Here is a 72089-nt window from a genome sequence, read left to right on the forward strand (position 1 = left end):
TAATGGCCAGTAGTGTACTTTTATAAACTTCTCTTTCCTGTACTTCAGTGTATTGTGGTTAACAATTAGTTTTTCGGTGTCTCTAGCCAGTGGTTGGGTTTGTTTCAAGTTCTGACATATACTTTCCTCCCTACCAACTGTTCTCTCGGTTAAAACTATTTTCCGTCTCCTACCCCTTCCCCTGCCCCCAGTCACTCCCTATTTGACAGTTTGTTGCTGTTAACGAATGGGGAACTTGCACTTCAAGTGGTAAAAATCCCCGGATTCTGGTTTCCCATTCGCGCGACTAACAGTCGAAAAATCCGGTGTTTTGGCAGCAACCTGTTCTCTCAAGGGGCGTCAGGTGTATACGTCTGACATTCTTCCGGCTCGGGCATTACCTTACAGTAAATTGCAGTTGCTTCAGAACAGCGCGATTAACCCTTTCATGGATAAAATTCATTGTTTACAGATTTTTAAAATATTAAGGTGATAACAGTTTCTTTTCAGTCCCATTATTATATTTTCACCACGAAAATGTTTTTTAAGTTCTCCATTTTTTCACAACAGGAAGTAGGAGACACATGTCCCATGAACCAACTCAAGATACCTTTTCTGCTGACTGACTGATTTTGTAATTTTATTTCTTTAGCCATAAACAGGATTTTGCAGAGAATAAAATAACTACAAATTATACATGCATGTAATCTTTTTATTTGTGTAGAGCCAGTGTAAAAAATATTAATTACATTTCAGTTCTCATGATACATGATCAATACTTACAAAACTTTACATGCCATGAAACTTGGAAGAACATGGAGTGGCACTGAGTGGTACACCACAAGCAGTGCAAACAACTTTTGTTCTCTTCTCTTTAGAGTTTGTGCTGCATAATCTGCATCGCTTCCTAGTGCCACTGTCTTTCGGTACATGTTTGCCTACGTTCACGACCCGGACGTCATCTGGCACACTAGACTCCTCTCTTTGCTGGGAAGAAAGTGAGCATTGATCCCCTCTTGCCGGCCGGAGGGGCCGTGCGGTTCTAGGCGCTACGGTCTGGAGCCAAGCGGCCGCTACGGTCACAGGTTCGAATCCTGCCTCGGGCATGGATATGTGTGATGTCCTTAGGTTAGTTAGGTTTAATTAGTTCTAAGTTCTAGGCGACTGATGACCTCAGAAGTTAAGTCGCGTAGTGCTCAGAGCCATTTTTGATCCCCTCTTTTTCCTGGATGAATACCCATTAATCAATTGTCTTGCTAATCTTTACAAATAATGCTTGCTGGGACACATGCGTCCCACTAATTTTATTTCGATTATAAGATAGTACAGTCGCTGAGAAGTACATTCCACACTGTATTTGTACTAAAAAATGATTATTAAGTTAATAATAAGATGAAAGTGAGAAATGATGAAAACCGAAGAATGACACAAATAAGTGGCGTTGCAGCGGCCATATATACATGCCAGTCAACAAAAGTAGTCACCGCTTCTCTATTGCCTTTGCAGTGCAGTCCCGATTTTTTTTTTTTAGGTTCAGTACAGTCGTCCCTAGATGGCAGCACCGTGCAGAGCTGGGTAACATACATCCCGACACTCGAACTGGCGCTCAAAGTTAGTGGGACATACATGACCCATCAACCACGAAAGAGTTAAGCGAAGTCTCCGGGCGCGCACTGTGTCCGGAGGCACTGGGATGGCCTGGGCGATATCGCGCTTCCGACTTGAGCACGGGGAATGTAAGCGTCCACGGCCGCGCAGCCAATCTGGGGTTCCCGACATGAATTCGCAGGCTGCTGCTAATTTCAACTTCAAGTGAAATAAATGCTGTAACTCTAATTGACTTCGTATCAAGCGAGATGGCATATCATTCATTTCAGATGCGTATTAGTTCATAGCACTGGGGCAGAATAACTATATTTATACGAGGAGCTACTATCAGGAATAATCATGATTCCGGAAAAGTGCTTAATAGTCGAATTAGAAAGCTATAGACCACAGCCGGCTTCACGTGTGCAGTGCGTGTGGGCTGCGAGCGAACTAAAGCCCGGCTTGTGACCGAGCTTTGCTCGGTCTTTCTCGGAAGTACCCGTAACAGTGCAATATTTCATTTAGCATTGCGGTGCGGAATTTTGTGGTCGGCACAACACTCTGAGTTCTGCAGAATCATTGCGTCAGTGCTGTTTACCCTTTACTATTTGTCTGTGGCATGAGGGACACTCACAGGTCCAATGGCTGGCTGTTTGCACAAAAAGAGGCAGTCTAGCGATGTATCACCTCAATCCTTTAAAATGAATGGTAATGACAGAAGACAAGGACGAGAATTCTCCATTCGCATAACCGACGTGTACTGTTTATTTTCTACGAAACGACGTTATACAAATATTTATAAGAGCAAAAAATTACAACGGTCGACAGACGGGATTCATTGTTGCGTACATCAAGAAGCAATTTTTTGTGCTAAATTTTCAGGTTTGGAGTACTTGAAGAAGTTGTTGATTTGAAAAGTAAAGTTTCTGAAATCGCACCCATTATTTCACTTTCAGTTGCAACAGTTTTCGATGGAAATGGAGGAAGAGTATGGAGGTTTCATATGCGAGTATTACTGCAAAGTGTGTTGGTTGTGCCATGGGTCACGTCTGGAGCGATTTTTCGATTTAAATCTCCCGACTGTTGAATTTATGAAGGAAAAAGGTGATAGCAACGAAAATTAGAGCATCCGGAATGGAGTGCGGACTTCGTATTTTACCTGGACTTCATTGCACACTGCCCACAGTAAGACACTGTAAGGTAGTTCCTTCTGATTTAATGGGGAATTTGATGGGGATGCATTTAAAAGGAAAATCTCGCTGTATAAGGGACACGTTTTGACTAAGACTATCCAAGTCCCTAAGATCATTGGCGTTACAGAAAACAGGTGGTCTGAAGAATTCATTGCGGCCTTGAAAGAATTACAAGGATAGTTTTATAAATCTTTTTAGAACACTGTCCCATATCTGTTTTCGAGTTGTTTTCGAGACTGTTTGCCGTGTCAGTTCAGAGGTCCTGTGCATGACCTACAAAGTAATTCTAGTTTTAATTACAAATCTTTTTACGTTAAAAGTGTCCAGGGAGTCTTCATAACGAGGTTGCAAAAGTGCTACAATATTTCGAGCGCCATATTTGTGTGAAAGACCTTTTCTCGATTATGAAATTAAATAATTCACGATTACGTGGAAACTTGAGAGGGAAACTCTGTGAAATTGTCTGCATCCGTCCATATTTGACAGTATGTACCAGATGAAAATTATATTATGTCTTCTGTGAAACAAAAATAATTAATTAATACTGAAAGTTTGTTTTGTTTGTGATCTACATTGTTGAGAAATGTGAAATATAAAACCAAGACGTATGCAGTACGGCTGTACTGCCATTTAAACGCGGCGCGTTCACCGTTTTCCCCTCTTCCCCTCCCCGCGCTCAGACAGCGCGGCATGGCATTGGGGAAAATGTGAAGGAAGGCTGAGCGCCTAGCACTCGAGCCCGGGCATCCCTGCTACAGACACAAGTACAACACAGCCACGCGGCCCTTCACCGCTCATGTAGTTCATGGTTGTCGACTGGTGTATACGGGCCAAGCAGTTGTATCCAGTCAACGCAATAAGCTGGCTAGAAGAGAAGACGCGAGGGATTGCAGAAAAGAGTTACTGAGTCTGGACGATTCCATGACCACACAATGATGTCGATGTGTCAACGTCGATTGTCAAGTTTGTGTACAGAGAATGATGCGCCACCCAGAGCCACGTAACACAGCGAAAGAACAGTCTAGCAGTGTCTATGAAAAGATCGTAACCGACAGGGACAAAATGGTTCAAATGGCTCTGAGCACTATGGGACTTAACATCTGTGGTCATCAGTCCCCTAGAACTTAGAACTACTTAAACCTAACTAACCTAAGGACATCACACACATCCATGCCCGAGGCGGGATTCGAACCTGCGACCGTAGCAGTGACACGGTTCCGGACTGAGCGCCTAGAACCGCACGGCCACCCGCGGCCGGCACGACAGGGACAATAGAAAAGAGTCACAACTTGTCAATGACAATCGCCTTTGGACAAGGACGTAGCCACAGGGGGGGAGCAGGAGGCCTATCACCTGAGTGAAATTACGCACATACTAGTTGCTATGTAATGACACTGGAAGATATAAGGGGCCAGTTTCCATCGATCGTCATTTTAATCTTTGAGTCGACTTCAATGCTTGTCTTCTGCTCATCATTGGAGGCGCGGATTTAACGGCAGCGCGTGCGCTCTGCTGGGGAGATGTATCGGGATCGGCGGTGAGCGAGAGTCACGTAGGACTGTGTACGTAGACAGGACGGCAAGAGGACGAGTCTGACAACGAAGGAGCGAGGCCAGCGGCTACGGCGTGTTGAGTCGTGAGGGCAGATCCGCCCATGGTGATTCGGTTTTCCTAGAAGTTGGGAGGACAAGCTCCTTCGAGTATGTTATAAGCTACGCCGGAGGATTGCAATGAGGTCGCTGAGTTGCTTCGGTGGGTTGCGTGCGGCTTAATTGAATATGCCAGTGTACTAAAATTCCTTTGGAATTGTTTCAGCTGTTTGTCACTTACCTCGGTGTCGTGACTATCTTGACGGCAGGTGAGGAAGTGTGGCTACGCCCAACCAACCGACAGGAAGCGTGGTTAAAGACGTAGCTGGAAGTTTAACGAGTAATGAGTAAGTCCGGCTCTGGCGTTTCAAGATACGCCGAGATACGTCCTCTGCTCTACCTTGTAGTTCATTTGGTACTTTGGCGTGTAAATGTGCCCAGAGATAATTCTTGTCGTCTTAACTTTAGGGCAAGATTTTTAGCGAACTTATTAATCAAAGTTTAAGCTCTGGCACTGACCAAGTAACTCACGAAGGCTAATTTGTTTCTATTCAGTTGTAATGATCATCTGTTCTCTAGATAAGATTGTGTAGTTTATGTCTCAGAATACTGACTGTCGTTGATGTGTGTTGTGTTACAGATAATTGGCAGCGGTCGTCGCGAGCATACTGGGAGCAGAGCACCACGGGGGCAGAGGGATATTTAAGACCCTGTCCTCTCCTTTATATCTTGGGTTATGTTGTCACTGTTGTGTGATTCTGTCTTTCCGATGGAGAACTGTAGCAACTGAAGTTCAATTGCAGTGTAAAGTTGAGTACATTTCTACGTCATTTCCTGTCTCGTGGATCTCTCGTACTGATCTGAATCCTTGGTCTGCTCGCGTCTATTGATAATTCACACGCAATATTGAAGCAACTTCATTTTATGGGCATTCTCATATGGTCATTTTCTAGTTGTAATCATTCTAAGAATGTTGTTGGTTAATCAACCGAGTAAGTACATTTGAAGATTGGTTTGGTCAAAATTAATGCACCTCCTTAATTGTTTTAGTCATTTGTATATAGTTTTGTTTAGGAAAGTTGGCTAGCCAAACCTTAAAAGATCTGTGTTCTTACCCTTAATCTGTTCCTCAGCTGATTGAAAGTAATGAGAGTTCTGATCGGAATTGTATGGACATTTATACTATTTAAGTAAAGCTTTACCTGAGTATATTTACCTAGTCAGATTCAGATTTCAAGTTTTATGGGTCTTGTTCCAGTTAAAGAAATTTGTTATTTGTCCAAGTGATCTGGGGTTGTAAGGCAGTCTCCTGTATTATTGTGATTGTGATTTTATAATGCTTTTGATTCTAATAAAATATGTAGCAACTACAACGGATTACTATTGTGATTTTGGTGTGTCACTACCATTACACATTCCAGAGGGCATTACTGCAGTTACATGCTAACATTTTGCGACTCCGATGCAGATATATAAACACCAACATGCCGCAAGGAATTAGTCTGCATTCGTGTCTTTCGGACGTGAGTGTGGTCAATGCGGAAATGTGAACCATTGCGACGTTATTACCAAATGCGTTTAAACACGACCAACGAGCTGTTATTCTTTGCTTGGCAGCTGAACGACAGGTACTGGCAGACAACTATCAGGGAATGAAGAATATGTACGGGGCAGCATGTCTGTCGAAAAGCACTGTTGTGGAATGGTTCCACAAGGGGTGCTGCTGCTTCATAACACACGTTTCCATATTGCAAATGTCGTAATGAAGAACTTCGACAGCTCAAGAGGCAGACACTCCAGCACCCGCACTATGGTCCTCATCTTTTCTCATGCGGTTACAGTGCCTTCGGTCCCAAAAAAAAAAGGACAAAATGTGTGGCAGGCAGTTACGAACTTTTTCAGGCAGCAGGATACGATTGTTTTGCCAAACGGGTATCTTCAACCTGGTAGGCCGATGGGATGATTTCCACAGTTCCCATGGTGATTTTGCCTGAGTGACTTACCGATCCTGAATTGTACAACCTCGAACAAAAACTTTTTGATCACCCCTTATATTTTGATTTTCAATCACATGACGAAAAAGAGATGTCCCCTACGGTTAGGCAACAAGACCATCGACAGATTTAATAGATTTAAAAATAGCGTTGTCCTCTTTCGCCTATCTCTGCTTTAGCCAAGATCAACTACTGTATATTGCTGGCCTTATCTGAGTTCCGTTTTTGTTTTGTTAGTCAATTCAGTTCTCATTTGCAGTTTAATTTATGGGAGGTGCTGCCGTTTATTATTTTTGTGCTGTGTGCTGTTCTGATAGTTTCCATTTAAGGACAAGTTTGTAACAAGAAAGAAGAAAAATCGATTTTGATTTGTCCACTGGCGTAGGGATAATTTGCAATATGTAAGCTCTACAACAATAGCCTAATTACCCACGTGTAGTAATTAATTATTAGCACTGGAGTCGTTATTTCGTGACTGGTAAAACTGGGATTGAAATATTTCGGTAGTTCACAAGGCATCGGAGCGGTAAACGTAACTGCAAATAATATTAAACTAAAGTCAGTGTATAAATAGATATTAGCATTTACCCCGTCGACAAAAAATCGCGTTGCTCAACCAAGCGGCATCCCACGTGGCTGTAGCCAGTGGTCATAATGTTTTGGCGTCTCAGTGTGGGTGGTGTAGAGTATGGAACTCGGTGAGCATAATTAAGGAACCACAGTAGAAATTCTAAGTCTCATCATTGTTAATTGACATGAAAGACACCTCTTGGCACTATTGCTCAAACTAACTTCCCACATGTAGCCCGTCTCCTGCTCTGAACCTGCCTACATAGCGACGAAGTGTGCCGAAGGTAGCAAAACAAGTTCGAAGTCCGGTGACATGTGACACGGAGACGGTGTCGACTGGAGAATGCTGTTGCCCACTCTGCTTTTGTGCACTGATGTACTGTTTTTGTGACCCATAGGCTCGCTGTCACAAGGAGGCTTCCAGAACACTCTGTGACGCGCTGTGGTGGTTGATGGCGTACACAATATGCTTTCATTACCGTACTAGACCGGATCTGGAACATTACTCCTGGTGCTGCCCGTGTCTTGGTAAGCTGAGGGTCACGTAGCCCTGTATGTCTGTGTTTGTCACATGCCGCCTCGAGGTCGTTGCTCGGTATTATCTTGTTCAAATGCTGGAGCAACGCTTTCTGCCTCCTCTGCGAGCGTTAATGTGCCGCTTCGGTGGAAGAATTATAATTTTTCTTACGAATATGTCTGGTGGTGTTGGAATTCGCGACAAGGTTGCGGGTCTTCAGTGGTCTAGACAACACAGAAGCTGAACAGTAGGTGATTAGAGGCTTGAACTGTGGTCCAGCGAGATGCCTTTTCGCCGCTTTTCAAATGATAAGAGACGTCGAGCGCACCGAACGCCTTATGAGACGTTTAACCTGTATTGTGTGGAGGATTTAGTTCAAGCTCTGTGACGTTTTGGAGCTGTTTTGTTTCCTCTGACTTCCGTCCATTCATTGAGATTATCGTGAACGTCAACAAGAAAGTGTATTTCAACGTCATCAGCGACCTAACAGTGACATTTATCTTCATTATGGATGTTATACTGACAGACCCCGATGACACCAGGTGTGACCACGGGGCTGCGTCGATAAGTGCCTGGTTTGACAAATATTCAACCACCTATCACACCTCGACTGGTCCGCTAAAACAACAGACCTTAATCCACAGAAAAGTTCCGGCCTTAGAGGAAACCGGCACTGGGAACCACTGTATTAAAGACACATTACGTGTATCCACAAGACATGTGGCCAGTAATTCAAAAGTGTCATGATGATCTCTCCATTGCCAAAAGATTCCGGTATAGTACCCCGTTCCGATCTCCGGGAGGGGACTGACAAAGGGGAGGTGACCATGAGGAAAAGATTGAATAACCAACGAAAGGATAACTTTCTACGAGTCAAGGAGTGAAAAGTCAGAAGATTGAAGTGGTACGGAAGCTAGAAAATCAGAAAAGGGATATGCAAAGGCTCAATCTACATATAGTGGGGATCAGTGACATGAAATGGAAAGAAGGCAAAGATTTCTGGTCGTATGAGTGTAAGGCGATATGAACAACAGCAGAAAGTTGTATAACGGGAGTAGAATTCGTTATGAATAGGAAGGTAGGGCAAAGGGTGCGTTACTGTCAACCGTTCAGTGCAGAATCAACAGCTAACCAACACCTGCAACTGATAGTTCAACTATAAATGCCGCCGTCGCAAGCTGAAGACGTAGGATATTGAACGGCTAATACAGTACGTAAAGGGAGATGAATATCTAATAGTCTTGGAGGAGTGGAATGCAGTTGTAAGGGGAGGAGTAGGAAAAAAAGGTTACGGGAGAATCTCGGGACAAGGAATGAGAGAGGAGGGAAAAGACTAATTGAGATCTATAATGAATTTCAGCAGGTAATAGCGAATACTATGTTCAAGAATCACAAGAGGAGGAGGTATACTTGGAAAAGGCCGGGTGATACGGGAAGATTTCAGATAGATTACATCATGCTCAGACACAGATTCAGCAGTCAGATACCGGATTCTAAGGAATACTCAGGAGCAGATAAAGACTCAGATAACAAATTAGTAGTGATGAAGACTATGATGAAGTTTAAGACATTAGTCAGGAAGAATCAATGCGCAAAGAAGTGGGATACGGAAGTACTGAGGAATGACTAGATACGCTTGAAGTTCTCTAAGGCTATAGATACAGCAATAAGGAATAGCTCAGTAGGCAGTACAGTTGAAGAGCAATGGACATATCTAAAAAGGGTAATCAAAGAAATTATTAAGGAAATCATAGGTACAAAGAAGGTAACTGTGAAGACACCATGGGTAACAGAAGAAACACTTCAGTTTGTCGTTGAAAAAGGAAGTACAAAAATGTTCAGGGAAATTAAGGAATACAGAAATACAGATCGCTGAGAAATGAAATTAATAGGGAGCGCAATAAAGCTAAGACGAAATGGCTGCAGGAAAAGTGTGAAGATATGGAAAAAGAAATGATCTTCGGTGAAATTAAAAGCAAGGGTGGTAACATTTAGAGCGCAACAAGAATTCCACTATTAAATGCAGACGAGAGAGCGAATAGGTGGAAAGAGTACATTCAAGGCCTCTATGAGGGGGAAGATTTGTCTGATGTGATAGAAGAAGAAACAGGTATAGATTTAGAAGAGATAGGGGATCCAGTACTAGAATCAGAATTAAAGAGAGCTTTGGAGGACTTAAGATCAAATAAGGCAGAAGGGATAGATAACATTCCATCAGAATTTCTAAAATCATTGTGGGAGTAGCAACAAAACGACTATTCGCGTTGGTGTGTAGAATATATGCGTCTAGCGACATACCATCTGACTTTCGGAAAAATATCATCTACACAGTTACGAAGACTACAATAGGGGACAAGTGCGAGAATTAACGCACAATGACACCCAATTTGGCTTTAGGAAAGGTGAAGGCACCAGAGAGGCAATTCTGACGTTGCGGTTGATAATGAGAGCAAGACTAAAGAAAAAGCCAGATACGTGCATAGGTTTTGTAGACCTGGAAAAAACGTTCGACAATGTAAAATGGTGCAAGATATTCGAAATTTTGAAAAAGTAGGAGTTAATTGTAAGAAGAGACGAGGAATATACAACATGTACAATAGCCAAGAGGGAATAATAATAGTGGATGACGGAGAACGAAGTGCTCGGAAAAAAGTGTGTAAGACAGGAATGTAGTCTTTCACCTCTACTGTTCAATCTGTGCATCGAAGAACCAATGTTGGAAATAAAAGAAAGGTTCTGGAGTGGAATTAAAATTCAAGGTAAAAGGATATCGATTATAAGATTCGCTGATGACATTGCTGTAATGAGTGAAACTGAAAAAGGCTTACATGATCTACTGAATGGAATAAACAGTCTAATGAGTACTGAATACTGAATGAGAGTAAATCGAAGAAAGGCGAAAGTGATGAGAATCAGCAGAATTGAGAACAGCGAGAAACTTAACATCAGGATTTATGATCGCGAATTAGATGAAGTTAAGGAATTCTACTACCTAGACAGCGAAATAACCAATGACGGACGGGGCAAGGAGGACATCAAAATCAAACTAGCACTGGCAGAAATGGCATTCCTGGCCAAGAGAAGTCAGCTAGTATCAAACACAGGTCTTAGTTTGAGGAAGAAATTTATGAGACTTAACGTTTGGAGCACAGCACTGTATGGTAGTGAAACATGGACTGTGGGAAAACGTAAGAGAAGGGAATCGAAGCATCTGAGATGCGGTGCTACAGGAGAATGTTGAAAATCATGTGAGCTGTTAAGGTAAGGAATGAAGAGGTTCTGCGCATAATCGGAGAAGAGAGGAATATGTGGAAAACACTGACAAGAAGGAAGAGCAGAATGATAGGATACCTGTTAAGACATCAGGGAATAACTTCCATGGTACTAGAGGAAGCTTTAGATGGCAAAAACAGTAGATGAAGACAGAGACTGGAATACATCCAACAGATAATTGAAGACGTAAGTTGCAAGTCTTATTCCCAGATGAAGAGATTGGCACAGGAGAGGAATTCGTGGATGGCCGCATCAAACCAGTCAGTAGACTGATGACCTGTTGTTGATAATTCTTCCGGGTTATATGCCCGTGGTCCACGGAATACTTCTATTCCTAACGTTTCGTCCAATACTACGTTGGACATCCTCAGAGGTATGGCTATCGGCAGGACTCAACAGGACCAGCCATACCTCTGAGGATGCCCAACGTAGTATTGGACGAAACGTTAGGAATAGAAGTATTCCGTGGACCACGGCCATATAACCCGGAAGAATTATCGACAACAGTACCATCCGGTCGTGAAAGCCTTCATTGTAAGACTGATGAACCCCTCCCCCCCCCCTTAAAAAAAGAAACAGTGGATGAGATGTACCTACAACCATCCCGGTAGTTTGATAACTTTGAGATCGTCGATGAGTATGTTCAGCCTGATACAGCATACCTGGAGAAGCTGGTCAACTCTCTTCTTCATCGAATATAGATGGTATTAACGTAATGTCTACTGCTCATCGTTATTTATTGTACGTGTGCTTAGTCATATCTGTTGTATTCAGGTTGAAGACTGGTGTGTGACACCTCTGCACGCTAGTCTATCTCGTGCAAGTCTCTTCGTCTCTGCATATCACTGCAGTCAACGTCCATTTGGATCTAATTACTGTACTCATGCTTACGTCTCTCTCTCTACAATTTTTACACTCGAGACCCTCCCTCCGTTCTCAAATTGACTATTTGTTGATGCCTCAGGATGTTTCTTATAACCCGATCCCATCTTTTAGTCGTTTTCTCCCACAAATTTCTTTTTCTCCCCACTTCTGTTGAGTTCCTTTTCATTACTTATTCGATCTACCAATCTAATTTATAGCATTCACATTCAGAAAAATGTGTTCAATTATACAGGACATCTTTTTGGTGAGTATGGAAAGTTTTGTAGAGGATTAAAAACAAGACAAAAATGTCAAGTAATCATCGGCTCAAATATGCATATATTATTAACTACTAGCACTTGCTGATATTCGCTACTGTGGAACACATCTCTTCTACTGAAAACTCTTCGCTACCACGAACGACCTGCAGAATGTAGCAAACAAATCAGGATACTTTACTCTGTTATTGCCCTTGAATACAATAAATGGAAATGAGCGTTTGGCGTCATTGGCTGGGAGGCCTCTTGTGGGGCAGGTCCAGCCGCCTTGGTGCAGGTCTTATTACATTCGACGCCACATTGGGCAATCTGCGCTCCGGATGGGGATGAAATGATGATGAACACAGCGCAACACCCTGTCCCCGAGCGGAGAAAATCTCCGATGCAGCCGGGAATCAAACCCGGGCCTGTAGGACGGCAATCCGTCACGCTGACCACTCAGCTATCGGGGCGGATTTGGATACAGTATACAGTGAACAACTGTCAGTGTTCTTACTGTAAACCGTTTTCACAGCTCTGTGTAAGTGCAGCGCACACATTAGTTCTAATGCGACTATTTTTCGTTTTGAAAACGTTGATTTGTGGACGGTACCATCAGTTCCTTTCATACGACTTGCCTATCCAATTACAGGCAGTGCCATTCCAACTACGGCTGGAAATGTGATCACACACGTTGTAGCATTAGTTCATTTCCTCCAAACTCTATGATATACCTAACACAAACACTTGAAAAGAATGAAGTTGTTGGGGAGGTAAAATACGTTGGCTAGCTCGTTTTCTCGATATTAAGCCCTAGAATTTTTGGTTTTGGTGACGCTTGAAATATTTAGTGTACAAAGGCCCCATTAATGATGTGCAAACACTGCAGGAACGCATCATCAGTGCCCGCCTGTGCGGATGTGGTCAACCTGGAGTTTTGTCAGAGTGTGTATGGCTCCATAAGACGTCGGACAGAGAAATGCATTACTGCGATTGGTATCCACGTCCGCCCCTGGTAGCTGAGTGGTCAGCGCGACGAAATGTCATGACTAACGGCCCGGGTTCGATTCCCGGCTGGGTCGGAGATTTTCTCCGCTCAGGGACTGGGTGTTGTGTTGTCCTTATCATCATTATTTCATCCCCATCGACACGCAAGTCACTGAAGTTGCGTCATCTCTAAAGACTTGCACCAGACGAACGGTCTACCCGACATTGATTTCCATACTGATTACCTCCTTCAGTAATGGCTCACAAGTTCAAATCATGTGTAACAACAAGCAGATTATATTAAAAACTGTCGTTTCACAGAAATAAAATAGCATGTTCTCATTTGCTTACTTGTTTGTTTACTGCATTCTGTAGGGCATCCATTGTAGCGAACAGCTTGCATTATAAGGAGCAGGTATGAACAACTCCTCATAGCTTTTAAGATATGCGTTTTAGAGCACTTGCTTACTGGACTCTTGTCTTGGTTTGTTCCGTACAACCAACTCTGAAAGTTGCCTACCCAGCAATTTTAGAAACAACAATAGTGATGCTTGAATTCCACCGTCAAAGGTATCAGGAAGGTGTGGTCTCTGGGTCCTCTTTATCGGCAGAAGGCGGTCACTGAATCTTACCAGAAAGGGTGAAGATCCCCTGCCGGCTAGGCAATTTTTGAGGAAGTAAGGCTGCGGCCTACTTCATGCACCTCTTCTCTCCAAGCCCCTTACGATACTTTCTGAACAGCACAGCATAAATACGCGTTCTCGTTCCCTCTGCTATCACGTAACACTGCCATATTCTCTAAATCATTTCTGTAACAGAGAGGCGACTTCAGAACAATCTTTCTCTAAAAAACTGAGAATTCTTCTTTTTCCAATCTTCGAAAGACATTTAACCATACACCCGTGTGAAGCTCACTCTCATCAATACCCCTCTCTCACACAATTTTTCCCTTCGCTTTTTTAACGGAGTTCTTTATTTAAGTTCTGTTTTTCCTAACAGCCATGGTCACTGTAATTTGAAACGTCTTCTCTTTCTTTATCCCACCTACTTCCGTAGTACTACACATATATTCAAATGTCTTAATCTAATCTATATTGTTGTTAAGGCCCTTTACTATTATTATCATCATTATTATTATTATTAGTGGCAAATATTATTTTCATTATTATTATTACTGACAATTATTGTCATAATTATTGTCAGTTATTATTAATTTTTTATTATTATTGCTAAGAATGTTTTTGTAACATCTGTAGTATGTGCTGCTCCTTGTCAGATGTAAGAGAGGTCCATAAGGTCCTAATCTGGCCAGGCTGTATAATAAATGCATAAAAAATAAGTAAATAATAAGAGGACGCAGGTGGTACAGTTGATTTCAATAATAAAGAAGCTCAAATAGTTATGCCGTTAGCGGATTTGGAGCATGTCTGGACAGATCGGTGCCGACTGATATGTGAGCGTGTGAGGGAAGTATTTTTTAGAGAAAAGAGTTGAGATAAGTTTTGAAACGAAAATGTTGCCCACACGGTCTTACTTCCAAAAAAGAGAGATGCATTCGCTGTACTTGCTCTTCTCACCAAAAACTGTGTTGATAAATTGCCATGCAAATGGATAACTTGTAGCGCTGAGACAATTAAAGTTTTAGTGGAGCAGTTTTATTTTTTACGGTACAGCTTTTGGGATATTCAGGACGGACTTCCGAGCTCCAGCTACGACGACTTGTGCGACTGTCATGGTATTGGCCCGAAGGTACACTAAGGATACTAACCATCCAAAATTTAACCCACAGTAATGCCACTCTCAACGCTAAACTTATACATTCGTTAGACAAATTTGTCGAATCAGAGCAGGGGAACATGTCAGTGGAGTGGATGTTACAACAAGTTCAAAATTTTTCAAGAACAAGATTTTATCGATAAGAACTTCAACTACAAGTTGTGGCGTATTTCTACGAGATATCTGGGTACTTTATTTCTGTAATAAACGTAAGAATGCACATGCTGCTGATCAACTACGCAGCAGTTGCCAGTGGAGTGGTTAGTCGACACAGTTAGTGGAAGAAAACCCCTCTGTATTTAATTAGTTTAAACACTAATAGGATCGCATTGTAATAAAATTCAGGAAACCGCACGCATCTGGGAAAGCTCGTTGTTAATGCTGGCAGTTGCCATCAGCCACAGTATAGGGTTTCATGGTTAGGAGTAATTGTGATAAAAGACTCGCCTTGGAAGATTCGTGACATATCTTTTGGAAAAGTTCAGCGCGCCAATTGTAAATTTTTTAAAGTTTTATTCTGGTCATTTCCAGACAGTAGAGTCCAGCTTGGCCCAATTTGCTCATCAAGAAGGCCATTGGACACTACTGCCGACATTACGTCAAATACTCTTGCCGCACAGGTTTGCAACCCTACCCGGAGACAAAGTGCATAGAACAGCTAACGCCACAACACAGTGTGGCCAAGAGTGAAGTAATATCTTGTAATTTGGAGCACTCGTGTGCTGCCGAAACCCCACACATTTCAATTTTACGAATATATGACGAGCCACGAACGCTCAGTGCAGAGCCTAGGAATGAGCCAGGAAAAGCTGATGAGATGGATAATGAGGAACAAACCCACTCTCCCACCACCCAATGAGACTACGTCAGGAGTGTAGCAACAAGTGTATATTTGATCAAGCCTAGAGGCCAACGGTGTTCAGTCGTGCCGCCATTTTTTGTTCATATTGAAGTGGAGACACTCACGGTGTGTTGAGTTTCAGAGGAATGGTGACTAAAACTTTGGTGATGAAGATCAACTGGCTGCCTGCCGATTGATCAACTCTTCAAGTTCTGGCCCAAGGTACACCACATGCGTGGGGGTAACAATTGCTGGACTTGGAAATTTGTGCGATGCAAGAAGCTGTTGTGCAGGCAGCTTCCACCTCCTGATGGACTTCAGCCAATTGACTGCAAGTTGTCTAAAATCCGGTTGGAGAGGGTGCGCCTTCAAGATCTCGCAGCCACTTAGACATTAACAGCCACCAGCCCAGTCGATCCCCGATGAGTGGCCAAGGTCATTTCTGCTCGGAAATGTACAGTCTTAGACGTAAAAACTGACCGCCGGTCGGCCGCCACAGAGACTAAATCCGAGTCGTTTACGTAAGGTGGCCAATAAAACTGACCGCCCCTGACAACTCTAAGTCCGGCCATTTGCACAATCTGGCAACACTGTAAGATGCGGAAGTGTTAGGACCAAGTGTTGTCTACTTCCAAGTTGATATGGCTGGAGTGAGCCCGTGGTCTTGCGGTAATCGTCGTGCATTCTAAACTTAGAGTCGCATGTTCGCTTCCAACTTTTTTTTTTTTTTTATTATTATTAACACGTTTCGGTCTAAAGTTATGAGTCTGATTGAACATCTAAGACAATTTGATTAACATGTTACCCACCCGCAATAACAAGTATTCCAGAAACAATTCCGCAGGACAGCTCGTGGCTGCGTCGCGATCATAACAGCTTACGCTCGAGCGTTTGCTCGCGCTGTAGCGGCTACCGGCCACCGGCCACCGGCCACCGGCCAGACGCCACCCGCCGCCTGAAATCCGACGCCGCCCATGTGAAGGCGGCGCCACGCTGTCAGTGTATGTATCAATGCCACTTTCGAATTTGAAGTTCTAGTTATCATCTTGCAGTTAAGCATTGGATTTTGCATACTTGAAAATCATGAACTACTAAAATTGAGTCGCAAGTGGAAAAAGATGTAACATCTGGAACACAACGTTTACTTTTGGTATGACAGAGGGGTGAATGTAGAGGAGGCAGCTAGAAAGATTTGAACTGTGCGTGGAGCGAGTGCTCATGGCAAAAATACGCCAGAAAAAGATATTCTTGTTTCAACAAAGATCGTTCTGGCATGAATAATTTTCCACATTAAGGAAGTCTCGTCTACTGTTATATGTGACATTTTACCATTTTACCATCATGCGACATTTGCATTCAACAGGCAAAGTTCAGAAGTGTGGTGTAGGAGTACTGCATGCTCTAATTCGAAACAACAAAAATCAACGGAGTGACTATTATTGAACGTCATTAGGTCGCTCATTGAGCATTCCTTTGCAGTACTGTTACTGCTGACGTGTTATGATGCCTTTATCGCTAACTTCCTAAGAAGAAATCAAAGGCTGAGCACCACCAAAAGACATACACTAGAGCAAAGAGTAGTGTGAACATAATATTTTACATTTGATAGCTCCATAAGTGTGTTTTGGACTACGAATTCTGTCCCAAGGGGGGTGTGCTACACAGCTGGAATTTATTGTCATCAAGTGAGACACCTTTCGGTCGCAGTGTAAGAAAGTCGAGCAACAAAACTAAATCACCTGTGCTACTGCATGATACCTCACTCTTGTTGATTTGAGGAACAAAACTATCCAGGAGATTGATAGGAAAGTCGTCTCTCGGACACTAGTATTGATAGGGAAGTCCTGTCTCAAGCACTTGTCCCTCTCGTCATATGTTCGTAAAATTTTACCTTTCCCGCTCTTGATCGATCAACCGTCAAGGCAATTCACGTCTAGAAAATGGCTCTGAGCACTATGGGACTTAACATCTGTGGTCATCAGTCCATTAGAACTCAGAACTACTTAAACCTTACTACCCTAAGGACATCACACACATCCATGCCCAAGGCAAGATTCGAACCTGCGACCGTAGCAGTCGCGCGGTACCGGACTGAGCGCCTAGAACCGCTAGACCACCGCGGCCGGCTCACTTCTAGTGGAAAATACTCTTTAAAATACACTGGTTTGATGACATCGTTAGAAACAGAGAGGTTTTCTACAAACGTAGAATTTGCAAACAACTTTAGCATAATTAGATTGTTGTAGATATTGTGAAAGAAAATTCAGCTGCTGATTAATTTCTCTTTGATGATTAATGTTGCGATTAGAAAACTAATGGAAAATACAATTAGAATATTCACTGTGCCAATAATAAATTAAATTCATCTTACTACAGAAACATCACGACGGCAAACTATCTTAATAAAGCATTATGTGTCTGTAAGACGATTGAGCCTATTTTAACACGAATTAGTAGAATATTAGCGACTTTTGATTTCGAAAAGATCTGTATTTACTTCATATCCTGTATCACTCGCAAGTATTATGAAAATGTGGCATTTCATAGATAAAATTATGTATTCACAACAACAAAAAATATGTCAGCAGAAAACAAAAGTGGCATTATGAAATTGGTAGTACCGTAAGGTTTCCGCTTTGACACTAAGGGTTACTGTAAGTAGCAAGCCGAATTTTGCTCGAGCATTATCTTACGATTCCATTATTAAGTTTGTATCTGCCTGCTTGTAGCTCAGCTACAAAAGAATTAAAAATCTTGCTTTCAGTGAGTCTCGAAAGGCGAACGAAAGCAGCTTGCACCTTGTAGCCAAGCATGTTACCTGCCAACTGTTTTTTTTTAAAGTGGGAAGACATCCTTTTGTAGTTAAATTGTTGGTAAATGTCAGTCAGACGTGTGCCGTTGGTCTAAGCGTTTCGGTATGTTGAATTTGTACCAATGATTTTTCTACAGGTTTTTTCTGTCCCAAATAGAGAGTTGAAGCCTCCCTTTATATTTTCACGTCATCTTGGTGAGTTTTGCTCATAGTATTTTCGAGTGTGTTCCAACATTTTTCGACTGTTTTGTATTTTTCTTATTTTCGATGTTGGTGGGCCATGTGCATTTATGAGTGTTTATTTTTTACTGGAGCTCTGAATGAGCATAGTCATAAGTCGATTGTTGACGGGTGTGATTTGTTTCACAGAACTGATGATAGATCTGTGTTCGAGAAATGCCATGGCCAAGTCTGGTACGCCTTTCGCTACCTTTTGTTCCATTTTGCTCTTGAAGATGCAATGGTTACCGTAATGCTAGGTTTCATTGTCAGTTAGTCGTGGTTCTTGAAGAGCAAAAATGATAATTTTTGTCAGTCGATTTATTATGTGACATTGTTTAGTTTTCGTATTTAGATCAATGTATCGATGTTTTGCTATAAAAAAAAAGTTCTTAAGTGTGTGAAATCTTATGGTACTTAACTGCTAAGGTCATCAGTCCCTAAGCTTACACACTAGTTAACCTAAATTATCCTAAGGACAAACACACACATACCCATGCCCGAGGGAGGACTCGAACCCCCACCGGGACCAGCCGAACAGTCCATGACTGCTGCGCCTAGACCGCTCGGCTAATCCCGCGCGGTATGTAATTTTCAAATGCGTGTTTTCTGCTTGTAGGGAAATTTACAAGAGATCTTCATTATTCTCTGCCGTGCTAACCTGGCCTCCACAGAATCCGAAATTACAAATCTTGCCTGTCGACAGTTTGCACAGTTCATGTTTGCTTGTGTTTCATTTGTTTGGCATCGGTGATTCCAGGACCGGACAGGACCAGAGGGTGTTGAAGCCTTTGGAAGCAAATATTTTCAGCCGAGCTCATGGAGCTAACAGACGGTGACCAGAGTAGCTGTGATTTTCCTTCAGACGTGCGTGGATGTTGGGTTCAACGGATTGAGTAGCCGTTAAGGATTGTGTTAGTATTTGGTTCACCCCAAGTATTTGAGTTCCTCGGTACCACCCATATGGGGGAGGGATTCCCCTATCGAACCCACGGGATTATTTTTATTATTGTCATTATGTCATCAGCAAATCCGATATGGTGCACCTTCCCACCACTGAAATAGATGTGCATTGTTCGACTCAATATTTCCATCACATAAACATGGGTTATAATTACGTTCCATTGCTGCTAGTAGACATATTTCTCACTTTTTCTTGGGCAGTTGCTACCTGTTACTCCATCATAGAAATTTATGTGCGCAGCATTGTTGCAATACAGACGTTCAAATTATCCGATTTCTGTAATTTCATTTCGATACCAGATCGTTCTAATCGGATTCAGCCAGTCAGGCTTAATGTGAGTATCCGAATACGACTCTCATCATTTGATAGACTGGGTAAACCACATTCTTAATCGGACGGTTGAATCTAGATCACTTATTTATGACAGGGCCTGAATTCGTAAACACTGTGGAAAATAATAATACAATGTGCTTATTACTAATATGTTATTTAAATATAAATATATGAACGAACGAGATAACAGTTTATTTACCGGAGCAGAGCCCCATCCATCATAGCAGAGCAGTGCGAGATAGGTTTCAGGGCCTAGAGAGGATAAAGCTGTTGCCGTTTGTTCCACGATCACCTTACATCAACCAGATAGAGAATATGTGGGCAGAGGTAACAAGGTCACTGCCATGTGGACCTACAAATGCAAGCGACCTTTGGACGAATATAGAAAACGTATGGTGAGAAGTAAACCATCACGCTACACTGTCGACGACTTAAAGAAATCACTGCCCCTACGCCTTCGAGGAATCTTACGTAATGATCGTGGGTGGGTTGGTTACTAAAAGTATACTCGTCCACAAAACCCATGTGGACAATTATCTGATAGTCGGTCAAGCTTTGCTTTGTCGCAGCTGTTTAGATACAAGTCCATTTACTTTCAGTCTCCTCCCTACAATTCTTGCAATGCAAGGTAATTGAAAAAATCTCATCCACACGACGCCAACTGAGGAATTGACTGATGCATGTGTTGTTCAACACACAGTAGTTGTCACCCACATTGGAATCAATGACTGTGTGTGTGTGTGTGTGTGTGTGTGTGTGTGTGTGTGTGTGTGTGTGTGTCTTTCGTGTTCACGCACAATCTGAGTCAATACTATTAACATTAGAGAGACAACCAACAATAAATATTGCATCAAATATGACTGTAAAGTATTTTAATGCGATCGGAAGATACAAACTGAATTTTTACCCAACCCACGACCTGCATATTATGTTACGTTAAGTAAGATGTATTAACTCCATAGTATCGTTAGCAGAGACAGTGCGCTCTTGTTGTCGAGGCTCGCGACAAGTGCAGCGATTAGCAGTGCCCAATGCCGCCGCGATCTGTTTATGATGGCTGAGCGTGGAGACTGCAGCAGACTCTTCGCCATAAACAGAAAGAAATCACCTTGGCTCTGACTGCAGTGAGCGGATATCACTGCCTGCGTGTTCTTATAGTAACCAACGTGAGACTCTACTCACAGGTTCCATGGAGCAATTACAACGGGTTTCATGTCATTAGTCATCAGAATATTAACCAGTGATGAAATGTCCACTCTATTTGAATCCCAAGAAAATAGGAACCTTTTCACAAAGGAATGTGAGGTGATATCAAAATTTATCCAACATACAAAAATTAACTGCAGGGCTTTCATGTATGCAGTAGTAGCACACAAGGAAATATTATGTCTTGGAAGCGTATATTTCATTTTCTCTTCTCAAAGTAGCGCCCTTGTTTTAGTATGAAGTGAGTTGTTTTAGTATGAAGTAAAAAAAATCAGTTTAAGGTTGTGAAGCATACATGTATACTTCATAAAAGGTTCAAATGGCTCTGAGCACTATGGGACTTAACTTCTGAGGTCATCAGTCGACTAGAACTTAGAACTACTTAAACCTAACTAACCTAATGACATTAGACACATCCATGCCCGAGACAGGATTCGAACCTGCGTCCGTTGCGATCGCGCGGTTCCAGACTGTAGCACCTAGAACAGCTCGACCACCCCGGCCGGCATACTTGGATACTGACCATTCGTTATTTGACTAAATATGAACTACAATCTGATTCGTATATATATGACATGGGTTAGCGCCGACACAAAGCAATGACTAAGGGTTAGATGCCGTTGAAGTCCCGTTACACTGATGGCAAGACAAATGTTCGCAAATCACCTCTATAGCCTCAAAAAACAATTGCATCTTAAATATCGAAGGACCGACGTCCACACTGTCACAGCGCGTTGAAATACAGCTAAGAGGGCAGATGAATATTTGTGACCGACTGGGCTCCGAACCTTGACCTCCTGCTTACTAGACAGACATGCTGAACACTGCACTATTATTTTTGTTAAAGTTTGTGAAGACTTTCAGCACCAGGTAGGCGGAGGCAAAGAGGGCAGAGGTCGAAGATCCGAGGCCTGGCCTCAATGCCTCCCCCATACCTGTCACTGAGCAGCTGCATTATTCCCATGTATTCCATGTTTGCACCCATATATACCTTTAAAGTGTGGAACAAAATTGAAGTAGTAATTAAGGTAAAATAAATTACAGATTGCCGCCTCCAATGGCGTGCGTTCCTTGTAGAACATAACTTATAACAGTGAAAAGGGCGACGGAAAAATACATAACAAACATTCATTCAGAAATATCTTCACAATTTAAGGTATTTTGCACTGGATGCATATGAAGAACGTAAAGGAAGCCATATATTTTTCCACAAACGAAAAGAATTTCAGAGCCGGAGGGGTTTTGCCAAATTAGAACAGTTCTGATTTTACAACCAACGTAAAAGAATATTCCAGGAATAAAAAAGTGAAAAAACAGTATTCTGCTTCTAATAAAAAAAACTGTCCACCTCTTCGTAGTTCACATAAAGCAATAGATAAAAAAAATTTGAAACTATTCCTTATATTTGTTAATCTTCTTCAGCGTAAAATGTTCTTCTGCAATACAAAACATGTACTCTTCTAAGTTCTGTTTGTTACGACGTAAAACACAGACTGTCCCAGAAGCCACGAATAACTGTTATTCTTTGCGGACGGGTACCATTTCCAGTCGGGTTGTAAAGCTTCAGTTATCGGTATATGACCTTCTGCGGTTCTGTTGATAGTGCTAATTTCTTCCTAGTCCTGTTCCAAATTTTGATTCTGTTTTCACATAACAAGATGTGCGCTACAGTTTCTACAAGCCGACATTTGTCGCAGTATGGAGATGGTCTCAATTTGAATTTCCATAATCGTTCCGCTGAGGGTATGGTATCGTTTACAACGTCGCACCATACGGCACTGACTCTAGTTGGTAGAATTTTATTGTTGTTATTTTTCCAGACGTTCCTCCAGTTTTTTGTAGGTTAATTTACCGGAATTGGTTTGTGAAGAGGATGTGTGGTAATATAATCATAGACGGTTCTAGTGTTGGTTTGTGCTGGTGGAAGTCTTCTACAGCTCCAATCGCCGTTGTGCTTTCGGACGTAATCTAGGCTGGCATGTTACATTGACAGGAGCGTTCCTATCCCCAGGATCTAACGAGAGGAACAGAAGTTTCGTGATGCCTGTCTTAGTGGCATGTATTAGTTTAAAAGCACGTCTTTAACTCCAAGTCCTCCATTTTGCCTCTGCAAAGTCGCCGTGTGGAGGGATACTGTGAAGATATTTTGTTTCCACACATACCAAGAGGCTACAGCTAATATTTTATGTGCAGTGGCCTGCAGTATCGGTAAGGCAGCTGCGACATGATATATTTTGCTAAGTATGTATGTATTTATAAAGCGAACTTTCTGCAGTCGGTCTAATGTCACATGTCATGGTCCTTCAACAAGGTTCCGATTACATTAAGTTTCCGCTCCCAACTGTTCGTGTCCATGGGCTTGGGATTCGCCCTTTACCTCAAGCCGAGTTGGAGTCTCTCTTCAGTCACATCCAACCAGTGCGCACCTGTTGTACTGTTGTAAGAACCGAGATGCAGGTTCATTTGGATACAAGAATGCGTATGTTCCTCCAGCGTGACGGGGCTCCTGCACATTCTAGTCGTCAGGTGACACATTATCCAAACCTAACATTTCCCGGAAGGTGGATCATTAGATACGGGCACTTTTCTTGTCCTTCAAGGTCCTCGGACCTTATCTCTTTGGATTTTTGCCTGCGGGGATGGTTAAAGGCGAAGTCTACAAATAAAAAGTAAACCCAGGAGCCGATTTGATCGTTCGGGTTACGCAGAGCGCAGCCCTCATAAAAGAACGCAAAGACGACCTCAGTAAGGCTACACGTGGTGTTATCAAGAGAAGTCAAATGTGCATTGAAGTTGGTTGGTGAATTTTTGAAAATCAGCTTTGACTGTCCTCATTTGCCTTTGCTTTGAGTTTGTTAGCGTTACGTACTAACAGCTGCATCTCCGTACTCAATAAAAAATGGACGCATTTATATGGAATTTTTTTCGTCTGTACTACCACCTGCTAAAATATGTATTCCTTCTGAAACACCCTGTATGTGGATATATGTGTGGTGTCTGTTCTTTCGGACATGTCCGAAAGAAAATGCTTCATGGCATTCTGCAACGACCTTCGATCTAGTTGCAGGGGCTGATACAGATTTCAGAGCTGCTTGGCTGTCTGAATAAAAGTAGATGCTACGATTTTTGTTGGGTCTACTCTAATTTTCCTCCGTGCACATGCTGGCAGAAAAAAAAACGTGTAATACTGTGGCCATCTTCCCTAAAGAGATTCTAGGCAGTACACACTTTCATCTGTTTTCGACTTGTCAGTAAACCACTATATTATGTCTCCTGCATGGTGTTGGGTTCGTTTTTCCACTGTTCCCTGCTTCCAACTGTTACATGGCAAATTTTATTGAAATAGGTAGAAGTTATTGCGTAGTTAGTCGGCATTTCCCCAGCCATCGCCTTACTGATTTGGGATCCCGTATATTCTAACTATATCCAGTTATTTCCAATTTTTCGCCTTTGTCCCTGCCGCTGCCTTCATTTTAAGCCACAGATGTAAGGCGGGCATGTCTAGCATAAAATCCATTCCAAGAGTGGATGTCCTGCTAATTCCACTTGTTTGTGAAAGCAAGCCAGTCTCTGCACTTTGCCAGACTCCCTAGCAGCCACCTTCTGTTCGACTTTGTTCATATTATAGGTCAATAAATTATGATTGGTCTTTTTGCAGGGATGTATATCCAGTACGTACTGGGTTTAGACCCCAGTTTACCCTACAGCAGCTTCTAGTGCTTATAAGATTATCTTTCGCAGTGGAACATATTCTTTATGTGAGGTGGTCATAATACTTTTCCATCCAGGGCTACCTCCAGATACACTACAACCCTCTCTAAAGTTTCATCGAGAAACATAATTTTTCAGTATGTGTGCTGGACATGCTTCCCCATAAATAATACTACACCAGTTTTCGTGGGGCCCGTCTTTAAATACTTTTTCACAATGTTCAGTGCACATAGGTTTAACAGTACTAGCAAATTTTCTAAGTCTTACTGTGAATAGATCGTCTACTTATTCTCTTCAAGAGTAGTCTCCCACATTCAGCTCATCTATGAGTTTATTCACCATTAGGTTCTTCATCTCTAACCATTTACTCGAAGGTCGTATTACTCGACATCCAGGAAGAGACAGAGAGCATCCAGAAAGGGTAGTGCTTTTTCCACCTTCCCAACAAGTTGGTGAAGTGTTACTTCACATGATTTGCTTCGCAAGTATTATGAAAATGTGACAGTTCATAGATAACTATGTATTCACAACAACAAAAAATATGTCGGCAGAAAACAAAATCATGGCATTCTGAATTTAGCAGTACCTCAAGGTTTTCGCTTTGACACGAAGGGTTATTAAAAGAAGCAAGACGAATTTTGCTAGAGCGTTGTCTTGCGATTCCCTCATTGAATTTGTATCTGCCTGCTTGTAGCTCTAACACAAAACAATTAAAAATCTAGCTTTCGGCGAGGCTCGAAAGGCCAACAGAGGCAGCATGCAGCTGACAGGCAAGCACGTTACCTACGAGCTAGCGAATAAGCGCGGTGTCTTCCACTTACTTATTGGTGTATTCCACTTACTTATTGACCCAGTAAGCGCTATGGCAGATAAACCGCAATATAAGAGGCGACAGTAGTTGTATTTCTCATGTGGAACGACTTTCGTGGACTCAAAAGGATCAACTGATATCTTTATGTCACGTCTCAAGCGAAAATCACTCAGTATTAAATTGAAATGACACGATAATATCAAGTGAATTTAGCAGGATAGTTCTGTGCCATCAAGGAAGTAAGTCGTCGGTCACAGAGTTGCCAAACATATTCTGCGCTGTTGCCAACTTTGTTATACCGCCAGGAAGGATACCAGCTGATGTGTTCTGTGAGTGACCACGGAAGTGGCTATAGCTTCATCTCAAAGTTGCGGGTGGCAAGGGCCGCAAGATCCTCATTATATGTCAATAAGTCTTATTCGCATTTCTGTAGCTAGGTTTAGGGGCTAGAGTGCAATTACTTGTAATACATCGATGCACTGAATGCAAACTAATTGTCATAAATTAATAACTGCGGCAATTATTTGTGTTTTACTGACTTAATCGGACAGAAACCTTGAAAGCGTATTCGCCAGACACGATTCACAGTTTTGGAGCTTCTCCAGTGGTTGCGTTAGCAATGTATATTTGCTGTACAACATTGTTATTGAGATCACTGTCATTGGCACATCCACCAGAAGACAGGCATGGCCTGGCTTATCGTTGTCAGCTTTCCTGACGGATATTCTGCCTTTGTTCGAAACGTGAAGACTTAGGGTGAATTCGAACATTCCATATGGCGAAAATTTGATGTTTCTATTCTTCCAGCTCTAACATTCAAATAACAGTTACAATAAGCGGCAGAAAAGCGCCTGTGAATCAACAGTTAATAATGCAATCATAATTAGTGGAATCTGACAAATTCCATCTGTCATCTGATAATTGTGAAAAACTACTTTTTTCATCTTCACAGCACCACAGTATGAACTCAAGGGTTTCATAGGATACCTATACTTAATTTCGTTGTGATCGTTTTCAATGACAGTACGGGAGGAGCAAAACCATCTGACTTGAAACATACTTTTCTAGCGGGATTTGAATGTCTGGCTACAGTTGCGGTAGCACGTCCAGTGAGGTATCAAGAATGTGAGCAATTACTCATTGCTGTAGTATAGGCTAGGGCAGAGAGAAGCAGGTTTCCGACAAAGTAAACGATGAGAGGCACTGTCGCTGTCACTTATTAAACAAGAATGGTTCAGAAAATTACAACAATATCTAGTGAAATGGGTAGGTTGATGCAGCTCCAGTCCGGCACTATCACTGAGTTGCCAAACGTTTTACGAACAGCACTTAAGATAAAAATGTGTGTGTGTGTGTGTGTGTGTGTGTGTGTGTGTGTGTGTGTGTGTGTGTGTGTGTGTGTGTCTGTTCTTTCGGACATTTCCGAAAGAACAGGTACTACGAATCGAAATAGACAGCATTGTTAATCAATTAAAGATTGAAGGACAGATGTCCAGGCTGTCATGCGTATTAAAATAGAACAACGGCGTCAGATGAAAATTTGTGCCTGACCAGGTTCGTACCCGGAATCGTAGTGTCTTTCTTTTCGGACATTCGCGAAAGAACCGCGCATGTGGTATGCGGCAAAGATGGGAATTCACGTCTCACGAGGAGCGTGTGTAGATAGGTGCTGAAGAGAGGTTGGCTGCTGCGTCCGGACAGTGCCCACCGTCGGAGGTTCGAGTCCCCCCTCCGGCGTGTGTGTGTGTGTGTGTGTGTGTGTGTGTGTGTGTGTGTGTGTGTGTGTGTTGTCCACAGCGTAATTTAGTTTAAGTTAGATTAAGTAGTGTGTAAGCTTAGGGACCGATGACCTAGGCAGCTTGGTCTCGTAAGTTCTGACAACGAATTTACAAAATTTTAAATCCAAAACACTGCACCTCGGTTCTTACGATAGTGCAATAGGTGCGCACAGGTTAGCTGTAACTGAAGAGAGACTCAAACTCGGATTGTGGTTAACAGCATATTAACTTAAATTATGAATATACTTCTGAATGAATGTTTGTTATGTATTTTTCCGTCACCCTTTTCACTGTTATAAGTTATGTTCTACAAGGAACGCACGCCATTGGAGGCGGCAATCTGTAATTTATTTTACCTTAATTACTACTTCAATTTTGTTCCACAATTTACAGGTATATATGGGTGCAAACATGGAATACATGGGAATAATGCAGCTGCTCAGTGACAGGTATGGGGGAGGCATTGAGGCCAGGCCTCGGATCTTCGACCTCTGCCCTCTTTGCCTCCGCCTACCTGGTGCTGAAAGTCTTCTCAAACTTTAAAAAAAAAATAGTGCAGTGATCAGCATGCCTGTCTAGTAAGCAGGAGGTCCAGGTTCGAAGCCCAATCGGTCACAAATATTCATCTGCCCTCTTAGCTGTATTTCAACGCGCTGTGACAGTGTGGACGTCGGTCCTTCGATATTTAAGATGCAATTGTTTTTTGAGGCAATAGAGATGATTTGCGAACATTTGCCTTGCCATCAGTAACGGGACTTCAACGGCATCCAACCCTTAGTCATTGCTTTGTGCCGGCGCTAACCCATGTCATATATATACGAATCAGATTGTAGTTCATATTTAGTCAAATAACGAATGGTCAGTATACAAATATGCCGGCCGGGGTGGCCGAGCTGTTTTAGGCGCTACAGTCTGGAACCGCGCGACCGCTACAGACGCAGGTTCGTATCCTGTCTCGGGCATGGATGTCATTAGGTTAGTTAGGTTTAAGTAGTTCTAAGTTCTAGTGGACTGATGACCTCAGAAGTTAATTCCCATAGTGCTCAGAGCCATTTGAACCTTTTATGAAGTATACATGTATGCTTCACAACCTTAAACTCAATTTTTTTTTACTTCATACTAAAACAACTCACTTCATACTAAAACACGGGCGCTACTGTGAGAAGAGAAAATGAAATATACGCTTCCAAGACATAATACTTCCTAGTGTGCTACTACTGCATACATGAAAGCCCTGCAGTTAATTTTTGTATGTTGGGTAAATTTTGATATCACCTCACATTCCTTTGTGAGAAGGTTCCTATTTTCTTGGGATTCAAATAGAGTGGACATTTCATCACTGGTTAATATTCTGATGACTAATGACATGATACCCCTTGTAATTGCTCCATGGAACCTGTGAGTAGAGTCTCACGTTGCATACTATAAGAACACGCAGGCAGTGATATCCGCTCAGTGCAGTCAGAGCCAAGGTGGTTTCTTTCTGTTTATAGCGAAGCGTCTGCTGCAGTCTCCACGCTCAGCCATCATAAACAGATCGCGGCGGTATTGGGCACTGCTAATCGCTGCACTTGTCGCGAGCCTCGACAACAAGAGCGCACTGTCTCTGCTAACGACACTATGGAGTTAATACATCTTACTTAACGTAACATAATATGCAGGTCGTGGGTTGGGTAAAAATTTAGTTTGTAACTTCCGATCGCATTAAAATACTTTACAGTCATATTTGATGCAATATTTATTGTTGGTTGTCTCTCTAATGTTAATAGTATTGACTCAGATTGTGCGTGAACACGAAAACACACACACACACACACACACACACACACACACACACACACACACACACACACACAGTCATTGATTCCAGTGAGGGTGACAACTACTGTGTGTTGAACAACACATGCAGCAGTCAATTCCTCAGTTGGCATCGTGTGGATGAGATTTTTCAATTACCTTGCATTGCAAGAATTGTAGGAAGGAGACTGAAAGTAAATGGACTTGTATCTAAACAGCTGCGACAAAGCAAAGCTTGACCGACTATCAGATAATTGTCCACATGGGTTTTGTGGACGAGTATACTTTTAGTAAGCAACCCACCCACGATCATTACGTAAGATTTCTCAAAGGCGTAGGGGCAGTGATTTCATTAAGTCGTCGACAGTGTAGCGTGATGGTTTACTTCCCACCATACGTTTTCTATATTCGTCCAAAGGTCGCTTGTATTTGTAGGTCCACATGGCAATGACCTTGTTACCTCTGCCCACATATTCTCTATCTGGTTGATGTAAGGTGATCGTGGAACAAACGGCAACAGCTTTATCCTCTCTTGGCCCTGAAACCTATCTCGCACCGCTCTGCTATGATGGATGGGGCTCTGCTCCGGTAAATAAACTGTTATCTCGTTCGTTCATATATTTATATTTAAATAACATATTAGTAATAAGCACATTGTATTATTATTTTCCACAGTGTTTAAGAATTCAGGCCCTGTCATAAATAAGTGATCTAGATTGAACCGTCCGATTAAGAATGTTGTTTACCCTGTCTATCAAATGATGAGAGTCGTATTCGGATACTCACATTAAGCCTGCCTGGCTGAATCCGATTAGAACCATCTGGTATCGAAATGAAATTATAGATATCGGATAATTTGAACGTCTGTATTGCAACAACGCTGCGCACATAAATTTCTATGATGGAGTAACAGGTAGCAACTGCCCAAGAAAAAGTGAGAAATATGTCTACTAGCAGCAATGGAACGTAATTATAAGCCATAATTATGTGATGGAAATATTGAGTCGAACAATGCACATCTATTTCAGTGGTGGGAAGATGCACCATATCGGATTTGCTGATGAGATAATGACAATAATAATAATAATCCCGTGGGGCCGATTGGGGAACCCTCTCCCATACGGGTGGTATCGAGGAAATCAAATACTTGGGGTGAACCAAATACTAACACAATCCTTAACGGCCACTCAATCCGTTGAACCCAACATCTACGCACGTCTGAGTGAAAATCACAGCTACTCTGGTCACCGTCTGTTAGCTCAATGAGCTCGGCTGAAAATATTTGCTTCCAAAGGCTTCAACACCCTCTGGTCCTGTCCGGTCCTGGTATCACCCAACTCAAACCAACGAAACACAAGCAAACATGAACTGTGCAAGAAAAGTCAACTTTACCCCAGGTGGTACACAACCCGGCTGTAGACAGGCGGCAGTTGGATTTTCAGATTCTGGGGAGTCCACGTTAGCAAGGCAGAGAATATCGAAGATCTCAGGTAAATTTCCCTACAAGCAGAAAACATGCATTTGAAAACTATACATCGGTACATTGATCCAAGCACGAAAGCCAAATAACCTCACAAAAGAAATCGACCAACAAAAAATTCTCATCCTAGCCCTTAACGAACAACGACTAACTGACAGTGAAACCTAGCATTATGGAAACCACTGCATCTTCAAGAGCAAAATACAACAAAAGGTAGCGAAAGGCGTACCAATCTTCGGCATTGCTTTTCTCGAACACAGATCTATCATCAATCTGTCAAAGAAATCACACCCATCAACATTCGACTTATGACTGTGCTCATTCAGAGCCCCAGTTAAAAATATACACTCACCAATGCACATGCCCCCACCAACATCGAAAATAAGAAAAACACCAAAAATGTCGAAAAATTCTGGAACACACTCGAAAATACTATGAGCAAAATTCACCAAGATGACGTGAAAATACTAATGGGAGACTTCAACTCTCTATTAGGAACAGAAAAAACCTGTAGAAAAATCATTGGTACAAATTCAACATACCGAAACGCTTAGACCAACGGCACACGTCTGACTGACCTTTGCCAACAATTCAACTACAAAAGGATGTCTTCCCACTTTAGAAAAAACCAGTTGCCAGGTAACATGCTTGGCTACCAGATGCAAGCTGCTTTCGTTCGCCTTTCGAGACTCACTGAAAGCCAGATTTTTAATCCTTTTGTAGCTGAGCTACAAGCAGGCAGGTACAAACTCAGTAATGGAATCGTAAGATAATGCTCGAGCAAAATTCGGCTTGCTACTTACAGTAACCCTTAGTGTCAAAGCGGAAACCTTACAGTACTGCCAATTTCATAATGCCACTTTTGTTTTCTGTCGACATATTTTTTGTTGTTGTGAATACATAATTTTATATATGAAATGCCACATTTTCATAATACTTGCGAGTGATACAGGAAATGAAGTAAATACAGATCTTTTTGAAATCAAAAGTCGCTAATATTCTACTAATTCGTGTTAAAATAGGCTCAATCGTCTTACAGACACATAATGCTTTATTAAGATAGTTTGCCGTCGTGATGTTTCTGTAGTAAGATGAATTTAATTTATTTTTGGCACAGTGAATATTCTAATTGTATTTTCCATTAGTTTTCTAATCGCAACATTAATCATCGAAGAGAAATTAAACAGCAGCTGAATTTTCTTTCTCAATATCTACAACGATCTAATTATGCTAAAGTTGTTTGCAAATTCTAATTTGCAGAAAACCTCTGGTTCTAACGATGTCATTAAAACAGTGTATTTTTAGGAGTATTTTCCTCTAGAAGTGAGCCGTCCGCGGTGGTCTAGCGGTTCTAGGCGCTCAGTCCGGTACCGCGCGACTGCTACGGTCGCAGGTTCGAATCTTGCCTTGGGCATGGTTGTGTGTGATGTCGTTAGGGTTGTTAGGTTTAAGTAGTTCTGTGTTCTAATGGACTGATGACCACAGATGTTAAGTCCCATAGTGCTCAGAGCTATTTTCTAGAAGTGAATTGTCTTGACGGTTGATCGATCAAGAGCGGGAAAGGTAAAATTTTACGAATATATGACGAGAGGGACAAGTGCTTGAGACAGGACTTCCCTATCAATACTAGTGTCCGAGAGACGACTTTCCTATCAATCTCCTGGATAGTTTTGTTCCTCAAATCAACAGAGTGAGGTATCATGCAGTAGCACAGGTTATGTAGTGTTGAGTGGTACTTAAGTAAATAAATTAGTGAAATCAAAGTGAACTAGAAATTAGAATATAAATGGAAAACTTGGTTTAGTTTAGAGAGTTACATACTCGCATTCAGCGTGCAGAACAGCAGAACAGAAGAGACAATGACCGTGAAGTCAGTGACCGTGAAGTCAGCGAGTTCCACATAAGCGGGCGCTGTCGATTCAGCCGTCAGGGCATCGCCCGACCGGCTCACGTGTTTCTCAGTTGTCGCGTGTGAGCAAAGGCCCTCGCCTACATTCCAAGAGCCAATGACCGGCGTTAAGAAGATTCTTCGAGAAGCTTTTCAACGTGACGGAAGAGGCAATGACCGGCTCACGTGTTTCTCAGTCGTCACATGCGATCGGAGGCCCCCGCCTACATTCCAAGAGCCAATGACCGAGGTCAAGAAGATTCTTCGAGAAGCTTTTCAACGTGACAGAAGAGGCAATGGCCGTGAAGTCGTTCACCTCCAGTGAACTGAAGTGAATAAATACGCGAGACGCGGTGGGCCCGACAGTTGAAGACAGTTGAAGACAGTTGAAGACAGTTGAAGACAGTTGAAGACAGTTGAAGACAGTTGAAGACAGTTGAAGACAGTTGAAGACAGTTGAAGACGAAGACGAGAGACGAAGGAAGAAAAGAAGAGTAGCAGTAGTTTTCAGTCAGTTTCGGTGCTGAAGACCGTCATGCAAGAAGAGACTACATCATGCACAGTCGCACCAAGTCCGCCGCTGTAATGGAATAGCAGGCAGCAGCCGCGGCGCCAGAAGACAGAAGTTAAAAGGTATTTGAAGTCTGGTTTTTACATACCCGGGTGACTCGTGAGGACGGGAAGGAGACGGCCTCACATAAGTAGTCACCTGTGAGCTGGGATGAATAGCTGACAGCCGAAGACTGGCAAGCGGGAGTCCGTGGTTCGAGTCCGCCACACTGGCCTTCTCCCGCCGCACCGCTCCGCTGGCCGACGCAGAACACACGCGGCCGCTTAGAGAAGAGAAACACTGGGACGCCACATTCAAGGTATCACCATCCGATGCACGACGTCGCTCGCAATAATTAAACGGGCCACCTCGCGCTGCGCGTCTCCGGTCAGCTGGGCGAGACGGCGACACGAGATACACACCGCTACGCGTAATCAGACGCCGCCGCCGCCGCCGCCGCTGCCGCAGCAGAAGGCTACGCAAACGACACGGCTGCCACTCTCCGAACCAGAACGTCCCAGTAAGATACAGTTGTACGAAACTTTCAATAAAAGTTATCTTATGTAAAAATGATGTTTCATTCGACCTCATACCCGAGCCAAGGGAGAACCCACCCTGCCCACATGTTGTAAGAGAGAAAAGTTAATTTATTTAATATTTTCACCCTGACAGAATGCTTTAGAATGCTCATCCTGACAATTGACAGCATCAAAAGAGAAAACCCAGTTACATTGAGTGACAGAACTGTCACATTTAGTAACACAACTGTTACATTTGATGTCAGAAGCCGTTATAGTTGTTACAGTAGTTTTGTTACTCGACTTTCTTACACTGCGACCGAAAGGTGTCTCACTTGATGACAATAAATTCCAGCTGTGTAGCACACACCTCTTGGGACAGAATTCGTAGTCCAAAACACACTTATGGAGCTATCAAACGTAAAATATTATGTTCACACTACTCTTTGGTCTAGTCTATGTCTTTTGGTGGGGCTCAGACTTTCATTTATTCTTAGGAAGTTAGCGATAAAGGCATCATAACACGTCACCAGTAACAGTACTGCAAAGGAATGCTCAATGAGCGACCTAATGACGTTCAATAATAGTCACTCCGTTGATTTTTGTTGTTTCGAATTAGAGCATGCAGTACTCCTACACCACACTTCTGAACTTTGCCTGTTGAATGCAAATGTCGCATGATGGTAAAATGGTAAAATGTCACATATATCAGTAGTCGAGACTTCCTTAATGTGGAAAATTATTCATGCCAGAACGATCTTTGTTGAAACAAGAATATCTTTTTCTGGCGTATTTTTCCCGAAAGCACTCGCTCCACGCACAGTTCAAATCTTTCTAGCTGCCTCCTTTACATTCACCCCTCTGTCATACCAAAAGTAAACGTTGTGTTCCAGATGTTACATCTTTTTCGCCCGCCGTGGTGGTCTCGCGGTTCTAGGCGCGCAGTCCGGAACCGCGCGACTGCTACGGTCGCAGGTTCGAATCCTGCCTGGGGCATGGATGTGTGTGATATCCTTAGGTTAGTTAGGTTTAAGTAGTTCTAAGTTCTAGGGGACTGATGACCACAGGTGTTAAGTCCCATAGTGCTCAGAGCCATTTGAACCATCTGAACATCTTTTTCCACTTGCGACTCAATTTTACAATGCTTAACTGTAGTTCATGATTTTCAAGTATGCAAAATCCAATGCTTAACTGCAAGATGATAACTAGAACTTCAAATTCGAAAATGGCATTGATACATACACTGACAGCGTGGCGCCGCCTTCACATGGGCGGCGCCGGTGGCGTCTGGCCGGTGGCCGGTAGCCGCTACAGCGCGAGGAAACGCTCGAGCGTAAGCTGTTATGACCGCGACGCAGCCACGAGCTGTCCTGCGGAATTGTTTCTGGAATACTTGTTATTGCGGGTGGGTAGAATGTTAAGCGAATTGTCTTATATGTTCATTCAGACTCATAGGTTTAGACCGAAAAGTGTTAATAATGAAAAAAAAAAAACAGTTGGACGCGAACATGCGACTCTAAGTTTAGAACGCACGACGATTACCGCAAGACCACGGGCTCACTCCAGCCATATCAACTCGGAAGTAGACAACACTTGGTCCTAACACTTCCGCATCTTACAGTGTTGCCAGATTGTGCAGATGGCCGGACTTAGAGTTGTCAGGGGCGGTCAGTTTTATTGGCCACCTTACGTAAACGAATCGGATTTAGTCTCTGTGGCGGCCGGCCGGCGGTCAGTTTTTATGTCTAAGACTGTACATGTAGTGTCTGTCGGCTGTTGCACCCAAGTGAAAGACAAGGGGCCACGAGTAAGTGTGTGGGTGAATAGCAGACCACACTCTGGAGGCCTTGAGTGGGGCAGGTTAGACGGCCCCGCGGCAGTAGCCGCAAACGACCCAGGGCAACGGACATCAAGCGCTCCATCGGAGCATTAGCGCTCTTGCAACAGGCTGTGCTGGCACGTGCGCTGGGTGGCCTAAAGGACGGCCGGCACGATGTACAGTGCTGCTGGAAATAAGCACCTGTAATTGCTGGCACTTTTTCAGTGTGCACCCTGGCGTAGATCAGCCGTCTTCCACACCATTTCTCTCACCAATCCTTACACGTAGCGGCCGTGAACAGGGGGGTCGCTACACTGTCTTGGTTCTCACGTGTTTTTGTATTTCTTTGTTTAATCTATTACTTATATAGAGTTCATACTCTATTGGTGTTGGACTTAATGCCGTACTGATGCCGGTATGCATACTTCCTTCTGAGATTTCTAACTATCGTTCACCCACAGTTTCTGAAATTTTGTATAGAACACATACTCCTGTCTTGTGAACTGCTGTATTAAAATCTAATCTGGAATGTGTCATACAATTACTGTGTTAACAAACACAGTAATTCAGCTTGTTGCATTGCTTTTCTTACACTGTTTTACTGAATCTGCCCAAAGCACTGTTTATTACTCAACTGAACAAACATCGCTACCACTTTGCTCCGGTCCACCTAAGTAATTTCAACAAACATTGATGAACAAAATAGTTCTGTTATTGCACTGCCTTGTGTTGTTCACCTTAATAACCTCATTATTGACACGTACATCCAAACACTCATTTCATACAACAAAAATATAAACATTCAATAATGAATTACAACAATAATAATTAACTCCGTACCTCATAGACTGTATGTTAGAGTGCTGATCAGAAATTGTATTTACATCAACGTTAAATAACGAAGACTTGGTGTTAGAACTGGACTCATCTAATATAAAGCTACGTTACAGAAATTGTAATTGATTTTTCAAGATGTTCACAAGTAGTACGAGTGTAATTGGTTGTATATGTATTGACGCTGTATGTCACTTAACAGCGAGAGGCATTACTGTGTCCGTGTCATGCCTAATTTGAACTGTCCTTTTAAATGAGTTGCAATTTAAGAGCTGTTTGATGTGGGTTCCTTCTTGCCTATTGCACAATTTGGCGGTCATCTGCTGCTGTAGTTGTCTGTGAACGCCCACCTCCTCTCCTCGGGGGAGCAGTGACCGTGTGTGTCAAACAATTCTGTGAACAATACCAAACTCCTGAGGTACCCTCGTGACATTTCCTCCTACTTATGTCTATTGTTGTCTTCGGATCATCTTGTAATGAAGAACACCACCACAATGGTCCGTAACTGCTCGATGATTGACACACACTGTCTTTTCCCGTTCCTTGAACTGCCTTGAATTGCGGATCCAGACTCATTTGGCGCTATGGTCCGCTGACCTCACGTCATGTGACGTCCATCTTCCTGAGCATGACTTGGAGACCTCTGGCAACATGCTGCCGCACATTCATTCATTTCCATCTAGTAGGTAATAAGTTATATCATATTATCTAGCTCTAGTGTTTTAGATGATAATTAAAACCTAATACGCACAGTATTTGATTACATAACACACAACATTTACGTTAATATAGCACAAACGTACAAAAACAACCTTATAAATTGTAATATGCACGTTTAATTTCACTGTTTGTATTAATAAAAATCCGTAATAAATTACTAAAGAACATAACTTTGGAAACAAATTTAATTAACAAAAAGAGACATTACTAGTCGAACGAGTTTATACTAACTACTGTGTAGGAGAAAAATCTCCGCCATAATATGTGCTGGTATGTGGTACGCTTTCAGCTGTCTGAAGGTTGAGACCCGAAATTTCAATCACAGTAGATATGTATAAATAAAAACGTAAATGTTCGTTTCTTCAAACCCTTAAATCTCCGAAAGTTCTTCACCGATTGCTTTGTAATTCTGACACAACACTGCATTCGAATACGTGCGATATTTTACAAAAAATGGCTCTGAGCACCATGCGACTTAATTTCTGAGGTCATTAGTCGCCTAGAACTTAGAACTAATTAAACCTAACTAACCTAAGGACATCACACACATCCATGCCCGAGGCAGGATTCGAACCTGCGACCGTAGCGGTCACGCGGTTCCAGACTGAAGCGCCTTTAACCGCACGGCCACACCGGCCGGCGAGTTTTTACATACCTACTAAAGGGCCATATGTAGTATATATGTAATAATTGTAGAGAAAACTTATATAAAAATACAAATTTTCCTTCTTTCAAAATCTTAAGTTCCCGAAAGATGATCATCGATTGATTCACCTCTTGTAACAATGTTGCATTCGAATACGCGTATATTTTTATATACCTACCTTTTAATGTATATAATATACAAAGTACGTAAAGGGGAAACGTTATTACGAAAAATCTCAAAAAGTTCTTGACCAGTTCACTTGAAATTTTTAGACAGTACTCTAATGAACATTCGGATAGACTACTGAAAGGTTGGTAGCCAAGAAGAAAGTTGGAAGAGGACATAGAGAGAGAGAGAGAGAGAGAGAGAGAGAGAGAGAGAGAGAGAGAGAGAGAGAGGGGGGGGGGGGAGGGAGGGAGGAAGAGAAGGATTGCAAAGAGGGGAGGAAGTGATCAACGGAGAGAAGGGGAGAGCGAGGAGGCTGGAAGGGATGGAGAGAAAGGGAGTATGAGAATATGAACGGAGGAAGGGGAAGGAGGTGATGGATAGGGAAGCAGCATGGGAGAGGCTGGGCGGGAGGAGTTGAGAGAGAAGAGGGACGAGAAGATGGACAGAGAGAGGGGGACGAGGTGATGAATAGAGAGGAGGGGAAGGAGGAGGAGATGGACAAAGAGAGACTGAAGAGGAGCTGGATTGAGACACGGGCGAGGGGAGGGGGGGGGGGAAGGAGATTAGCAACAGGAAAGGAGATTAGTGCTACATCCAGTTTCCATTTGACGACACTGAGCCATAGCAACGGAGGGCTGAGAAGAGCTAGTAAAAAATAAAATAATGATTGCAGCTGTAAGTGGAAATTATTACGTTTACTAAATAAGATACTCTGTTTTACTTTACTTTCTCACATAATTTCGACATTATGAGTAAACAAGTCGCTTTTCGTTTCCACATGATGTACGAACGACGCTGAAGGCAGGACGTTGGTGGCTAGCGCCATTAGATAATGGTAGGATTTAGAGACATATCCAGGGCTCTGCGCGACAAAGCCCTCGTTCTTCACGAGCGACAGCCAGCCGCCCTTAGGTGCTGCTGCACCCCCCGAGAATCCTCGCCGGCTCCCGTATGAATATTCAGTGAGATATTTGCTCGCCGGCTGAGAACGAAATGCAAATTGTTTGAGACTGTCGTCACAGTTTTCAGCGGGCGGCCGGCCGTCCCAGCAGAGCGCGGCGTGTGCTGTGGGTGGCGATAACAAAAGGAACCGCGAGTTTGCGGCCGGGTGCGAGGAGCAGTGTGAAAATTAATATATCACAGCGGGCGCTCCCAAAACGTTCCAAGGGTTTCGGAGTGGCTGAAACAACGCGATGAAGACGACATGCCGTGAGGTCGACAGGTCACGGTCAGCATTATACAGTCGGGTGGCTTAAGTCGTGGGATAGTGATATGCACATATACAGATGGCGGTAGTATCGCGTACACAGGGTATAGAAGGCAGTGCATTGGTGAACCTGCCCTTTTTTTTTTTAATTATCTTCGATGTTCAGTCACACTCATAACTTTAGACGCGGGTCGAAATGTATTACAAAAAAAAATAAAATAAATAAATACAGTTGGACGCGAACAGGAATGCGCGACGATTACCATTTTTTTTCTTTTTCTTTTCTTTTGTTTTTCTTTTCTTTTTTTATGCGCTACCCACTTTTTGTTTTTTATGAACCAGACAACCGTGAAATGCAATAATTTATCAGTCTATCATGCTGCCGATTCCGCTTCTTTTTTTTTTATTTTATTTTATTTTATTTTTTTTTACATAGGAAACACACCGAAATATACACTCAAATGGCAGTGTATTCCTTCAAAAAACCAAAATATTCTCGTTTTTTTTTTCCAAAACACTTATTGAAGGTAATCAATTAAAATAAAACAAAAGAAGTCATTTCGACAAAAGCAAAACGGTGAAATCAGAAAAACGTATAGGAAGGAATGGGGCGTCAATTTTAACGTGCCCACGCATTCTTTCTTCCGTCACTTCTACACCGTGGAACATCTAAATCCATAGAAGTATCCACAAAACAAAAATAAAAAATAAAAAAAGGGGGCATGGCAACTCATCCAACGCCTTGGCGATGAAAAACAAGATAAAACATATTAGAAAAAAAATTCACGATAACGGGTCATCCGGAGCCACGTTCATTGTGCGGCGGCCATATATTGGGAAAAGGCACACGGATCTGCGTCATATCTACTCACCATCACGTAGTGGACATAATGGCCAACAAGCCACATGACGGTATTGTTCTTCGATCGAGGAAAGAAGGCTGAATTGGGACGCACGAGAATCTCCCCCCGAGATAGCCGCCTCCGACGTCCTGAGGAGAAAAGCCAGTTGTCGGCGAAGCCATCTCCAATGGTCATGCCCGCAGGAAATCAACCGATGAGATAATGTATCAGTTTCATGGCAACGATTGCAGCGATCCGGTACACTGAGACCAATACGAAAAAGTCGCACGTTGGTAGGTACAATATCATGAACAACGCCATTTCCATCGGTAAAATCGGGAGGCTGATGTTAGACCAAACAGTCTTCCAGTTCGTTTCTGGCGAAAGGGCTTCCACAGAGGGAAGACTATAAGGAACTGGCTAGCGGCTTAACAGCATTTTTAGGGAGAGATTCGCTTGGGAAAGGATATTTACTGCTAAATAACTGACCTCAAGAAAAAAGTCCTTAACGTGACGTAATTTATAACTAATCCTACCAATATCTCCTGGAGGTGTTAAACTCGCCGGTCGGATACAGTCATAAAGGCGAGCTGTAAGTGAATTGGGGGCGCGTTGACACGTTAACACGGTGCGACGGATGAACAAGGCAGAAGCCTTACGCCGAATGCCAGGGAGGCCCAAACCTCCCTGCCATTTGTGCTCAAGTGATTCATGTGAAAAGGTTTCTGACCTGACTATGATCGCACGACGGAAATTAACAGAATTTGAACGCTGAACGATAGTCGGAGCTAGACGCATCGGACATTCCATTTAGGGAATCGTTCGGGGATTCAAGATTCCGTGATTCACAGTGTCAAGATTATGCTGAGAATACCAAATTTCAGGCATTACCTCTCACCAAGGACAACGCAGTGGCCGACGGCCTTCACTTAACGACCGACAGAAGCGGTGCATCCGTACAGTTGTCAGTCCTAACAGAGAAGCAAGACTGCGTGAAATAACCACAGAAATCAATGTGGGACATACGACGAACATGTTCGTCAGGACAGTGTGACGAAATTTGGCGTTAGTGGGCTATGGCAGCAGACGAAGGCGCGAGTGCCTCTGTTAGCAGCACGACATCGCCTGCAGAACCTCTTCTGGGCTCGTGACGAATATCGGCTGGACCTTAGACGACTGTAAAACCGTGGCCAGGACACATGAGCCCGATTTCATTTGGTAAGAACTAACGGTAGAGTTCGCGTGTGGCGCAGACCCAACGGAGCCATGGATCCAAGTTGTCATAAAGGCACTGCGCAAGCTGGCGGTGACTCTGTAATGGTGTGGGTTGTGTTTACATGGATCATTGGCAGGAAATGGTTATGTTCGGCTACTTGCAGACCATTTGCAGCCATTCATGGACTTCAGCTTCCCAAAGAGTGATGGGTTTTTATAGATGACACTGCACCATGTGACCGTACCAAAAATTGTTCCCGATTGTTTTGAAGAACATTCTGGAGAATTCGAGCGAATGATTTGGTGACTCATCAAACATTTGTGGGATGTAATCGAGAAGTCAGTTCGTGCACAAAATCGTGCACAGTTACGGACGGCTATAGAGGCAGCAAGGCTCAATGTCTCTGCAGGGGACTTCCAGCGAGTTGTCGACTCCCCGCCACCTCGAGTTGCTAAGCACTAGGCCACGGGAAAGGTAGTCCGACACGATATTAGGAGTCATCCCAAGACTTTTGTCACCTCAGTGTAAATCTCCATTCGTCACTTTTCATCCATTTGCTTCCGTAAAGTTATGAAGAAAATTATTTAGATAAGATATCTGTATGGTGCGAAAGGTGGCAATTGACCGTAAATAATCAAAGGCGTGAGATCATCCACATAAATACCAAAAGAAATTCGTCAAATTTCGGTTACATGATAAATCACACAGATCTACTCAAATAAATATCTACGAATTACAATTACAAACAATTTAAATTGGAATAATCGTATAGATGATGTTGTGGGAAACTCGAACCAAAGACTGTGTTTTAATGGCAAAACACTTTTAACAGATCCACTAAAGAGACTGCCTACACTACGCCTATTGGCTCTCTGCTAGATTATAACTGCAGGGGATTCTTATCAGATGGAACTGGCAGAGGACACGGAAAGGTTCAAAGAAGGGCAGCTCGTTTTGTATTATAGAGAAATAGGGAACAGTGTCATGGATATGATATGCGAGCTCGGGTGGCATTTTTCGATGCGGCGGGATTTATGCACGAAATTTCTGTTACCAACATTCTTCTCTGTATGCGAAAATATTTTGTTCACACACATCTTCACTGAGAGAAATGATCATGGTAACAAAATAAGAGAAATGAGAGCAACTGTGGAAACATCTAAATCGTTCTTGCCGCGCAGGTTTCGAGAATGGAACGGTATAGAAGAAGTACGAAAATCGTTATATGGAGCCTCTGGGAAGCACCTGGGTGTGAATTGCAGAGCAGTCATGTTGATGCAGACGTAGATAGGGACTTGTAGTGACAGTATTATGCTAAGGTGTTATCTATAATCAGCAAATGAGAATACGCCTGTTGAACAAGCTTTGGTAGGGTTGCTGGATGGAGAAGCGTAACCACAAGACATGTCGCACACTAAAGTCTCTATGTGCGTAATTTGAAGATGAGGCATAAAGACTTTTCCATCAAAAATCTCAAATGCCGGATAATTAATGTCAGTGGGGGTGGGCTGCACTTTGTTATTCCAACTGACGAGATTAAATGTATGAAGTGATGCTTTCGTTAATCACCGCTTGGAAAGTTTTTATGTGGTGAAAGGTTTATTATATTATCCGGCTCACATGATATTTACATTTAATTACGTTCAGCACTTGACATCAATAAAATACTTTTAGTACACAAAAAATCGTAAATTTGTGGTAAGATCTTATGGGACCAAACTTAATCTAACTTCAGCTAACTTACGCTATGGACAACACACACACACACACACACACACACACACACACACACACACACACCCATGCCCGAGAGAAGACTCGAATCTCCGACGGGGCGGAGCGGCAGTACAAAAAATTTACCTACTTTTAGGGCAGCGGTTACATTTATAGTGATGATCATTTCCACTGTTCCTGAACAGATTACTCTGAAGTGTTTTAACCTATTAATTACCACTGTTCCGTCACACACCAAGATTGAAAGGAAAACTGTGAGATAGTCATTCTGTTAAAGTATGGTGCGCATCTCTCAGAGTATATGTTGACGCGAGACGACGACGACGACTCGCCTCTCCGTCAGCCAACAGGCAAAGCCTCCGACTGCTGCTGCCCACAGCGTGAGCATATCAAACTCTCCTTGGCGACATAAGAGTGCCTCAGCAAATGCACCGACGACATGAGAACCACCAATATTGCTCCATCAATATTGCCGTTAGTTTGAGAAGCAAGTAGCCCGGGTTGATTTCCTTACGCCGTTAGTGTCAGAAGTGTTGAGTTACATTATCACGTTAGAAATGTGTTTTGTCAATAACTTACTGCCGGAAAAACAAACTATTCCTTTTTATTAATATGATAAATGAATTCCACAGTATGAGTCTGCGACCTTATTGCGTTGTAGCTAGTCATCATTCTCCCGCGAAACGACTACCTCATCCCCAACACGCAAAGTGCTGCGGCACAGGAGTCTAGTAGTGTGCAGCTAAAAAAGTAAAGTGAAAGAAAACGAAATATTAACAGAAAACACCGTTCATAACTTTTTTAGTGGAATGACAACACACAACAGCTCACAAAAGGAAAGTTGGAAATCCATTTACCAGCACAGTTTCAATACCTCACAAAGGTGCCGCGGTGAAATACAGAAGTCCTGTCCATGAACTCTTCACAGAATTCCTGCAGTACAGATACTTTCTCAATGAAATCAGAAAAACCGTGTCGTTCGTGGGAACAGAAGTAACACCACTCCCCCAAATCCTGTCTTGAAATTCGATATTTCTTCAGGCTGTCGGATTGTTATGGAACTAGAATTTTGTTACCTGTGTGCCCACAACTATGACATCCCTAATACGGTCACTGTTATTGACTTTTATCATTATACGATTTAGGTGCTTAAAAACTAAAAGTTTTGTTTCATATCTGAATATTTCTACAGCAACGATTCAAAGCACTCGGGAACGTTAGGAAAGCCAACTACAGCGATGTCATTTGAATTATCAATGGAGTTATCGATGAACTGAATTGAGTTATCAGTGGAAAACACATTAAACACATTATGTGGATGTTGTACAGTGTGTGTGTGTGTGTGTGTGTGTGTGTGTGTGTGTGTGTGTGTGTGTTGAACCGGGGACCTAGAAACGACGGATAGGCTTCGTCCCGCCGTAGCCTCAGTGGTTCACAACCCCACAACAGGCCACAGCAGTCCACCCACCCCACCGCTATCCCATACCACACCCTTCCCCCGAGAACGTCTCATACCAGACGAGTGTAGCCCCAAATGTTTGCGTGGTAGAGTAATGATAGTCTAAGCGTACATGGAGACAGTGTTTGCGCAGCAATCGCCGACGTAGGCAGAATAGGGGGATCCAGCCCGCATTCGCCGAGGCAAATGGAAAACCGCTTTAAAAACCATCCACAGACTGGCCGGCACACCGGACCTCGACACTAATCCTCCAGGCGGACTTGTGCTGGAGACCGGCACGCTTTCCCGCTCGGGAAGCAGCGCGTTAGACCGCGCGGGGTCAGCTATTAAGTTGTTCCGATAGTATTATTGAGATGTCACTATTATCACTCTCCAATTATAGATGGAACTACAGAAACTGTATATTTATTCTTACTCAGCGTCAGTGGTAATTAAAATGTTTCCCTCCTCTCACACAATTAAGGATGGCATTTTATGTTATGAAAAAGTTTTTATCTTGTGCTCTAATTAAATATGTGCAGTAATGAAATACGGCGGAGGTGGTGTCGCAATAGTTGAACCAATGCTGACGATAGCAATCGCTAAACAGACACAAAAAAGAACGATTTAGCAACCGATTTAAAGCAGTAGCGAATCCCCTATCTAACTGCTATCCGAACGGCGGTACCCATTCACCAGAAGTCTGTGACGTCACTTCAGGCTTCTGAGAGGGCTGTAAGGGCATGTTCTCTAGGTAGCATTGCTAGTAGAGTTGTGTGCGAAATTTGAATAAGGGCCGGTAGATTTCTCTCGACGCAAATAGCACAAAATAACTGAAATCTATAACCGTAAATCGAGCAAATAAATTTTCGTACGAAAGGGTATTAAATAAAATTCCTCCACGCATACAAAACTTGATTGCGCAGTATCTATTAAATTGCATCTAAATTAATTAATTAATTTAAAGTAACAGTAGTTGAATGAAGAAATTTGAATGGGAAACGATACAATAAATGATAGATTTCGAGGCAAGGCACTAAATGAGAAATTTGAATGGGAAACGATACAATAAATGATAGATTTCGAGGCAAGGCACTAAATGAGCAAGTCAGATCTTACACTCCTACTAATCTACTCTGTAAAAAGAAAGAATGTTAAAATTATTTAATATTTAATGAGCTGGACAGTAACTGGACATTGTACGTGGAACTAGGAATTAGATTTGCGGTAGGTGTAGATGCAGGTTAAGAGAGGTCACAGTAGGATATCGTTAAAGTGTAGATTAAATTTTTTTTAGCGTCCGTTATAAAAATTCACTAAATTACGTAAGATCAGTGAAAGATACTGAAACTCTAAAAAACTAGTAAAAATGGCATTTAAAACCAGTAAAATATTATTCTTCATACATTACACTGACGTGACAAAGGTCAGGGTATACCTCCTAATATCGTGTCTAACTTCCTTTTGCCCGACGTAGAGTAGCAACTGTACGAACCATGGAGTCAATAGCTCACTGGAACTCCCCTGCAGAAATATTGAGCCATGCTGCCTCTACAGCCGTCCACAGTTACGGAAGTTTTGCCAGTGCAAGATTTTGTGCGCGAGCTGGCCTCTCGAATATGTCCCGTAAATGCTCGATGGGATTCATGTCGAGTAACCTGTGTAGCCAAATCATTCATTCCAATTCTACAGAATGTTCTTCAAACACGTGGCCCGGTGACATGGTGCAACGTCTTCGGTAAAAATTCCATCGTGTTTGGAAACATGAGTCCCATGAATGGCCGCAAATGGTTTCCAGGTAGCCGAACATAACTATTTCCAGTCAATAATGGGTTTTGTTGGACCAGAGTACCAGCTGGCACAGTGGGTTGTTGACAACTTGAGTCGATGGCTTCGTGGTGTCTGTGCTACACTCGAAGCCCACCATCAGCTCTTACCGACAGAAATCGGGTTTCATCAGACCACGTCGCTGTTTTACAGTCGAACAGGGTCCAACCGAAATGGTAACGACACAAGGAGAGGCGCTGCAGGCGATGTCGTGCTGTTAGCAATGGCACTCCCGTTGGTCGTCTACTGCCGCAGTCCATTAACGCAAATTTGGTCGCACTGTTACAAAAGACACGTTCGCTATACGTCCGACATTGATTACTGCGGTTATTTCACGCAGTGTTGCTTGTGTGTTAGCACTGACAACTCTGCGCAAAAGCCGTTGCTTTCCATCGTTAAGTGAAGGCCGTCGGCCACTGTCTTGTCCATGGTGAAAGACAATGCCTGAAATGCAGGATTCTCGGCACACTCCTGACACTGTAGATCTCAGAAAATCGAATTCCCTAACTATTTCAGATATGGAATGTTACGTGCGTCTAGCTCCAACTGTCTTTCATCGTTCAGTGTCTGTTAATTCCTGTCGTACGGTCATAATCATGTTAGAAAAGTTTTTACTTGAATCACCCGAGTGCAAATGGCAGCTCCGCTAATGTACTGCCCTTTTATAACTCGTGTGCGCGATACTAAAGCCATCTGTATACATGCATATCGCTATCGCAAGACTTTTGTCGCCTCAGTTTACGCTATGTTTTCGTAATTTATATTTGTTAATAAATTATTTTTTTCTAAGAACGACGTGATTATTAGCATAGCTGCACCAAATAGCAGCTTACAGTAATAAATCTTTATTTACGATACACTGTTTCAACGTTTATTGTCATTGTCAAGTAACTGCGAATACAATTTTTGGTAAGGAAGTGTTTAACTGTGAATGCCATGTTTATTAAGTGACTATGTTGTACTCATGTGCAGATTGATGTGACGTTCATATTACACCGTTAGTGAACTGTCTTATAACTGACACCGTTTTAATAAGATGGTAAATGACGGAATGTTTTGAAAATAAAACGTTGATTACGTTGTGATAGTAGTTTGACAGTTTCTCTCCTACGACGCTATATACTTACAAAGATTACGCAGCTGAAAGGCGATATTACTTTGTTAATTAAAATTTCTTACGATTGTCTTCCGATTTATTTATTCTCGTCTTCTAAAAGTTCAATAAAGTTTTCTAGCTACTGCTTGTGTCTACATTCTGTATACTCATTTAATATTTCTTGTAGGTTTTTTATAGTATGCATATAGATTTCCAGTTCTTCAAGAACGTTCATTGCAAAACCTTTTGATATTCTATGCAGAATCTGGAGTGTATTCCCGACCGTATCAGCAGCATGGGTTTGATTTTTCAAGCACAGAAAGAAGCTCCACTGATTATTTTCGCTGTCTCTAATGTATTCCTTGTATCTCACACTAAAATTTCTTCCTCTTTGGCAAATATAAGAGATATTACAGCTGCCACATATAACTTTACATATGGCTGAGTTATCAAGTTTCGATGTTCCAGTGGTGGCTGAACGTAATTTTATTGAAAGGATGTTATTAGTTCGAAAGGCTTCTTGAATATTTGTGACGCTAAAAAGTGGATTGCATTTGTTGGAGATTCTACCAAGATAGACTGCTGGTACGTATCTTATTTTCTGTGTGGGTGAGGTTTCTCGAATTAGCCATATCTCACTATGTATTTTTCTAATATGTTTAATCGATCGTAACTGTCGTAATACTTAACGCACAACAACCAACAACTTGCCAAATAACCCATTTTTGCGGCACACATCTGATAGCAATGTTAATATATTGGCAGGTACAATAATTTCAGAAATAAGAATTGTACTTAGTGTAAGCTTGAAGCTTATTAACGACCATAAAGTGGATCAGGAACCAAGTTAATACTGACGCGAAAGATCAGTCTGTGGAAGCGGTCTGGGTTTTGTGTGCTAGGTGACTGAACTTCGATGCTGAGGGGCAGCATGGTTGCATACACACGCAATTAAGGACTTGGATTTGCTTCAGTGCAACATGTTCAACATTTTAAAATTTTTATTATTTATTAGTGGCACAGTTTAACGTTCAAAATTCACTGTAACGTTGCGGCGCAATTTAAATGAGCTGAACAAAAAGAAACTTCACTATTGCACAGTTGCACTTTATGCCATGCCTCATACACACTGAGGAGAGTTTAGCGGAGTCAAAATCTTGATTACAGCGTGTACAAACTGACTTATCTTTTGGTAGTTTGAATTACAGGTAGTTATAAAAGCTAAGAAACTCTTACGTAATAACAATTTATTTCAATTAATTCAATTAAATCGCGTGTGGCGTGCTTTGTTTGAAAAACTTCCTCACCTCTCCTGTCCATACTGTTAGCTGATGTCGATCTATAGCGCTGCAAAGCCTTTTGTGTTGGCATTTGTGTGAAAGTGGATGCAGACGGCTAAACACTCCTAGACAAGCGCCAATAAATCTACGTTACCGACTGCGTCTTTCTTAACAACCAAGAGTTATCAGGGAATAATTTTCGTTGACTTTCTACAGGCTTTTCGCTTTGTCTTATAGAAATAATGATAATTTTCCAGTCCATTTTGAGGTATAAGTTACGAACACACGTAGTGGAATATAATAAGACAATAATATATGGCAAACACAGCAAATTTTATAAAATTAGGGGTGAAAAAGTTTTAACGAAAATGAACACAAATTTATTTTTCTGTTTTATTGGTTTGTATGACAATATTTGACCGAGAGCCGAAAAAAGCAGCACCTCTACGTCGTGATCTGTTTCTTTTTTGAGAACAGCATTTTTAAAGAACTACTTTTCATTCCCAATGAAAATGGAATATTTTTACCGCTGACATATGCGGAAATCATAACCATGAGCTGTTGAACGATTGCAATAATTAGTATGTTTTAACTGTAATTTTACTAACATTTTCTTTAACTTCTGTGTGATAAGGTGTATGGAAACATAAAATAGCGTAATGTATGGACAAAATCTAAAATACTGCGAAAAATTAACCGTGGAGAATAAAGATTCTGTAAGTCATGAGCATTAATTTGAATATGCAACAATAGTTTTCTGCATGTGAGATTTTCGTTACTATAGCTTTTGTTTTGTTTTGCTTCATCTTCTAATTATAACAAATACAGAATGACTTGTTGCACAACCAAAAAAATTCAACTTTGTTATTTAAAAGAAAAGAGAAATCAAACCGAAACTATCACACACACACACACACACACACACACTTTTTTTGTCGTCTTCTCCCTTCTTTAATCGATCGTCAATTTTAATTAGATTCCGCCGGCCGGAGTGGCCGTGCGGTTCTAGGCGCTACAGTCTGGAACCGCGAGACCGCTACGGTCCCAGGTTCGAATCCTGCCTCGGGCTTGGATGTGTGTGACGTCCTTAGGTTAGTTAGGTTTAAGTAGTTCTAAGTTCTAGGGGACTGATGACCTCAGAAGTTGAGTCCCATAGTGCTCAGAGCCATTTGAACCATTTGTTTAATTATATTTGAGAAGACATCCAGGCTTACTACTTCCTCTCCCAATGCGTAAGTATCGATATGTTCTCAGATTCTATTAAAATTGAAATCTGATAAAGGAATGAATGAAATACTTTCTTTATCAAACAGTTTATTTAGACATGCATGTGTCCTGCTATATGGAATGAGTTCAGATTGTACCATTTAATTTTGCATTTTTATGATCGGATACATGACGATTAATTGGATGCCAATAACACTCCATCACCGATTCTTTAAATACTCGAAAACTTGAGCGTTTTAAGAAAAGCTAGTTCTTCACACATCTCAATGTTCACAATATCGTATCTCCTCCACTATGTGTCGTACAACTATATAATTTTGCCATTACATTCAATGGTACATGTGAAAGCTATATTCAGAATTTTTGCGGATAGAGTGTGTAGTAAAGCAGTAGTAAATTAAAAAGCCATGCGTAATGCTGAAGTTTCACTGTATGAACAGTGAGATGGTACACTACTCGCCATTAAAATTGCTACACCAAGAAGAAATGCAGACGATAAACGGGTATTCATTGAACAAATATATTATACTAGAACTGACATGTGATTACATTTTCACGCAATTTGGGTGCCTAGATCCTGAGAAATCAAATCCCAGAACAACCACCTCTGGCCGTAATAATGGCCCTGATACACCTGGGCATGGAGTCATACAGGGCATGGATGGCGTGTACAGGTACAGCTGCCCATGCAGCTTCAACACGATACCACAGTTCATCAAGAGTAGTGACTGGCGTATTGTGACGAGCCAGTTGCTCGGCTATCGTTGACCAGACGTTTTCAATTGGTGAGAGATCTGGAGAATGTGCTGCCCAGGGCAGCAACCGAACATCTTCTGTATCCAGAAAGGCCAGTACAGGACCTGCAACATGCGGTCGTGCATTATCCTGCAGAAATGTAGGGTTTCGCAGTGATGAAGGGTAGAGCCACGGGACGTAACACACCTGAAATGTAACGCCCACTGTTTAAAGTGCCGTCAATGCGAACAAGAGGTGACCGAGACGTGTAACCAATGGCACCGCATACCATCACGCCGGGTGATACCCCAGGGATCGAGACGTGGCTGCACGATCCGTCGCAGCCACGCGGATGAGATGCCTGTCATCTCGACTGCTAGTGATACGAGGCCGTTGGGATCCAGCACGGCGTTCCGTATTACTCTCCTGAAGCCACCGATTCCATATTCTTCTAACAGTCATTGGATCTCGACCAACGCGAGCAGCAATGTCGCGATACGCTAAACCGCAATCGCGATAGGCTACAATCCGACCTTTATCAAAGTCGGAAACGTGATCGTACGCATTTCTCTTCCTTACACGAGGCATCACAACAACGTTTCACCAGGCAACGCCGGTCAATTGCTATTTGTGTATGAGAAATCGGTTGGAAACTTTCCTCATGTCAGCACGTTGTAGGTGTCGCTACCGGCGCCAACCTTATGTGAATGTTCTGAAAAGCTATTCATTTGCATATCACAGCATCTTCTTCCTGTCGGTTAAATTTCGCTTCTGTAGCACGTCATCTTCGTGGTGTAGCAATTTTAATGGGCAGTTGTATAGTAATCTATAACGTTTCTTCCTTTCATTAATTAATGGGGGAAGGGGGCGGGGGCATAAAAAGGTTTAAAATTAAGTGTAAAGTTTGTTGGAAGTCGCTAACAAGCGTCATTTTCAAATAGTGAATGAACGTAATCTGAATAACCTGCGCGTGTGAGTTACGCTGTCTCAAAGCATATACACACTTCCCGACTGTAATACTTGTCTTACTCCGTTAAACCTTCAGCGTAATATCATAGCTGTTTATAACTACATTACGATTGCAGTTTGAATTCGGTGAATAACTGAATGACATTTCTAAAATCAAACTTTTTTTTGCCTCTGGAAACCAATAGACAGGCAATCTGTACCCGGGTCTGTACACTGTGCACCTGACTGTCTGTGTAGTTGTATAGATTGTAATTCTACTGAATTTATTGTGACACTACAGTTACTTTCTTAGAGCAAAATAGACATAATTTTTCTTTTAGTCAAAATTATTTTCATTAATGGGGCTGTGATGATGAGCTGCTGTAGCTACAATACTTAATATGTATGAAAAGTGCTTCAATGAACAGCCACCAGTCAAATTATAGACTCATTGTAGAGAGATTATTACATGTCGAATAGTAAGGACTTCCCACGTGTAGCCTTTAATGAATACATGACACATAACTGTAAGGAATGTGTTGGCTTCTTGACTTTGTTTGGCAACGATCTGACTAACATTGCAACAGCAGGAAGTGTTCGGTCTTTATAATGATAGGAATAAAACATAAATGTGACAAGGCAGTTAACTCCACATCACAACTCTGTAATAATCATTTTCTTTTCTTTTTGTGATACGATGTTTCGGCCAGGAGTACACACTAAAGGAGAACTATGGATGTTTATTTAAACTTTTATTGTAATCTAGCTAGTTACACACCAACCGGCCATTTAAGCTCCTACTTATTAATCAGTGTAAAAACAAAGGCAGTTTTACTCACGCACGATACAACCAAAAAGTGTGTAACGGTGTTAATTGTGCGCGTAAGATGGCTCAAATGACTCTGGGCACTATGGGACTTAACTTCTGAGGTCATCAGTCCCCTAGAACTTAGAACTACTTAAACCTAACTAACCTAAGGACATCACACACATCGATGCCCAAGGCAGGATTCGATCCTGCGGCCGTAGCGGTCACGTGGTTCCAGGCTGTAGCGCCTAGAACCACTCGGCCACTCCGGCCGGCTGTGCGCGTAAAACTTGGCGTACAGTCGGACAACAGTTTGCACGTGTAATTGTTCAGCAGTGGTCACAAAGATAACGTCTCACACCTCGATGATGTTCTGTCGTCGTGCGACCATACTTTACTTTAATCCTACTGTATCGTCAGCAGAATCACATTCGCACCCTGGCCAAATGCACTGTGTCCGCGGAATCAGTTTTCTTAGTAGCTATGAGCAATTTACTTTCACGCAGATTGATGGTTTTTTTTTTCCTTTTCTAGAAAATCCTGTTTTCTTTTTCTCTTGTCCCTTCAGTTTTCCTTCTCCTCTTTACCGTTTTGTTTCTCTTCAAGAATGTTGTTCACCGGTAACGAGGGGATAATTTCCGTGTTTTTGGTCCTCCACTTCCTTCTGTTACCTGATGAAAATTTTGGCAGAGAGCGGTTATAGTCAGAAACGGACGTATGCGTTTGTACGCTTACGGCACTGATTTCTAGAATACCCCTGGAAGTTTTCTTCGCTAGATCTTCCTTCGTTATTTTATTTAGACCTACTCTCTCTCTCTCTCTCTATATATATATTAGTATAATCGGTCATTTTACAACATGTTTTTGAATTTTTTTACATGTTTTGGTTGATTACAAAGTTGTGTCTCAGCACGGTAATCGTAATAATAACAATGATAATACTAATATAAACTAAAGGTAAAAATAAGAAATGTCTCTATACTTGAAAATGCATAGGGGCGTTCAAAAAGTAATGCAACTCATCTTTTTCTAAAAGCAGTTTGGTTTTTATTGAGGATTCCAACACACCATATTATTCTCCACTCTTTCGGCTACAAAACGCTATTTTTCAACATAGTTTCCGCTCAACGCGACGGCCTTACTCCACTATGCCTGAATGGAATCACTCTACTGGTTGACCGCGGGACTGCTGCGGTCGCAGGTTCGAATCCTGCCTCGGGCATGGGTGTGTGTGGTGCCCTTAGGTTAGTTAGGTTTAAGTAGTTCTAAGTTCTAGGGGACTTATGACCTAAGATGTTGAGTCCCATAGTGCTCAGAGCCATTTGAACCATTTGAACTCTACTGGTTGACGATGAAGTCAACGTCTTGCTGCATCAATAGCCTCCCGAGCATCCATGTACTGCTTCCCGAAAATTCTTCCTTCATTGGACCAACTAGAAGGGAGTCGGAAGGTGCGAGATCCGGGCTGTAGGGATGATCAGGAAGAACAGTCCAATAAAGTCAGCTCGGGTGCGAAGACCTCCATGAGGCCCTGCGTTGTGATGGAGAAGGAGAAGTTCTTTTCCATTTTTGTGGCGACGAACACACTATAGGAGTCATTGCTGAGTGCAGTCGGCCGGCACGCTTGGGATCTGATAGGTCTGCTCGATCTCGTTGCGATGATGACAGCTGCTTCGTCCAACGACTCTCCGTGCTTTTGTACACTGCCAGGTCTCCACAGAAATTCTTCAAACGCCTAAGAATATCTGCGATACTCTGGTTTTCCGACAAAATAAACTCAATGACTGTTCTCTGCTTGGAAGGCACCTCCGTCACAGACGCTATTTTGAAGCCTACGTACGGCGCCGCCACCGATCGGACCTTCATGAAACTATAGGAGCTGAAACAGGATATTCCACGATATATCACAACAAATTCAGCATTTTTGCAACTGAAACTGACCGGGGAAAAGTGTGTTGCGTCATTTGTTGAACGCCCCTCGCATTATGAATCTGGAACGATATTAGTAGAAGGACTATATGCTTACGTATTGAATAAAAATAACAAAAATGAAAGTTCAAAAAGAAGAATGAATACTGGTAAGGAAATATTTGCTAGTAAAAGGCATTGTACGTTATGTTCTAACTACGGGTAGCGAGAAGCTTTTCGAGTCAATAGTATCACCTTACGAAGTTTGAGTTCACTTGTATACAGTTCTGTATCTGCTCTGGAATGTCGTCAAAGCACGGTACCTTTCCAACTCTGCGCGTTCCACTCACTTCATTTCTATTTTTTTATGCTTCGTCTCTGAAATGCGTCGGGACTGGTTACGGCACTGTACTACATTTCCGTGTTGTGAACCTCCCTTCCGACGGCCGAGATATAACTGTATGCTGTGTCGAAGTACGGCTGATGTGGTACTGCGAGTTCTCCCTTGTGTGGCGCTGTGATCTTGGCAGTAGACTCACATTCTATAACACAATACTTGCATTCATATCGTCCCCAACAATAGGTGCACTGGACAGCACTCCGTTAATCACTTCCAAACTACTATGGTGTTGCTATGCGGCTTGGGAGGGACTTTGTAGTTGCCGTACAGTGGCAAAGTTGCCTTTTTCATGCTTCGAAGTGCTACTAACAACATTCTCCACTGTTGTCAACCATTCGCAATTTCTTAACGTTCATGTAGGGGTTTACTAGTCTCTGTTGGTTCCCTAATTTCATTAAAGGCGTCACAGTTGATAACGAGATCATGAGATCACGCATGATCACTTCGGTGAATGTCATTGTCTTTCTTGTTCAATTTGTAATCTGGCTACCGGCCCTGTCCCATTAGGTAGTGCAGCATGTCGTGACTGGGATTTAGATGGCCAAGGGCTAGGCGTTCTCGAACCCACGGAAAATTAAACTCTTCGGCCTGGTTCACTGTTGTGCCATTCATTCTGCCATAAACTCATTTTCCAGTTCAGTTGTTGGGCATTAGTTATTTACCTTTGGTTTAAGAGCTGTTGGACTTTGGTCAGATTCCCTTTACGAAACCAGTACTAGGCTGCTCGGCGTCATATCATAGTGTCTGCTACGTAGATTCCGAGGGTCACCAGTAAAGCATCGGTTGGAGTGGAGCCAGAGGCCCCTGTGAGTCTGAGGAGCATACGCCTGTGTGCACGTCACTGCATTTCCCTGTGCTGCACCCACTGAAATATGTAAGCCCAGACACTTGCTGCGAAGCCTGTGATGGACGTGAAAATGTCATCGTTCTTAGACAGCTGTGGAGGTGTGCGCAGTTTAACGCGTAATGTTGCTTGCTTTGTGTGCGATTATCTGAAGTGTTGTACGAAGTTACGCTTTGCGCCCAATTAGGCTCCAAGGTATCGTGTGACTATTTATCTGCTGACTGAGATGTTTTCCAATTCAAATGTAGGACTGTTTGTTAATGAAATCTACCCGTCAAGAAGCATGTCAGAGGTCTTCTGTGGGGTTACGGTCAGTTTGTTGTCTACACCATTCACCATTTCCTCCAGCTGACACCACAGCCAAGACATTATCGCCTTATGCTACGACCCCACTGACTTAATCCTATTCTCCAGTTGGAACAGAAAGGTTCGACTGTCAAATTGCAAAATACTGGTTGCCGGATAGCCCCATGTGGGTACCCTTTCACAGTTCTTTTTATTACCTTTTATGTGCTGGCTCACCATTCCAGCCGGCCGTGGTGGCCGAGCGGTTCTAGGTGCTACAGTCTGGAACCGCGTGACCACTACGGTCGCAGGTTCGAATCCTGCCTCGGGCATGGATGTGTGTGATGTCCTTAGGTTAGTTAGGTTTAAGTAGTTCTAAGTTCTAGGGGACTGATGACCACAGCAGTTAAGCCCCATAGTTCTCAGAGGCATTTGAACCATTTGACCATTCCAGAACTGGTCAGTTGAGTACAGGGTACTATCAACAGCAGCAGAGAATGCTATAACGGAAGTAGGAAGTAGGATTTGTTACGAATAGGAGAGTAGGGCAGAGAGTGAGCTACTGTGAACAATCAGTGATAGGGTTTTTCTCATCTGATTCGACAGCACGGCAATCCCGACAACATTAGTCCAGTTATACATGTCGACGTTGCAAGCACCAGATGAAGAGAAGAGGAAGTGTATCAGGATATTCAATGCGTAACTCAGTATGTAAAGGAGGACGAAAATCTGATAGTAATGATGGATTAGAATGCTGCTGCACGAGAAGGAATAGCAAAAAGTGTTCTGGGAGAATCAGGGCTTTGCAGCAGGAATGAGAGAGGAGAAAGACTAATTGAGTACTGCGATAAACTTCAGGTGGCAATGCAAATACTCTCTTCAAGAATCACATCAGAAGGAGGTAACTCCGAAAAGGCCGGGAGATACGGGAAGATTCCAGTTAGATTACATCATGGTCAGGCACAAATTCCGAGAACAGATATTGGATTTTAGGGCGTATCCAGGAGCAGGTATAGACTCAGATCATAATTTAGGACTAATGGAGAGCAAATTGAAGTTTAAGAGTATCTTTCGAAAGAATAAATGTGAAAGGAAGTGAGATACTGAAGCAGTGTGAAACGACAAAACGCGTTTGAAGTTCGCCAAGAATGTAAATCCGATAAGGAATACCAGAGTAGGCGGATCAGTTGAAGAGGAGTGTACGTCCTTAAAAAGCGCAATCGCAGGTGATGGGCTGACAAGTATAGGTGCAAGGATTGTAAGTGCAAAGAAAGCCTGGCTAATAGACGAAGTATTCCAGTTGATCGGTCGAAAGAAGGAAGTACAAAAATGTTCGCACAAAGATCGAAATACAGCAATATAAATCCCTTAGGAATGAAATAAAAATCAAATGCAGCGCAGCCAAGGCGAAATGGTTGCAGGAAATATGTGAAGAAATCGAAAAAGTAGTAATCGTCAGGAGGACTGATTCATCATACAAAAAAGCAAAAATATTCGGTGAAATTAAATACAAAGGTGATAGCATTATGAGTGCAATGAGGATTTCACTATTAAACGCAGAAGACCAACCAGATACATGGATAGGGTTCACTGAAGGAGGACGACTTGTCTGGTGATGTGTTAGAAAAAGAAACTGGAGTCGACAGTGATGAAATAGAGGATCCAGTATTAGAGTCAGAATTTAAAAGAGCCCTGCAATGCAAGAATTGCGATCGGACAAGGCAGAAAGGAAGGATAATGTTCCATCGGAATTTCTAAAATCAATAGGGAAATACCAGCCAAACGGCTATTCAAGTTCAGTGACAAATTAAGCAAGTGCTGTTTCCTATGTATTTATCTACTATAACAACCTTGGAATCTAAATAAAACAGTTTGTTTACTGATTGCTGACTGAAAACTTACATGGCCTTAGGATCGTGGTGTGATGAGCACCTGAGAATCTCTTAACGCAAGTAATTAAACTGAAGTTACTGCTTTGTCAAAACCACTTAAACTGTAAAGCGTCTGTGTTACTTTCGATCGCAAAGAAAACGTTTCTTTACCTGAATACAGCAAGTAAGACGAGGGATACATTTCTTTCAATCTCTGATATGTCGCGAAATTAAAATCACATTGAAAATCCAGTGAAGGTTTCCGAAGAGAGCATTATTCCTAGTATGGCCTCCATCTCACGTCGCACTTTTCATTTCTGAGTGCACAGTGAGGACGTAGACCCTAGAAAATAGCGTATCCCGATGAGTGCGAAGTTCATGCAGTCCACATAACACAACTGTCATGCGTTTCTTTTTTCGTAAAAGACCCCGGCCGCATACTGTAGGTGCAACGAAGATGCTCCTGCAACATTTTCGATGGCAAGTGTTTGATTACCCACCACACAGCCCGGACTTGATTCGCTCTGATTTTCCTCCCTTCGCTCACTTGATCCGCTGGCTACGAGGAAGCCATTTTGAAATAGATAAGCTGCAGATCAGCTTAGGGAATTGGTGGAACTCACAGGTATCTGGAAGTAGCTGGAAGGACTTAATATTTTTTTTGTGGTATTCAAAAAATTTAAAAACCACTCTCACACCGGCCTGATTTAGCTTCACTGATCAGGATAGTAAAAACATGCGTATGTTAAGGGAATTTTCATTCACAAAGCAGGCTTATCACATTCACACAGTTCAATTCTGTTCTATCGTGATTAAATTGAGCTTAACTTAAATTCCATAAGGCAGTGAAGCAATTTTGAAGTCTCGGTGCGACGAAAATTGTCAGTCGATCTTCTGAAAACATTTGTAATAATTATTAACTTTCGGTGATCACACGGGGAAGGCCGGAGATCTGCTGGTAAGACCGTGTTAGCCTATTTATTTGAAGTAACTGGATATCTTGAGCATACAAAACGGCAGGTTCGTCCAGTGTAAACCAGACGTTCCCCACTGATCCCGTGCAACACAGCGTAGTAAACAGGCACTGTCAATAATAATCAGTTAAATAATACGCGAACACACTTACTTTAGTTTAGTTCATGTATTAAATTCCTTCTCATACAGAATCTCATCAAGATGGCGAGTAGTTCAACAATACATACATATACATCCTCCTCCTTTCACGGCCAATCGGCACGCATTGCCTCATTCTTTTCATAAGAGAAAACAGGTAGCAGAGAAGCTATTCCAAGGAGTAAATAGACGCTCCAAGTAATAATAGGGCTTGAAACTACTTTGCACTGATAATCAACGTATATTAAAGTTTAGGAATCGGTAAGATAAGAAGAGATATTTCGAGATATGTACTGAGTTATATAATTTATAAATTTCTGAAAATACAGCGGAGAGACCGCTGCAAGAGACATTACAAGGAGTAGCTAAATATTGCAAATAAAACATTGTTTTTAGTTTCACTAGTTTCCATTTAGCAATAGATTAGAGGTCGAAAAAAATAAATAACTCTCAAAGATTAGCAAGAGCAAACATATTGATTTTATGACGCTACATACGGCTACAGTGGCTAGCCAATGCCAGTTCCCGGGTAACGGAGATAAACGTAAAGAACATACTCTGAGACGATGTGCAATCTTACGATTTTACGTGCGTTTGACTTATGAATTATTTCCGTGGATTCTTCACTGTTTAATACAGTAGGTAGCAAGTAAGTTTCAGCCGTCTGTTCATGGAGCTCCTGCAACAGCGGAGGAGACGGCCAAGTTGCCCTGTACGGAGAATTGCGGCGCGCCCTCCAGATTGGGCAGCCACGCGGAAAGAGATTTGTTACGGGAGAGCGGCGCGGCGCAGCGCAGCGAGGCCCGTGCGCTGACGGCGCGCTTTCCGGGGGCGCTTAGTATTCGCCGCTGGCGGCCTGGCCCCAGCGCCCCAAGACGGAGAGGCGGTGCGAGGCGGGACGACGCGGGGCGCCCTTCTCTTGCGCCGCACGTCCTCCTGGCCCACTTCTGCGCGGCGGCGGGTCCGCGCATGCGCAGTGCAACGTAGCGTTTCCTCACCCCCCTCCCCCCCTTCCACGCTCGCTGCATCCTAGCGGTAATATCCCACAGCCAGGGCCATGCGGCACGCAACGCGGAATCTCTTCGCGTCGCGTCGCCCCCAGCTGACGCCGCAGCCACGGCTTTACGCCTAGCGAGATACGCGCACGCAACCCGCGCAACTGCGGCGTAGTTTGGGTCTCATAACCTTACAGGGGCACAGAGCTGATGTCAAGGGCTGCGCTCAAACAAAATGCAGTGCAAGTTACTCTGGGGTCTACAACTCAAGGATGAATGTAGCTCTTGTATAATGTGTCACTGCCATGGATGAAACTTGGACCATACACAAAAAGAACTGCTACAATATAGCACGAAAAGCAGCTGACAGATATATCCCATGAGACGAACAAAAGTGATGCTTTTATTCAAAGACAATAATTATAATGAAATCTCGCTATTTATGGCGGCCCCCGGAAAATAACAATAGAGGGGGGGGGGGTGGAGGGAGGGGGAAGTGGTTCTTAACAGAACGTGTGACCACCACGGACGGCAAAACATGCTCTGCAACGTGCTCCCATGCTGGCCACACAGTCGGTAAGCAGTTGTTGTGGTAGGGCGCTATATTCCTCCGCCACGGCGGTTGACGACTGCTTCATACCCGTTGGTGGACGTGGACGTGCCGTAATTCGTCCCCCAACGCATCCCACACTTTCTCGGTGGGATTTAAGGGGGGTAGGATGTGAAACGTGTCGACTTGGAGCAGAACAGGCACCACAGGACATTTTAATTTCCACTGTCTATACTTTTACAAATAAATTCATAAAACTTTGTTAGCATGACCAGGAAGGATTCAGCATTCACACTCATAGCAGAGGAAATTCAAAAACATAACAAAATAATTTTTTTTATAAATGAAATTTCATCATTTTTTTCACTTGGTATTAGCTGCATTTGTTGCTGTAGGTACACTTTTCTTCATAAGTAAGAGAGATTCTTCGATGAATTTTGCACAGCATACAAACCATACTTACAGGTGTATGAAACTCTAGAATTTCCCAAATATCTTAAAAACTGTGGTAAAAATTGAGATAATTAACTATAAAATTCGAGTTTTCTCTAAACACGAAGTTTAAAACGTAACAGCCCAATCATTTTTCCATAGATTAAATAAATTCTAGAGTTTCATACACCTGTAGGTATGATTTCTAAGCTGTGCAAAATTCATCGAAGAATATCTCTTACCTATGAAGAAAAGTGTACCTATAGCAACAAATGCAGCCAACAGTAAGTGAAAAAAATCATGAAATTTCACATTTAAAAAATATTATTTTTCGTGCTTTTGAACTTCCCATGCTATGACTGAATCCTGAATCCTTCTTGGTCATGCTGACAAAGTTTTATGAATTTATTTGTAAAAGTATGGACAGTGCAAATTAAAATGTCCTGTGGTGCTTATCCTTCTCGAAGTCTGCCCGTTTGACGTCCTACCCCCGTTAAGTGGGGTGGAACGGGCAATCCAGTCCATTCGCCTATAGTCTCTCCTTCCAGTAACCTGTGTGAACCGTGGAAATACCCAATTTTTTATGAAATCAAAATTACAGTCTCACCACAGTTATTTAAAGGAAATAGGAAGCCCGGGATCACAGACTTTATTATAAACTTCAATTCGGACATTTGACCTCTTCGGGGGCCGGCCGAAGTGGCCGTGCGGTTAAAGGCGCTGCAGTCTGGAACCGCAAGACCGCTACGGTCGCAGGTTCGAATCCTGCCTCGGGCATGGATGTTTGTGATGTCCTTAGGTTAGTTGGGTTTAACTAGTTCTAAGTTCTAGGGGAGTAATGACCTCAGCAGTTGAGTCCCATAGTGCTCAGAGCCATTTGAACCATTTGACCTCTTACTGATGCAATATACAAATCTTCACTTTGATTGAATTACATAAACAAGAATAAGAATCACATTATTTTGAGTCCACAACCAAAATCATTGATAGTAGGCACGGTGAATTATCAGTCACAAACAATCGTTCTTGTTCAACCATGTCTCAAGAGACTAATTACACTATACACTTCCAACCAAAGTTACACAGCCACATAATACCACCACTTCATAATGAACAAAGAGATCTTAAAGCTTAATAAAAGTGAACTGCCCACAAAAAGATCCACAGTGAAACATGCTTATACTAAAAATACAAAGTGGGCCAACGAAGGTCGCAAAACTTACACACAAGAATAATAACAAGTTGCACGTTCATTAAAGATACACAAATGATTAACATAAGTGTTAAATATGAAGGGCTAGTAACAACTCAACCAATAAAATGACTTACAGGAACACCAATGTTAACAAGGTGGCCTCACTTAACGGACATAATGACTCAGAATGATTCCCAAATTGCACTTAACTTTAGAGAATAGCGCTAAGACCCACAGCAGTGTTTGGAAGCAACAACGCAACGGCCGGCAGGCAATACGAGCGTTCACTCCCCACGGCTTGCGCACAGGGTCACATAGCAGGCGGTATATATTTACATATAACCCGACCGGCCCCACAATGAGCGGTCCTCACAAGAATCCATAACTGCACCGATGCCAGGAAACGAGCAGTCTTAACAAATGGCTTGCAGCACAAACAGATTCCAACGAAAACAAGGTCAAATCACAGCCACACTGTAATATATAATAAGCACGCCCCCAAATTATTAAGGAGCAATACTATAACACTACCTGTCTCCCAGTAAATTAGCAGAAAACTTAGAGATCACTTCCAGTTGCCTTAAGGCACTTTCAACATTAAATAAACATACCAAATGCTGCCGTGACATATGATTAAACCATTAACTCTACGGCTGCCGGGCACGTACACAACAGCAGCCAGTCCAAAAGCGGACAATATGTCCCAAAATAAGTTAAAATTTGCATGAAAACCACTTAAAACACACACTGCACGGATGATCAAAAACGGAATGAGGAACATCAGCCTCCTTAAAATAGCCATTGTGGAACCAAGTTCATAATCATCTCCGGCAGCTACCCATGTCACAATAAGTTTCAATCATCTTCTTAGTTAAACATAGAGTAAAAGTCATACGTAATTTGGAGCTTGGAAGTTACGAGCTGGGAAGCTGTACAGCGTGAGGCGACGAACCCATCACAACTGTGCACGTAAAGGCGCCCAGTGATCGACACCGTACATCCGGCGCGCGCCAGGAGACAAGGGCGGAGAGCACGGCGAGGCCTATGCACCACGGTTAGGGACGCGGGCTTGTTTTCAGTACAAGTTGCCTCGTTGAACGCCGACCGGAGACTCACTCGTCACACGTTCACCGGGAACGTCCCCCGCCGGGGGAGCGGTCAAAGATATCAGGACAGCCGAATATCGATATCAGCGATGCAAGTCGAACACCCTAGCGCCAGCCGCCACGGCTCACTGTGGAATTCGATGTGGTTCGTAAAAAGTCAGCGCCGAAAGTACCCATGAAAAGACGCACACATGAAAGGAGTAAAGTGCACAACAAGACCGGTGAGTGTTCCATGTTCAAAGATTTGGAGGTCAGTACGCCCATGGTACAGTATGCCTTCCCATTCCATAATACCTAGAGCAGCATAACTATCATCTTTGTCCATGTTCCTCCGTGCATTACGCGTTCCCATCTCTCGCCATGAGGGTACCTAATGCACTACGTTTCGGCAGTCTAGATGGTACGGTGTGGGGAGATATACCATTGCACGAGCGTACTGATCTCCTAATCTTTAAACACGGTACACTCGTTGGTCAACATTATCGTGACACTGTACTGCTGCCCCATTTTCGTCGTTTCAGCGTTGTTTTTGGGCCTGACTCCATTTTTTATAATTGACAGTGTGCCACCGCATCGAACTTAGCAGGAGCTCTTGGAACTGTAAGCTATTATGTGACTTGATTAGCCTGCCCTTCCCCCCCGACGTAAATCCCATCGAGAGCTGGACAAACGTGTTGTAGCACGTCCGCATACACCACCGACCATCCAGTAGTTCTCAACCCCAATTGTGTAGGAATAGGACGCCTTAACAATCTTGTGGCCAGCATGTGAGCTCGTAGTAGAGCAGGCATTACTGTGCACGGTGATTATATACACTCTGAAGGACATTTCCCTCCCTCTGGTGGCCGAGCGGTTCTAGGCGCTACAGTCTGGAACCGTGCGACCGCTACGGTCGCAGGTTCGAATCCTGCCTCGGGCATGGATGTTTGTGATGTTCTTAGGTTAGTTAGGTTTAAGTAGTTCTAAGTTCTAGGGGACTGATGACCTCAGAAGTTAAGTCCCATAGTGCTCAGAGCCTTTTGAACCTCCCTTTGTATTCTCCAGGGGACCAAAATAAATCGCGGTGACATCAGTGGAATTATTGCCTTTGAATAAAAGTGTCGTTTCTGCTCGTCTCATTCACATTTTTCAGGTGCCCTCCGTACCACACTGTAGCAGTTCTATATGGCCCAACTTCCGTTGAACTTTGTTACTTGTTAGCGACACATGATGACAAAGTTACCTTTGTCCTTAACTTCTGCACAGCAGCTTATTTATCAACATGATGTACAACTGGTTTTCCAGGTACTGTTTCTCCTTGGATATGAGATTTTAATTCTCAAGGATTTGCCATTTTATACTTAAACTCCGATTTTAAGACGGTGTGAGTTCTTTTCCTGTGTCGTACATATTTCAAAAGAAAAGAAAATTTATGAACAGTTTAAAAATATTTTGCAAAAATAGACATAATGTCTTATGGGATAACAGCAATCAGTGATTTTATAATGTTACTTAAAATCCGTCTCGATTGCAAATTTTTTTTTATTCATATGACCGGTTTCGGTTCATTCAGAACCATCATCAGATCTGATATTTCAGTTACAGGAGCAACTTTCACATGCTACGTCACACGTATGTGAAAGTTGCTGGATTTGGACGGGTTACTCCTGTAACTGAAGATGGTTCTGAATGAACCGAAACCGGTCATATGAATAAAAAAAAATTGCAGTCAAGACGGATTTTAAGTAACATTAAAAATGTTTGTCAGAAAAGAAAACATACGAGAACATCAATTTGAAACAGTAATGAAATTTCATTAATTGCTTTCTGTTTCAGTATTTTCAAAACGGTCCTTATTCTTCGACTCTGATTCAGGGTGAACTATGGGGTTACTGGTTTAATGGACCAGTTGTCATGAACGGTGTGATAGTTTAAAGCATAGCGTTACTTTTGAGGGGAAAGAAAGAATTTATACGTAGCTTCCAAAATTCGACAAGAAGAATAAACACATGACCTACATTCCTTCCCTCTTTCTGAGGGCCTTGGTTCGTCCCAGGCTGTTCCTGGAACCTAAACTGTCCGTAGTCGGAGAATCTTACGGCACTCAGCGGCCTATCAGACTGTCTGTGGATAACTGCCACCAGCTACACACGCCATACCTACATTTTTGCTGCTATTAAATTGTTGAAAATCGTGTAGCGCTGTGGATTGCCACTAAACACAAGTAGTTATTGGGAAAGGTCGTTGTAGATTAGTTTAATCCAGTCCAGAGCCGACTATGGTGAACCACAATTTGCCAGTCGATCTTTTTAAGTTCTAATTCTTCTCATTTGTTGTCCCCAATCATAGTTTTTCTGTAATGGACGTATTTTCTCAGGAGTAAACGAATCTGCAACCACCTTTCCCAATAATTACTTATGTCTAATGGTAAGCCAATGCGCTACACAATTTGCAATAATTTAATAGCAGCAGAAATGTAGGTCTGGTGTGTGTAGCTGGTGGCAGCTATCACCCAACAGGATAGTTGACCGCTGAGCGACGTAAGACTCTCCTGTACATTAACATGTAACTGCGCAATTTGCTTAACATTCGCGTAATAGGCACCACTGGGAATTGCAAAGACTGCTCCTCAGGGCGACCGCCGTTTGGTAGTGTGTTCGAGCGGTTGGCAAAGTTGCTTTTTGGCGAATGACAGCATTTCCCCCTCATCCGGCTCCCAGAATCACTGTGTATGCACCCCACTCTCTGAAACCAAATGTGATGTCAGAGCAACTGGCACACTCTGGCGTCTATTGCAACTCAGTCTTGGCGGTAATACCGACGTGGTAAGCTTGGATGTTCTTCACAACGCGCTTTGGTGCATTTTGCGTTTCGATTAGTGAGAGCAGACACTTCACTTAGGAAACTGCTTCCTTAGCTTCAACAAGTGTTCGGAAGTCACGACTCTGCAAGTCATGCCTGCTTCTCTCTTTGACGTACTAATATGGACTACGAGACATCAGCATTGGTGAATCTGACTTGAGAATCGCCTCGTGTTCCTTTAAAAGCAGTCCTATTCTCCAATTCTAGAGCGTGACGACGAGTTTTGACTACGACTGAGTCCGCTCTCTATCACAGATTTTTACTCCAGTGTGATTAAAATGGTATGGAGGAAGTTTTATTCATTTCTGTAACTATAAGGAGCAGTGAAATGGAAACGAAACAGAGAGAAAAAAAGTGAGTAAACTGTTTATTATTTCAAAAGTAATCGCCACAGTTGTTAATACACTATGTGATCAAAAGTATCCGGACACCTGGCTGAAAATGACTTACAAGTTCTTGGCACCCTCGATCGGTAATGCTGGAATTCAATTGCTGTTGGCCCAACGTTAGCCTTGATGACAGCTTCCACTCTCGCAGGCATACGTTCAAGCAAGTGCTGGAAGGTTTCTTGGGGAATGGCAACCCATTCTTCACGGAGTGCTGCACTGAGGAGATGTATCGATGTCGGTCGGTGAGGTCCGGCACGAAGTCGGCGCTCCAAAATATCCCAAAGGTGTTCCATAGGATTCAGGTCAGGACTCTGTACAGGCCAGTCCATTACAGGGATATTATTGTCTTGTAACCACTCTGCCACAGGCCGTGCATTATGAACAGGTGCTCGATCGTGTTGAAAGATGCAGTCGCCATCCCTGAATTGCTCTTCAACCGTGGGAAGCAAGAATGTGCCAAAAACATCAACATAGGCCTGTGCAAGGACACGCCATGAAAAACACGACCACACCATAACACTACCGCCTCCGAATTTTACTGTTGCCACTACACACGCTGGCAGATGACGTTCACCAGGCATTCGTCATACCCACACCCTGCCATCGGATCGCCACATTGTGTACCATGAGTCGTCACTCCACACAACGTTTTCCACTGTTCAATCGCCCAGTGTGTACGATCCTTACACCAAGCGAGACGTCGTTTGGCATTTACCCTCTTCAACTGTCGGCAGTCTCTGTCAGTCAACAGACGAGGTCGGCTTGTTCGCTTTTGCGCTGTACATGTCCCTTCACGTTTCCACTTCACTATCACATCGGAAACAGTGGACCTAGGGATATTTAGGAGTGTGGAAATCTCGCGTACAGACGTATGACACAAATGACACCAAATCACCAGGTCACGTTTAAAGTCCGTGAGTTCCACAGAGCGCCCCATTCTACTATATCAAGATTTCTAATGACTACTGAGGTCGCTGAGATGGAATACGTGGCAGTAGGTGGCAGCACAACGCACCTAGTATGAGAAACGTATGTTTTTTGGAGTGTCCGGGTACTTTTGATCACATAGTGTATATTTATCTCATTGTGGGACAAGACACTTAATGCCTTCGTGGAAAAATGTTTGCTGCTGCCTGCAGAACCTTGATTTTACCCAGGTGTGCACCTGCCAGTCAGCATCTACAGGAAAAGTCATCAGAGGGTGGCATAAAGGGTGCCAATTAAATCACTCCTTTCCTTGATGCGTTGATTCCCGCGCACTTCGCAGTCCAGAACGTAAGTTCATAGTGCTGTGAGCAACAGGACGACGTTCTTGATAACGATTGACACGGATGACGCCCCCCAGGCGACTCAACTCTACTCTGACATCGTCAGCTACCAACCACATTGAAAGTGACTGCACACCTTTTGAGGTCAGTGCGACTGCAATTTTTGCTGTGGTGCACAGGGTGGAACTACTAGGGACTGTTCAAATTCATTCGACTAAATTTGAACATGATCCAAAACAGCGAAAAGTGATGACGTTTCTTCAGCTCTATTGATTCTCTCTTTCCTGTGGTGCGATCACTGATGGGTGTCACATTGGCATATGGGTCCTCTCCCCTCCTCATCAGCCCAGCAATATGCTTAGTAGCACCCATCCACTCTTATTAAGAGTTTTGAAAATGTTCATATACACAGAATATCTGCAACATACCCCTAGGCGCCTGCAGACAGGCAACCACTCAACACCCTCTCTATGCCAGTTGTCTGCCCGCAGGTTTTCTCTGTACTGGCACATTACTAAAGTCCTCAGTAAATGTGGGCGGGTACTACTGAGGATGTCTTAGAAGGATGTTTTGCCGTTTTATTAACACATTTGTCCATGTCGCAACCTTCTACTATCACGCCACAAGAGGGCATGAAACAAGAGACTGAAAAAACGTAAGAATCCTTTCCTGTTTCGGATCACGTTTAAATTTCGCCAAATTATTTTTGAACGGTCTCTAGTGGTTCCAACCTGTACACCAGACCAAAAATTGAAGTCGCGCTGCACTCAAAAGGGAATGGAGGACCACCATGTCTTTGGAGAAAGGGTGAAGCGTCTGGGAGGATGTCAGAATGTACAAAATTGTCACGATAGGCAGGACACCTAGACTTGTCATTTTAGGTCGGGAAGTGTGTTGCAGTCAACGATCCAAGAGAAGGGGTGGTCCCATTGACGTCCCTGATGACACCCCACTAAGGCATTTTCTTGTAGATTCTGACCTGTGGTGCGTTTGAAATGTTTCCCTCGGACAACCATAAGCAAACCACCTGATTTCTATGATGGGCGTCTCAGATCTGGCCTCCATCACAGTGGAGTCAAACGAAGGGGCGAAATATATAAAACGGGATGCGACAACCTTCCCATCATGTGACACGTCAACGGTGCCGTTGAGCGGAATTGTGGTGAAATTTGCTGACAATGTGACGTTATTAAACTACTCTACACCTCGCATGAACTTCTGAACTGTGGCCTTTCCTTCGCATTTCTCGACATCTTGCTGTTTGAAGCATCGCCGAACCCGAGAATGTTGTCACAGGACGCCGTGCATTTGCACCATTAAGAGAAGAAGAGTGTAGGCACCTTTCAGCCGAATATGAAACTTCTGCGTCGCAGTGGGAGTCAATTGCGGGGTTTCGAAAAAGTTGTTCTTTAATTGCGCTGCACAGTGTAGTTCCTTAAGTAATAATTTTCATTAATCCTTTACTTTTATTAAGCCTATTTCTAAAATAATAAAATCTACAAAAACTGCGTAGAAAAAAGTGGCTGAAGGCGGAGGGAGTGGATGTGAACGTGGGGAGGGGGGGTAGCACAGTTTTGCCAGGTCTGCCGGGAACGTGGCGTCACTTCGATAAGGTTATGTTTGCATTACGGACTCTTTATTTTGTGTGGCAAAAAAACAAAAAATGTACGAAGACTAAAAGCCTACGAAAGTCGAAACTAAACAAGTAACCGAGCCTGGGAGGAAGTGGGAGGACCCCAAAACTCCCTGATTTATGGCGCCGTCGTCTGTAAATCCTGCCCTGGTTATGAAATTAGGATAAAGGGTCCTGTAACCAGAAAAATATTAACAGTCCGCATCCTGAAGTGAGACAATTTAAATTAGTACTGAGCATCAGCGGTTATTGTACTTCTTCGCCCCATCGACTTTCCTAGTCCGATGAAGTCTTAATTTGTGTAAATAGCATATTATATATTTTAAAGTTTCAGTTAATAAATGATTTGTGAATAAAAATCTGAAAAACAGCGCATACTCTTATGAGATTCAGTCGTAGGCGAGATTTCATTGACAATCTGCAACGGTAGGAGCGCAAATAACGAGCAGAGGAATACGATCGTCAGACCTGATAAGCTCGCGTCATACCGGGCGGCCATTTTCTTTAATAGCTCCAGGGCTTTAGTAGCACGCAAATAGTAATTACGGCGTCGCCTGCAGCCACTGTGAGCAAATTTTCACAACGACAAAATTGCACTTAAAGAATTTTTATTGTCGAGCTACAAACTGTGTTCGTTAAAGTCGTAGACGTCCGGATATTTTATGGGCGGAAGTTATGGGTGCAGTGTTGGCGGCGATGGAAATGCACCGCGGTTCCGTGGTTCTACGGCGTTCATTACGAGTGAGCAGGTATTGTTTTATACTCGCTGGCGCACTGAAAAAGGAATTCACGAGAGAAATCTCCGATGTTATTACTGAAATTTTCTCGTGGTAAAGAGTGAGATAGTTTCGTATTATTGAATAATTATATCTACTGTAATTATGATGAATCTGGTATTTGGGTCGGCAACAGCATAGCTCTGGAATGCATGGAACAATGTAGACCAAGATTAATACACTTGTAGGTGACACAATTACCGAAAGGATAAGACATTCTTGAAACTTTGTTTTCAGGGTTAGGGTGGGAGAGTATTGTATGTAAGAACAGCTCTGGAACGTCTAGAGGAAAAACTGAAGGTGTAGCTTGTAATTAAGTTTTGTGTTAAACATTGCAGAGAACTGATTTTTGTTTCTTCGTAACTGGCTACATAGCCATCAGATACTTATTAAACCAAAACATGTTTCCGCTGACGGCGTAACTTCATGGAATGCTTTTCTCTGCTATCAGCCAGTTTCAACCTCATATCGATATCAATCATTTGCTTGTTAACTCAAAACGGACAAACATGAATCAAATACGTAACATTAAATAAAAAGACAGATCCTATTTACAAAGTCTCAGATAATACATTGACAACACTAAAAACGTGATACTTACATGAGAGTAGTCTAATGTCCGTAGTCTGTAGACTATACGTTCATGATGCCAACGTTTTTGGTTCAATACTTATTCTTTTAAAAGTTATGTGTTAATATTACAATGAATATGTAAAATATGTTACGTAATCCTTTTGATTGTATATATACACCTTCAAAAACATATATTTAAAGTATCTTTATTTTTATACTACTGAAAGGTGTCATTCTTCTACCAGTATAATACGAGACTGGAATAAATAAATGTCCAGAAAACGCTGGGTAATCCATAGTCCAATATAATTCAGTGTACTCACGAAGCACTAGCGTTCCTGTGTACATGAATTAACTTTCTTCTAGCTACAAGACAAATCCGGTTTCATAAATTAACCTACATGTGTGTAAACAATTAAAAATGTGTAATTTTTAATTTTTCATGTGAACAAATTATTGGTGAAAGCAAAAGATCCCACTGCCCAGACCGATGTACTTTCGTGATGCTCCAAAAGCTACCGTTACGGTTCCATTCCACCTCATACTGTGCAAAATAGCTGCTTCCGAAGTATCCAGGTAAGTAATGGTCTCGGTGATCTTCTAACAAATACACTCAGTATGTCGTTCCTAGTATAACAACCGCTAAGGATATAGCAGTATGACCTGTGGGCGATTTAGGGTAGAACTAGCGTATAAAACTATCCATAGGGAAGGTAGGTTACAGACTGAGACTTATCAGAAAAATATTGAGGAAGTATATGTCCCTCATGAATGATGTCCCTTAAAATACCTTTGTTCTACCAGTTCTTGAGTACTGATGCACAACATTCAAAGAAGTGTTGAGCCATTCGCAACGGGTTTGTGAAACCAATGCAAGAGTATCACTGAAGTGCTCGACAAACACCATTGTAAGAACGGTGTTGTGTGTTACAGGTAGTGTTATTTTCAAAATTTCCAGAGCCTTCATCCCAATACAAGTAAAGAAACACATTACATCCATCTACGTACGTCTTTCATCGCAGCTGTGACTTAAATTAATCAAATTCAAACGTATGATGAAGTGCGTCATCAGTCTTTTCTCCCGTGTGCCATCCACGAAAGAAAAAGAGAGGGATGTTGTGATGTACCTTCTGTACCGCCAGCCGTAGGTTGCTTGGTGAATACCAACATAGGTGTAGATGGAGCTGCAAAGAAGTCAGTATTGCAAGGTTACTCCTCCTACTAGAACCTTTCATTTAAATATTGACTGGAACCTCCGAGTGCAAAGTTGTTGCTCCGTTTGTAATATGGCAGGAGAAATGAGATACAAGCTCACTGTTACTTTTGTTTAACTGTGACCTCGCCCTACTTGAAGTCGTAACCCAGGAGGACTGCCTATTATTATGCATGAGTAGTAACGCAAGCTGCCATATGTCATAGACTTTGAAGTGCACCCTGGGGTATCGAACTGAAGAAGCAAGTAAATAACGTAAGTCTCCTTTTATTCTTAGCCAACATGCGCACAATGTAAACCGTCTGGTACACATTTAAAACTTTATCAAGGTCCTACTCTTAAACTCGTAACTGTTAAACACCAGTAATAAGGCTCGACTGCATGGTGACGAAGTGTCCTTCTCAGAGACACTCACTCCCCACAAACTCTGATTAGGTATTGACTTGAAATCTGATGGTAGATACATGGCTTGGGGGAGACATCTGAAAGGCAAACAAGATTAAGACGGTGAATTTATTACAATGATTGATAACTCACAAGTAATACGAGACCTAATGTAAGATTAACATTCGGTGAGATATTCGAAAGGCAAGCATGATGGTGAATTTATCACAGTGATTGATAATCCACAAGGAATACAAGACATAATGTAAGATTA

The sequence above is a fragment of the Schistocerca serialis genome, chromosome 6, assembly GCF_023864345.2.
Source record: "Schistocerca serialis cubense isolate TAMUIC-IGC-003099 chromosome 6, iqSchSeri2.2, whole genome shotgun sequence".
NCBI classification, from domain to species: domain Eukaryota; kingdom Metazoa; phylum Arthropoda; class Insecta; order Orthoptera; family Acrididae; genus Schistocerca; species Schistocerca serialis.